The sequence below is a fragment of the Physcomitrium patens genome, chromosome 23 (genome assembly GCF_059467195.1).
Source record: "Physcomitrium patens ecotype Gransden chromosome 23, ASM5946719v1, whole genome shotgun sequence".
In the NCBI taxonomy this organism is placed as follows: Eukaryota; Viridiplantae; Streptophyta; class Bryopsida; order Funariales; family Funariaceae; genus Physcomitrium; species Physcomitrium patens.
This window is the reverse complement of record NC_143432.1, coordinates 529,414-591,221: the sequence shown is the minus strand read 5'-3', so window position 1 is coordinate 591,221 and position 61,808 is coordinate 529,414. Positions and strand designations below refer to the sequence as shown.

Here is a 61,808-nt window from a genome sequence, read left to right as displayed (position 1 = left end):
ATTCTACAAATCAAAAATCATGAATTTGATAGTGAATGACAGTATGGAGCATAAAATTTGGTGTCTGCAATAATATATGTTTTTATATGTGTTTATGTTCGTCATTATGGTTGAAACATAAAAGTTATCAGTATAAGAAAATGTGATATATATTTTTCTTACAAAAGATGATTGATGCTTGTTATGAAAGTGACGGTATATTTAATTGTGAGATTTTTTTTTCAATTAAATATAAAAGTTGTGAATTTTAGATAATTATTTTTTAAGTTGTGTACTTAGTTTGATAGAAATTTATAAACTATTATAATAAAAATGCTTTATAATAACGTGCAATATATATATATATATATATATATATAGATATTTATATTAGTTTGGTTTAATCTTATTATCAATGATGATTTGGTATTACGACTTGCATTGACATACAATGAATAAACTAACGAAATTCAACGTAGAGAGGATCTGTTTTGAGAAACTTGAGGCTAATGTTACTCGGGCTCATGCATTTTCATCCACATTATGGAAGATATGTACTTATTTATATAAGCATACTAACAAAAAAAAGTCAATATCCACCATGTTGATTCAATTCTCTGTAGATAGGAATGTAGCTTAAAGCATCATAAAAAATTTATAAACAGTGTTTTTTCTGTATAATGGTCCTTTCATTCATTAGATCTAGGCTAAGTAAACTTGAAGCCATCTGAAGCAAATTTCATGCTCAGAAGTTGGTTTAAACTAAGACTTGGAGGACAAGTGTGTCTTGAAAAATGTGGTATTCTTTGATACAATTGTAATTGATTGGGATTTCAATTCATTATTCCTTTTGATGCAAAATTTGGACAACAAAAAAAAGATAAAATTACTGCATCAATCAATCAATCTATCAATCCAGTTGCTGATATCATTCAATCAACAGAAGCAATTCAAGTGTTGTCATTAAATATTTACTTTTTTTGTACAACCCAAGGCAAATACAATAGCTAAAATAACAGAGCAGAAAAAAGTAACATGGATGATGATAAACACAAAACCTTGACCAAGTCAACCCAAACGCAATAATTATTAAAAAAAAGAAAAACAAAAACAAAAACAAAAACAACAACTAAGAATTATTATAAACCGTCAAAGAATGGCAAGTGGCATTAAAATCAGGGTAGCGAATTTGTACCAGAGATGTTGGCGGTTCAAACCCCAACTGTGAGAAAGTTCCCTCCTCACCTGAAGGCAACTGACATATAGACACCCTCACTGCTGCGAAAACTTAAACAACCACAAGAAAGCAGGAACTGATGCTTTTTAATATTAAATATGAGAGTGGGTGTTTTTCAGAAACATGGATTAAGCCTATCAACGTGGAAGGCGAGACTGTGAGAAGTTGTCGGGGGGGGGGGGGGGCTCTTGACTCGCGTCGCAGGTCCACCCGCGACCTAAACTCTCGAGCCGCAACGCGACGCGTCGTCACGTAACGACAGTAAGTGAGTGTCGCGTGGATGCGCGCCCAGTAGGATCCGCAACGACCGCGGTGCGGCTCCGATTGAGTGCTTCGTTGACTGTTGCAAGCAACCCCACCTCCTCCGAGTGTATAGCGCGGGAGCTAAATGTAAGCCAAACTACTCAGCACCCCACAAACCCAAAAGCAGGAGGGCGACTACGACCCATCCTCACCTGGCTCCTGTCTGGCTTAGTACCGCGCGCGCGGGGCCCAGCGCCTCTCGCATCCTCTCTTTCACTCTATGCTCTGTGCAACATGACGGATTGCCTCCATCTGGTTCCGTGGGCGAAATTCGTCGACGCTGCTAGGGGTGGAATACAAAGTCAAGAGCTGGGTTAGATAACGCCAGGAATCGTGGCATCTCCCCCCGTAGATTGCCACTTCGGAATCCTGGATATCGGAGAATTATTACACAGTTTAGAACGCGGATCGAAACGATCAAAAGACGTGGGGATGGTTCCAGGTTGCGGGTGCGACGAGCTCCAAGGGGAAGGGTGGTGCTGTGTGGCGCTGGGACTGGCAAGGGTATTTTGTTTCCGGGGTGCTAGCTCTGATCACTTGTGGGGAGCGCCGAGAGTTAATCTCCAGGCTGGTGAGAGGTTGGGCGCGTAGCGTAGCAGTCGAAGTGTCAAACCCCGCCATCCATGTCGGTGTGGGGTTGCTGCTGCTGCACCGTCGTCGACTGCGCAGGTCAGCTCTCGAGCCTTGAGATCTAGGAACTATCAGCAGAAGTAGCAAGCATCGTGAATAGCAGTGAAGTCGCGGTTGCCGTCTTCGTCTTCGTCTTCGTGGTTACGCGACTGGGCTAGGCCGAGTTCAGTAAGTTCTGGGGTGCTTGCCTGGTGCGCTGACTGGTGTGGATCCTCGCGGGAATGAGAGGTTGAGTGTTGCGGAGTGGTGGAAAAGAGCAGGTAATAAATGCGAATCCTCCGTTAACGCGAGTAATGCATTGTAGGGAGGCCGGAGTTTGACCTTCAAAAGAGGATTCAATTTCATGAAGGACACGGTTCGTAATGTAGTGAATGTTACGGGCAGATCGAAGTTCTCTGTGTTATTTTCGATGATGTTTACGATTCTCTTCGATTTGTGTGTACGAGAGGCAAAGAATTACGCTGCAGTGAGTAGTAGCGTGCGCATTAGACTTCCGAAAGCGTGATTGGAGGTCATTCGTACAATTTCTACGTCCGATGCGCGATCGTCTCCATTCTTGAACTTGCTTCGTTGCGCAGAAAAGGCTGAAATTCTGTGATGGCTTATCGGTGTGCACATTGGTTGGAATGGAGTCGTTCGCAGGAGAAGTGGGTTCGTCATTGACCTCGTCTGTGCAGCAGTGCGTGCACGCAATCTCTTATCTGTTAGTATCGATGAATTCATCTCTAGGGTGCTCAGGAAAGGGCGAGATCGACGAATCAAAAAATAATTCCTCCTTTTGGTATTTCGAAAATATCGCCGAATTCTTGTCGGCTTTAGCATTAATGTCGTTTGTCCTGAAAACGGTAGTTAAGCTGTCGGCTTGCGATACAATATCACTGAATCGCTGTCTTAAGTGACGAGGAAGCCTGTGCCTTAGAACCCCGCCGTAGATTCTCCTCGTCCCAGGGTTTTAATTTGGGAGCGGTTGAATTCTCCGAAGGCCAGGGTGTATAAACCCTAGGACAGCGGCCCCCCCCGTCCCGAGTTTCCTGCTTCACGGCCAATCAGAAGGGTTCTGATCTGTTTGGGGTGCAGTCAAGGGGGGAATTAGACTGGTTTGGAGCAATGCAAGAAGTCGTAGGGTGAGAAGTAGATCAGCAGAATGTGTGAGTGGAATGCAGAATTACAGTTGACGAGCGTTGATTATGTGGTAGCTGCTAGCAAGTGCACAACTTTTGAAATTTTGAGTGGTGGTTGGAAGGGAGGGTATGTTCGGGGTGGGAATGCACTTGATCAGTGTGCGGTTTCGTGGCATGCATCAAGTGCATGGGAATTTCTTGGGGGAGGGGGGTTGTGTGTGTTAGGTGTGAGGGGTTTTGAAAATCAGCACAATTCTAGAAGACATGAGCATGATATGTTCATATACAAGTGTTTCATCCAAGTGTTGATGTCTTAGGTGTTGGAGTTATAGTCATCTATTTCTTGCCACAGTTAGGGATAACTTAAGTTTTACATGATCTATGATGTAAGGATACTGTTTTAAAAAAAAATTGTGATGAAAAGTAGTGTGTTATATTGGTATTCTATAGGTTTTTTTAATGAGATAAATATTTAATTATGGTAAATAGTATATTATAGTGGAATTTTTTTTGCTAATATATTATGTTTTGTGCTTGTAATGGATATTGGGTTTGTTATTGTAATTTATCTCATTTACTTATCAAGCTTTGTAGTATCATGGTTGATTTTCTAAACTGTGGGATGATACAAGATCTTATTCAAAAGACAAGTTTTTATAATTCTTTTTGTATTAATTTATCAATGTTTTAAATTTTTAATTAACATTATTGTATATCTAATGTGTTAATTTTATACTTATTATGATATTTAATTGTTTTGCAACTAACATTGTGATAGATTTGATAAAATTCATAGAAAGAATAATATTATTGTAAATCTTGTTTGTGGAGAAAAATAAGTTTGTTGGATTATTATTGTGTAGATTAACATAGATAGGAGTTTCAATTTGATTTTGATTTATATAACATTATGTTGTAATAATTTTTGGCTAATGTTATTCTTTTGTGTTTGTATTAGGTATTAGCTTTGTAAATATGATCTCAAAGATCATGGATCCATGTTGGTTATTTGACTATGTAAATATATGATTGATTTTTGTACTTTGGAATTGTTATATAATATAGAAGATAAATAGCATGATAAGAAGTTTGACGAGAATGTAGTAGAACAAGATTATGAAGACTATTTAGTAAGTACTTTGAAAAATTCAATTGTTGTAAATTATGATTGAAGTCCTAACTCATTGTAAATAACTTATAACATTGCAAATTAGATTTTGGTTGTATTTATTAGAATTTGTAGTAATAAAAAATAAAGACATAAAGTAAAGCTAATATATTGTGTTGGTTGTATATTTGTAGGAAAGCATCTAAATAATTGTGTCTACCAATATATTACAATATGAAAAGTCTTTTGGAATTACTTACCAAATATTTGTTCATGATTTGGAGGTTTTTGGAGGATTTTTAAAAGTAAGTATTTTTAAGATTTTTGAACTAATATGATAGTCATATTCAAGAAATTAACACTTCTACAAAGACGGAAGAGAATACCAGAGATATTTAGAGATACTGTGAAATTTATGTTGGAGAGATAAATGATATGTTAAAAAAAAGATATATTGAATAAAAATCAATGTATAAATATTAATAAGAAACTTCATATTCTTATAGATGTATATCAATATTTAATAATTCATAGCAACAATGGTTTGGAGTACAGACTTATATTTTGAGTTATTTCTTATTGTGAAGAAAATTGGCTTATTGGTAAAAAAAATTGTAGAGAAAGTAATTGGTCCTAAATAGTTATCTTCCAAATAAAGAATAAAGAAACTTTTTGGATATTTCTTGAGGATTTGAAGTATTGCTATGATGTAGCAAGTAATAAACTTTTGAAGCAAAATTTAAAGAAATTTGAAGGCTCTTCATTTACTATCTTTAATATTGCTACCTTTGATAAAATAGAAAGTGATGATAAAAGCTTATAAAGCAAGTTAAATTATGCAATTAGAGATAATAACTTTGAACACTTTGGATTAAAAAATTATTTATTGAAAAGATTAAAGGATTTGTATTGTATAGAAGGTGGAGAATCTAATGTAATGGAATTTTTAATGGATATGAAAGTATCATGGACATACAACTGAAGAAGGTCTGAGAAGGTTCTAGGAGGTTCTAGAAGGTTCTTGTAGATCCTAGAAGGTTCTAGAAGATTCTAGAAGGTTCCAATAAATTCTAAGAAGGTTCCAAAAGATTCTAATAGATTCTAAGAAAGTTCTAGAACATCATAGGAGACTTTAGATGATTCAGGAAGTTACTTAAGAAAGAACTTAGGCTTGCTTTCTTCCCAAGCTTCATGGAAACTTCTCAAAAAGCTTCTTAGGACCTAGTATATGTAGGAATCAAGACTAAGGGGATTCTCAGTCTTGACAACTCACTTCTTATGGTCTAGCCAAGTGTCAAGGACAAAGACTCGATGAGGAAAAATATACACCAAAAGGCTATCTCGATATAATAAGTCAAAATATAAACAAGTAGGTATATTAAAAGGAAACTGGAATGGCTATTGCCACAAGACAAGAAACTAAAGACTCTTGAACCTGGACTAGAAGCAAGAAAGGAGTTGACAAGAGTGAAGAAGCCTTCACTCTTGTCTCTATATATACTATCTAACTAGGAGCTACGTGGCGACGTTCTATAGGACCTCCAATATGTGTTGACTTTGTAGGACACATGCCTTGACTTACAAGGCAAGTTTTTCTACGTGTGGGCCACATAGTTAGCTTGATCTTCAAGCTAACAACATGTGTGGCACATGGCCAACTTGTTGACCACGTTTCTAATCCAAAAAGTCAATTAAAGACACCTATGAAGTCAAAGCAGCGTCTAAGAAGTTTCTAGGAAGCTTCTATATTAAATATTATACAATTAACTTACTTTTATCTACTTTTACTTACTTCTACTTATTTCTATATGTAATTATTAGCTTACATGATTATGGCCGTGACATTACCCCCCCTTCTAGAGACGAGTTCCATGAGGAGCGGTCATCATATGTTGAGGAAATCTATGATGCGACGAATTGTATTCGCCACATACTCTGATCTCTGTTCTCTTCGAAGATGATTGATAGGGCCTCTCAACCATCGGTAGTGTCCCATACCAGGGCGGAAAGACCACCCAGTTATTTGATCATTATTGAGGCCTTCATAACTTCCTTCGAATAGAATATTCGGAATACCATCAGGAGTTGTTCCTACCTCTAGCAAAATCACCAAACATCGGGAGTCCCTTCCCAAATCGTGATACCAAACGCGTTGTATCTCACCATCTGTTCGAGGAAGAACATGTCGTTCTTGAAGATCTTCATCTCGATTGCGTCATCTTGAAGGTTGTGACAATTGTAATGTCTCGTCCAGCAGGTGAGCAAACGAAGGTTCTTGAGTTGAATCTGCTGGTTGTTGGCTCTCCATCTAATTAGCGTCACAAATGCAAAGAAGTTACAAACAAGGATAGGAAATTGAATGTTATCTTGCCTCAATCTTGTCTCTTTTATAAGAGAGATTTTCATCTTGGTTTTGATGGATGTCGTTGATGAAAAACTTTGACTTTAGTTGATGCATTTGCTAGATTCCTGGATGGCTCCCATGTGCGTTCACTAATATCATATCCGCGCCAATGAACAAGATATTCCAGCTTATTTCGGCGCCGCCTTGAGTCTAATATCTCTTCCACCTCAAATTCTTCATTATTATCTACTTCTATAGGAGGCGATGGCATTTGTCTTCTTCCTTGTATATCCACTGTCTTATATGGTTCAAGAAGAGATACGTGGAATACAGGATGGATCTTCATTGACTCTGGTAGATGTAACCGATATGCGACTGGGTTGATCTGTTCAGAAACAGAAAAGGGGCCAAGCCTACAATAGTCCAACTTATCACAAGGTCGAGTAGTCTTGATATTGCGACGAAGTAGCCATACCTTATCACCGACGTTGATCTGTGGTTGCTCCTTACGATATAGATCTGCGTTTATTTTTTGTCGTTCTTGAGTTTCCTTCAATTGTGTCTTCATTATTGCATGTAACTCTGACAACCGATTTGCCATATCTTCTGCTGCAGGATTATCAACTTTTGAAAAATCAAAAGTATCAAGTCGTGGATGATAGCCATAATTGGCAAAGAAAGGTGTTTGTTGCGTGGAAGAATGTACCGTATTATTATAAGCAAACTCTACCAATGGCAGAAGGGTTGTCCAATCATCTTGTTGGTAGTTCATAGTACACCTTAAATATTGCTCCAAGACTTGGTTTATGCGCTCTATTTGTCCATCAGTTTGAGGATGGAAAGCCGAAGATAGCTTTATGTCCACTTTTAAAATCTTGAAAAGGGTCCTCCAAAATCTTGACACAAATTGAGTTCCCCTATCCGATATGATATCTTTAGGTAATCCATGATAGCGATAGATATTATCAATGAAAAGCTTAGCTGTTTCTTCACCTGTGATAGATTTTGTACATGGCACAAAATGTGCCATCTTGGTGAAACGATCTACTATCACAAATATAGAATCATAAGATCTTGAGCTTGGAAGATCTGTGATGAAATCCATAGAAACAGAAGACCATGGTTGTTCTGGTATAGGTAATGGCTGAAGAAGTCCGTAAGGTCGATGACGAGGAATTTTTGATCTTAAACAAATATCACATGATTGTACAAAGTCTTTGACTGACTTCCACATTTGTGGCCACCAAAAATCTCTTGATATGAGTTCCAAAGTCTTATTATATCCAAAGTGCCCTGCTGCTGGAAAGTCATGACGTGCTTGAAGAACACGTAAACGTGCTTCTCCTTTTGGAACATATAGGCGTCCTTCAAAATATAATAGATTATTCTTGAACTCAAACTTAGAAGGATCATGAGACTTGGAAGAATTATTCTCGATATCATAAACAAGAGGGTCTGAGGACATACTGGACTGGATTTGCTTGAGAAAAGTTGAATCAACAGTCAATGTTGATTTCATTGCTCGGAGATGAAATTGTTCGGGTTTCAAGAGGACCGTTCTTTGTTGCTCAAAAGCTGCATCTCCTTCTTTTGGTGCAAAATAAGAACGTCTAGATAGGGCATCGGATAAACCTTGTTGTTTTCCTGGCCGATAAGTGATAATGAACTCGAATCTTGACAAAGACATACTCCAACGAGCTTGACAACGATTCAACACGCATGCTGACATGAAATACTCGAGGTTCTTGTGATCTGTATACACAGTGACTGGACTAGAAGCGCCTTCTAGATAATGACGCCATTCTTGAAAGGAATCCACGATCGCAAGAAGTTCTTTATCGTGGATCTCATAATTGATCTCGGCTGCTGAGAATTTTCTTGAATGAAAAGCTATCGGATGGAGTTTGTCATCTGTTCCCATTTGTGATAAAACTGCACCCAAGGCAAAATTTGATGCATCTGTTTCCATAAAAAATGCCTTGGAAAAGTCAACACGATATAAGACTGGTGCAGAGACAAATGATGTCTTCAAGGCTTCAAATGCTGCTTCCGCTTCTTGATTCCATTGAAATTTATCTTTACTAGTCAAGCGTGTAAGTGGAGCTGCAACTCGTGAGAAATCTTTGATGAAGATCCGATAGTAATTGGCAAATCCCAAGAAACATTGAACATCTCTTACTGTCCTTGGAATCTTCCAATCCACGATTGTTTGGACTTTCTTAGAATCCATCATGAGACCATCATTTGAAATGATGTATCCTAAAAAGTCAACTTGAGTAGTGTGAAATACACACTTTTCCATCTTGGCGTACAATCCTGCATCTCTAAGTTTTTGTAATACTTGACGAACATGTATTTCATGTTCTTCGACGTTCTTGGAATAGATCAGGATATCGTCTAGATAGCAGACGACAAAATTGTCTAAGAATTCACGAAATACATCATTCATGAGATGTTGAAAAGCAGCTGGTGCATTCATGAGTCCAAAGGGCATGACATTATATTCGAAATGTCCATACCTGGTTCGAAACGCAGTCTTCCATTCATCTCCTTCTTTGATCCGTACTAGATTATATGCTCCTCTTAGATCTATTTTTGTATAGATCTTAGCTTGATTCAACTGGTCAAGGAGTCCTGATATCAAAGGTAATGGATACCTGTTCTTGATTGTGATCTTGTTGAGTCCTCGATAATCAACACACATTCGTAAAGATCCATCTTTTTTCTTTACGAATAGAATTGGAGCTCCTGCTGGAGATTTTGAATGGCGTATGAAATTCTTCGCTAAATTCTCGTCAATATATGTCTTGAGTTCAGCCATCTCATCTTGCGATAAACTGTAAATTGGTCCAAATGGTGGCTGAGTTCCTTCCTTGAGGTCGATTGAACAATCATATGGACGATGCTCAGGAAGAATATCTGCATTCTTTTTCTCAAAAACGTCTTGATACTCCTGATATTGACTTGGAATGCTACTTGAAGTCTTTACGTTTTCAGAAATAGGTGCAGCATAAATAGCAAAAGTTGATCCTTCTTTTGCTGCGTGTATAAATGCTTTTGCACCTATCAGTATGGGTTTTATTGTACTAGACTTATAATTTTTTACTTGGTTCGTAGAACTATTAATAACGCTTTGGGAAAAGTCAAGTTTACGCGAATTCCAATCTATTCGAGGGTTATATTTTTCTAGCCAGGATAAACCTAAAATAACTGGATTGGACGGGGATTTAATTATGTTAAAAGCTATGTAGCTATCATGACCGTCTATTGTTACTTTTATAGGATGAGTTTCATGAGTGACATCTCCAGAAGACAAGGGACGACCATCTATGACTTCTACATGTACTGGTTTAGGTTTCTGTACATAGGGTATTTTACGACTTTTAACAAATTGTTCATCTAAAAAACATGCTGAGGCTCCCGAATCTAATAAAGCAGAGGCTTTGTAATTCTTAGGTCCTAAATATAAGTCTATTATAAAACAAGGAGAGGGTTCTGAGGAGAGGATAGGACCTTCATTAGGAATTGTACAAGGTTCCAGCTGCACGGTCCCTATTGTAGCTGGACGAATCCGTTTTCCGACATGTTGTCTTCTTTGACCGTCGTACCCCTCATTTTATAGTTGCGTCGTTTCTTTGGACAATGTTGAGCAGTGTGCTTAGGTTCTCCGCAATATAAACATAATCCTTCTTGACGACGACGAATCTTTTCTTGCTCAGTTAGAGGTTTAAAACGTACCGCGTCAATTTGCATGTCTTCTACTTTCGAATGTACGTTTGGCAAAGATGTTGATGTTGCCATTGAGTAATAACGTTGAGGTTCCCGTGAATGATTCTCAGATCGAAATTCAAAAAGTCGATTATCACATTTTACCGCAAAATCGATTGCTTGACTCAAAGTTTGAGGATCAGGTAAGTTGAGCATCAATTTCTTTACTTCGTATTGCAATCCATAAAGAAATTGACTGATGAGTGCAGCATCATCCCACTTGATGTCAATTGCAAGTTGTCGAAATTGTGAAGCATATACTGTTACTGAGCGATTTCCTTGTCGAAGAATTCGGATCTTATTTGTTGCAACACGAGTTGCATCGTGTTCACCATACATAGATCGAAACTCCGCCAAAAAAGCTTCCAAATTGTCCAATATTGGATTTCGTTGTTCAAGAAAAGACGAAAACCACGATAATGCAAAACCAGAAAGTAGAGTGCCAATAAACCTGACTTGTGATCCTGGAGTTGGATAGCTTTGCGGTTGAAGTTCAATTGCCAATTGTACTTGATTGATGAACCCTCGAAACTTTGATCTCGTACCATCAAATTTCTTGGGTAAGGCAATTCTTGGTTCTCTAGTGCTTATAGGGTGTTGTACAATTGGAGAAGGAACGTGATTTGTTGTAGATGTTGAAGCAGCTCCGATCATCTCTATATCTCCACTTTCTGCTATTCTTGTTCTTTCCTGTGTTGGTGAATTGAGTTGATGCATCGCAAGCATTAACTCCCTCATTTGCTCTTGCATTTGTGCCATTGCACTCTTCATTTCAACAAGCTCTGCCATAATGACACTAAGAAGAAAAATTTGTTTGATATTGCTCAAGACAAAAGAAAAGAAAGACTTGATAACAAAGAAGATACTAAGAACAATATCAGTTTAGAAGTGGGTAATCCGCAAACTTCTAATACGCTTATGTCTTGTCAAGAGAAAGGGGTAATCCACTCTTACTCAAGAAAAAACAAAGCTCTGATATTGTAAGTGTACTCTTGTCAATCTGTCAAGGACAAAGACTCGATGAGGAAAAATATACACCAAAAGGCTATCTCGATATAATAAGTCAAAATATAAACAAGTAGGTATATTAAAAGGAAACTGGAATGGCTATTGCCACAAGACAAGAAACTAAAGACTCTTGAACCTGGACTAGAAGCAAGAAAGGAGTTGACAAGAGTGAAGAAGCCTTCACTCTTGTCTCTATATATACTATCTAACTAGGGGCTACGTGGCGACGTTCTATAGGACCTCCAATATGTGTTGACTTTGTAGGACACATGCCTTGACTTACAAGGCAAGTTTTTCTACGTGTGGGCCACATAGTTAGCTTGATCTTCAAGCTAACAACATGTGTGGCACATGGCCAACTTGTTGACCACGTTTCTAATCCAAAAAGTCAATTAAAGACACCTATGAAGTCAAAGCAGCGTCTAGGAAGTTTCTAGGAAGCTTCTATATTAAATATTATACAATTAACTTACTTTTATCTACTTTTACTTACTTCTACCTATTTCTATATGTAATTATTAGCTTACATGATTATGGCCGTGACACGAAGAGCTTCTTGCCTTGTATCCGATTATTGTTCTAATGTCAAGTTAACTCCATTTTTTAGTCTTAAATCCTTATTTTGTATACGATCTCTAATAGTTTGTCGAGACTACTATAAAATAATATTAGAAGCCTAATCTTTTTTGATAGAGAGTGCATTACCCCTCTTTTTAGAAATACTATAGCCATTAGTTAAGCTGTGAAGTGTGATAAATGTTTATTTCAATGATGATAAAATAAACGTTCTTCAATTACACTATCATATTATGTGTTGTATTGCTCGAGAATGCACCGCGCACCTAACTATAGAAAGTGAGATTGTGTTTCATAAGTATCCAAGAAACCCTAATAGATTTCATCTATACAAGAAGAATATAATCTGAATTTCAATTAAAAATTTCTAAAAAATACTCTTCTTAGTAGCCTTAACTATACATAAATTCCAATTACCTTGTTACTTTTATATTTAAGTAATTTAGATTTTTCTTTTAAGCCGTAATTCTAATCAGTGAGCTTTAATAAGCTGTAATATCCAATTTGAACATCCATTTGATGTAAAATTTTTCATGCAATTGTCAATATAAGTCTTCTATATGCTCAAGAATTTTTAGTCCAATCCAACTTACAGATTGTGAAGAAACTTCCAAAAATTTCACTAATGTCACTTGGCTGCCAACTTGAAAAGTAAAACAAAAATCCCAGCAGTGATTTCTCCTTTTTTAACTATTAAATTTGACTCAAAATTGGTATAAAACTTGATCTTCAAGTCCTTCAACACCATGCCAAATTTCACTTTGATCTGACAAATAGATCTCTAGATATCATAGAAATCCTATCCAACCTCAAACTGCCAACTTCTGAAACCTTCTTGTATTAAAAACTAGATATCTCTAAACTGCACCATTAAATCATTAATTTTTTTTATACACTTAAAAAATCCAATAATCCAAATAGTATCAAATTTTCAATTATAGATGTTACACCAATTGCACAAATTAGTCAAAATTGCTAGTCCTAATTATATTATATAAAATCCAAATCACCAATATAAATCTTGTTTTAGAATATTAATTACTAAGTCATTAAAAATCTTCTAAAAATAATTCTTATGCCTTTGAAAAGAACTTCAAGCTAACTCTCAAATCTTATCTTCCGATCTTCAAATGAATCCCTATTTTGCCCTAGGCTATTATTTTAGTGACTAGAGGTTTGATTTCGACCCTATCTCATAAACGGTTGATCTCTAGGTATCAATCTAACCTGTCCTAAGGATTTTTTAGCCCAATCCTACTCTCAATTTAATCCTAGTATCAAAAATAATAATTATTTATCTCTTCTAATCTGATTTTATTAATTTATGGTCTTTCTAAGGTAATAAAAGAGTCTCTACAAACTAGAAGATAAAATTACTAACTAACCTTCAACTTACTAACTATTAAGATAAGAAAATAACCTAAGAGGCTTTTATAAAAGCCATGTTTAGATACTTCAAATTATAATTGAACTAAGGTAATTAGATATTAATTAGAAATTCAATTTTGATTATAATTTTACTATATAGTCGTATTACATCACGATAATGCCACATGTATATATCAATTATTCTCCAACTTCTTCATCCAATTCTAATGAGCATTTGAAAGTAGAAGATATGTAGATTGATGCAGTTTGCTTCAAACTTCTTTTTGAGCAAAAAAAGAAAACATCAAAGGAAACTTAGCCTATGCTTTTTATTGTCAAAAATCTAGCCACAAGGTTAGTAATTGTTCAAAGAACATCAGCGTAAATATCGAATGAAGAGTGTGGCCATATCATGAAAAACTTTGCAAGAAAACAAGGGCATCCAGCTACAATAGGGACCGTGTGACTCGATTCTTTACTATCACAAACCAAAAAAGGTCTTGTACTCTCTACCAGCCCTTCTATTATTTTAATATACCTATACAATTAGAAGTGACAAAACTAAAGTGTCATGCATTATTTGACTCAGAAGCCTTTGCATGTTTTGTTGACAAAGAATTTTGTAGATCACACAAAATTTGTACGATTAAAAAATCCAAAGTCGTACATGTAGAAGTAATAGATGGTCGATCTTTATCCTTTGGAGATATCGCTTATGAAACAATTCCATCATAAATAACCTTTGATGACCATAACAGCCAAATAGTATTCAACATTATTAGATCACTATCAAGTCCAGTTATTTAAGGACTCTCATGGCTTGAAAAATATAATGCACGGATAGATTGGATATCTTGAAAGTTAGAATTTTTTCAGTAGATCAAAACCTCTAAATCTATGAAAAAGCTTTTAACATCCAAGAAGCCAAAACTTAAACAATACTTATTTATTAGAGCTAGAACATATGTGAGGGTGGCCAAACAAGATATTACTTTTACTATCTACACAAATCCAAAATCAAAACCTATGGCTACTACAACAAAAATTTCACAAGCATATAAAGATTTTACAAATATACTTAAAAAGAAAAATACGGACATCTTGCCAAAGCATCATTTTTACAATTTTGTGATTGACCTTCAAGAGGGTGCTCAACCACCATTTGGATTCATCTACAATTTATTCTAGAATGAGCTTGCAACTTTAAAGGAATACATTGAAGAAAATTTGGCTACAAATTTTATTCGACACTCCAAATTGCTAGCTGGTGGTGCAATATTATTTGTAGAGAAGAAAGATGACTCTTTATAGTTGTGTGTTGATTATCATAGTCTTAATAAAATTACAATAAAGAATCAATATCCATTGCCATTGATATTTGGACTTCTTTATTAACTTAGCCAAACAAAGATCTTTACAAAGATTGATCTACGAGGCATGTCTAACTTGATATGCATTAAGGAAGGAGATAAATGGAAGACATCATTTCGCATGAGGTATACACATTTTGAATACAATGTCATACATTTCAAACTTACTAATGCACCAATTATATTCTAATACTCAATAAATGACATATTTTTTGAGGATCTCAATGACTTTGTTAAAATCTATTTGGATGATATTCTAATCTTTTCCAAGAATTCGGAAGACCATGAAAAATATGTTTGCCTTGTATTGGAAAAGCTACAAAGTACTAGGCTCTATGCAAAACTAAAAAAGTGTATATTTCATGTACCTTAAGTCAAATTTGTTAAATATATTATTTCCAAAAAAGATATTTTTATGAATCCAAAGAAGGTACAAATAATCATCAATTGGGCAAAGCCAAAAACTTTACGTGATGTCCAATGCTTTTTTGGATTTGTAAACTTCTACAAGATTTTTGTTAGTAATTACTCCAAGATCATTGCTCTACTTAAGCAATTGATATGCAAGGACAAGATGGATTGAGGCTCCGAAGCAGAGAAAGCTTTTGAAAGCTTAAAAGATGCTTTCACAACAACTCTAATTTTGATACATCCAAATTTCAATAAGCCCTATTTTATAGAGATCAATGCCTCAGACTTTGCATTGAAAGCACTCTTATCACAATATGGAGAAGATGAAAAACTTCATCTAATTACATTCCATTCTAAAAAATTCTTAGCAATGAAAATAAGCTATGAAATCCACAATAAAGAATTTCTTACTATTGTGAATTCTATCCAAGAATTGCGCCACTTTTTTCAAGGTTGTATATACAAATCACCAAAATCATTTTGTGACTATATATATAAATCACCAAAATCTTAAATACTTCATGTAAACTCTAGTCTTGAACCATTGCCAATCATGTTGTTGTAATATGTGAAGTCTTGCTTGAGAATGCTCCGGGCACCTAGTTATGGAAGGTAGAATAGAAAGTACAACAACAAAATCCTAATTCTAATAGAATACTATTAATGCTCTAATTAGACCATAATAATTCTAAGCAAGTTTTAATCAAATTCACAGAAATCTCAAAGAAATTTCAAAGAAACAATAAGAATTCTTAATGAAATATTAGAATGATCACAAATATATCTCAAATACATCTCAATTCAATCTTAATTTAATCCTAGTTAAAATCCTATTGGACTTCATTCAAACTTTAGGCCAAAAATAATTAAATCTTAAATCCTAAATCAAACCCTAAATCCTAAACCAAACCCTAAACAAATCCTAAATCAAATTCTATCCAAATCCTAAACAAATCCTAGTAATTTTTACAACAAAATTAAAAATCAATAACTAATGAATGAACCATTGATCTTAACTCAAAATTTGCACACTTCTTAAAACTAAGTTGAAAACAAGCACAATTTTTTTGAAAAGGATCGAAATTACCAAATAGATAATAACCTCAAAAGTCAGCTTGGGTATTGGCTAGGCTCCTTCTCCAACCTTGATGCCAATCTTCCAGAGCCAATATCTCTCCTTTTCACCATTTGATTGATCTCAAAATTCTCATATACATAGAAAAAACAAGTCTAATATCCTCTCACACAAATTTTACTCCAATCCAACTAGTAGATTACAAGAAATCTTAAAAAACCCTCACTGGACCTAAAATTCTACTTTCTAAGATCTTGACTCACTTAAACCTCAATAACCCTCAATTCAACTATTAGATCAAACTCAAATTCACAATACATATTGAACACAACTATAACCATTAATTCACATAATTTTACCTATAGATCTATTACAAAACACTTGAAATCATCCAAAACGTAAACCCTATTTTATTTTATAAAATCCAAGTCATCCAAAACAAACCTTGATTTTGCAAAGCTCTTACAAAGTTAATACAGATCCAAATCACCCAAAACCAATGCTCATAGAAACCTTATCCAATCTTCTATCAATTTCCACTCTCCGATCTGCCAAAGAGTCCTGGAGTCGTTGTCGAGACTCAGTTTTGTGCCTCAAGGTCTGATTTCGATCCTAGTTCATAACTGGCCCTCTCCGGGTATCAATATCTAGTTTTTCTAAGTAAAGTTTGCTAGAATTTACTCTTAGCTTCCTTCTTAAGATACTTATATTATTTATTTTTCTAATCTACTTTGTTTTGCCTTATTAAAGGCCCTACAAAGTAAGTAGAAGTCACTTTTCTAAAAAGGTAGTATTACTACTAAAAGTTTACTACCTCCCTATGTTTTATCCATATTTTTCTACTTTATCTTTTAACTTGGCTCTTCTATAATAAGATCCATATTATCATCTTTCACCATATAGTCATATTACAATATGACAGCGTTGGAGTATATCTTTATCATAATTTGTCTTTTGCATCACATATTGATTCGGGAGCTAACAAAAATTATTAGATGCATTATCAAGACATTCCTACCTTGAACCAAAAGGAGGTAAGGTAGCATATAATCAACAATGGACAATCTTGTTAAAACTTGAGTAATTTCATCTTTGAGCAACCAATATAACAATGCTTGTGGATTTATCATTTCTTGATCAAGTTCGTAAAGCCTCAAACACTGACCTTCTTATTCTTAATATCAAGCATCTTGCCAAAAACCTTTTTGAAGAGTCTTCTAAATTCAAGTATGAAGATAATTTCTTATTCTTTGAAGAATATTTGTTTATTCTTGAAGAGCCAAATGGCTTGCACATTCTTCAAACATGCCATGACTTCCATGCGGCCAAACATTTCAAATTCAATAAGACCTTAAAACTTCTATTTAGAGACTTTTGGTGGTCTAAAATGTAAAAAGATGTTAAGAAATTTGTACTATCACGTGATACTTGTTTAAGGTCAAAGAACCCTCAACAACAATCATATGAACTTCTTCAATCCCTTCCTATTCTAAGACAACTATAGTCATCTATCTCCATGGATTTCATTATAGATCTTCTACCATCAAGCTCATTTGATACTATCTTTGTAGTTGTTGATTAATTGACCAAGATGGCTCATTTTATACCTTGTAAAAAGTCAATTACTAATAAAGAAATGATAAGATTCTTTATTAATAATGTCTATCATTACCATGGATTATTAGATGACATTGTGTTAGATCATGGGCCACAATTTGTATCAAGGTTTTGGAAGGCAGTCTTCAAGATTCTTAAGATTGACATTAACCTTTCTTCTGCCTTCTACCCTCAAACCAATGGCTAGATGGAATGGGTCAACTAAATTCTTAAGCAATATTTGAGGTGCATTATCAACTATGAATAAAGTGATTGCACTTCCTACTTGTTGTTGGTAGAGTTTGCATATAACAACACAATCCATGCATCTATGTAACAAATGCCATTCTTTTCAAACTACAATCATCATCCAAAGTTGGATATAATAAAGCCTTCAAAATTGGCAAATCCAGTAATAGAAGAGTTTGCTATAAAGATGGCCGAACTTCAAGCAACCATGAAGACTCACCTAGAAAGGACTCAACAATGTTATAAGCTATTGGCAGATGAATTGAGGAATGAACATCTTCTATTCTAAGTTGGTGACAAAGTGTGGCTTCTTCGACACAATATAAAAACCAATAGGCTATGTGATAAGTTGGACTACTAAAGGTTGGGACCATTGGTGATTCAGAAACAAATTAATAATGTAATTTTTTACTTGGAATTACCTTCATCTATGAAGATTCATTTAGTCTTTCATGTTTCACTTTTGAAAAGGTATAAAGAATCAAACATACTAAGTTGAAGACACTACCACTTCCTATGGTTGAAGTCAATGATCATGTTGAATTTGAGGTAGAAGATGTATTAGATTCAAGGATAAGACATGAAAGGCTTGAATATCTAGTCCATTGGTGTAGATATGATATCAACATTACATATGGGAACTAACTAGCAATCTTGTAAATGCACAAATGAAGGTTCAAAAGTTCCATCAATAACATCCATCTAGACCAAAAGCAGCAAAATGCAGAACAATAGCTTGGTAAGATGGCTCTATAATGAAGATTCTTAGTTTTTGGCCTCATAAAGAAGAAGAGGAGACAACCTCTAAAAAGATAGTTTTTTCAAATATTTAGAATAATATTAGTTAGTAGTTGGAGTTCACAACCATAGCCTATTTATATTCTTTTGGTCTTTTCTACTTTATGTGATATGGATAATCAAAAGATAGACACCTTGCTAGTCATACCATCTCAACGAAGTAGCTCGCAAAGACGATCTCGAAATAAAGAACTATCTAAATCATAAAGATGTTAAAGAATACCTAGTAATAGGTCATTGGTAATTTTGTTTGAGGTAGAATTTGCCTATGAAGGACGTCCATAAATAGTATTTGTAAGAAAATTTTATAATGAAGATATCAAAGTTCATGTTTGATTACAAGTAGAAGTGTCACGACACTATTGATGGTTACAAGGGCCTATGAACCATTTGTCTCGTGAAAAACAACTAGAATATATAGCGGACACCATGCGATAGATCTTCAATTTCTTACATATATATTGACTTGTAGCAACATTATTTTTTAGAGACCTCAAAGTTAGAGGACGAAGTGATGTCATGGTCATATAATTGAAGAAGATCCAAGAAGGTTCTAGGAGATTTTAGAAGGATCTAAGAAGATTCTTATAGATCCTAGAAGATTTTAGAAGATTCCATAAGGTTTTAATAGACTCTAAGAAGGTTCCAAAAGGTTCCAATAGATTCTAATAAAGTTCTAGAAGGTCATAGGAGATCCTAAAAGATTCTAGGAGATTTTAGATGATTCAAGAAGTTACTAAAGAAGGATCTTAGGCTTATTTTGTTCCTAAGCTTCATAGAAAATTTTCAAGAAGCTTCATAGGACCTAGTATATATAAGAGTCAAAGCTGAGGGGATCTTCAAACTTGACAACTTACTTCTTGTGATCTAGTCATGATCTTCTTGTCTTGTATCTAGTTATTGTTCTAACATCAAGTTAATTCTATTTCTTAGTCTTAGATCGTTGTTTTGTATATGGTTCCTAATAGAAAGCATTACAAACCATGCAATACTTAGGTGAAGGAAGTTATGGAAAAGTTTATAAATCTAAGTAGTAGAGATTTTTTTGTGCAACTAAAAATTTGAATATTATTTTTATTAAAGAAATAATAATTTTAGCTAATTTAGGCCATCCCAACATAATCAAATATTTTTTTGCTATAAATCCTAAAAATAATGAAATTAAAAAATTACTTAAAAAATATGAAATAAATAAAGAATTATATTTGAAAATAGAATTGATTGAAATAAGCTTGGATAATATATTAAAAGAAAAAAATAATATCATTTATATTTATTATTGGTATTATTTGTCAAATTATAAAAAATATGTATTACTTGCATGACATGAAAATTGCACATTGAGATTTAAAGCTTGAAAATATATTAGTCAATATTATCAAGGATAAAATATTTTACAAAATTGTTCAACATGCTACAATAAAATTGATAGATTTTGGTATGTCTAAGGTGAATGTTGAAAGATATCCAAAAGTTAGTGAAAATAATCATGTTTATAGTAGTATACAATATATGGCTCCAAAAATATTAAAAAATATTTCCAAAAGAATTAAGATGTGTCCTTTTGAAGCAAATGTTTTTTTATTTACAATGGTGTGTTTTAAGATTCTTTCAAAAAAAAGATCCATTTGATGGTATTATCTCTAAAGAAGAGATATTGAAAAGAATAGAAAAAGGTGAAAGACCAAGGCTTCCTTCAAATTGTGATGAATTGAACAAGCTCATCTAAGAGTGTTGGAATTGGAATCCTTCATATTGTCCAAAATTTATAAATATTTGTAAAAGACTCATTATATTAAAAAAAAAGATCCTATTTGGCTAATATTTAGTTAAACTACTGTCTTTTGATAGAACTTGAAACAACATGGATCAAATCATATATCCAAAAGAAACCTACTATAGACCATAAATGGTAAAGCTTTCTGAAATATATAGTAAGTATAGAAGTAATTTTATTATTTTAATATATTTTATATTCAAATCAAATATGCCATAATGATAATTAATTACTAAAACATATTTAATTGTTTGCTTCAAATTAAACTAGAATAGAACCTATATAATTTTGAAGTCATTTAATTTTTTATTTTTATTAACATGCAAGTTGATATGTTTAAAAAAATGTTATTGGATAGAAAAAAATGCTTATACCAAATAAGACAACTATGCTCAAAAAATATAAAGATAATATGTCTTATTGGTATGGATGGAATAGACAAGACCATAATAGCAAAGACTATATTTATTGATATAAAGCACATGTATGATACTTCATGCTTTATTGAAATTGCTCAAAATAGTGGTAATAGCTATTCAATCTCTTGCAATATATTACAACAACTCAAAGTTGAAAAAAAAAACAAAAAGATTTAAAGAAAGTATAAGAAATATTAAAATCATCCTTTATTAAAAAGAATGTCATTTTGGCCTTGATGATGTAAAAAATTAAAGTCAAATTGAAGGTATATGTATATATATGGATGTTTTGTGTACTAGTAATGGTATTACATTGATTGTGACAATTCAAAATTTGAAATAAATGGAATAATATTCTACAATTATTTACAAAATAAGTATTGAAAAACTTAAAAAAAAATTAAGTTTAGAATTGTTGAACAATTATTCATATAGATATCAAAAAAAGTTGGATAATAAATTTATTGAGGTGGAAAAAAACACTATAAAAACTTGTAATGGCTTGATTTTAAGTTTAAAAGTAATGGATACATTTTTAGAAGAGCAAAAAGGTTGAGATATTGGGAGCGAATTTTACAAAGATTGGAAAGAGAAGAGATTTGGATGTAGATAAAAAAGATAGTAACTATAAGATTTGGAGTATTTAAAAAAAAAAAACTTTGATAATTTAAAAGATGTTGAAAAGAACATGTTTTTTTTATATATGTTATTTTTTTGTAATAATCTATATTGACAAGGCATGTTGAAATAAAGAACATTATAAATATGGACTAAAAAAAAAGAAGAAGAAATAGAAGAAGATATAAACAGTATATTAGATCATTGTTTAAAAAGTCATTAGTAAAGATAGGAAATAAAGGAGTTTTAAGAATACATGATCAACTATTAAATATAAATCACAAGATTGTTAAAGTTGAAAAAGAATACAAAGGTATACAAATTTGGAACATGAGTATAAAACCAATTCACGAATTATCAAATTAGGTATCATTTATTGTTTTTATTTAGATGATATTTACAAGAATAATAAATTAAAAAAGAAAAAATATTAAAAGATAAATATTCCATTTTTTTATATTAATTAGATAATATTATATTTTTTATATTTTTTTTGTTGTAATAATATTTTAATCATATATATATATATATACAATATTTTAAAAATAAGATAATTTTAAAATATAAATATATTTTTTAGTGTTAAATAGTTGAAAGGACTATTTTATAGTAATTAAAAAATAATATACTTAATAAAGTTGAAAGTAATTTTTTTGCTTCCATTAGATTTTTAAGATGTTAAAATTTAAAAGTATTATCAAAATCATTTAGAAGAATTACTACTTTAAAATAATTAAATATAACTGAGTGTTTTAGCTTAACATCATTGCCACTTGAATTAAACAATGTTACATCATTGACTGTACTTAAAATATCTTGTTGCTCAAACTTAACATCATTGCCAAATGAACTAGGTAACCTTATATTTTTGACTACACTTGATATATCTTCTTGCTCAAGCTTGATATTATTGCCAAATGAATTAGGTAATCTTATATCTTTGACTATACTTAAAATATCTTCTTCCACAAGCTTGACAATATTGCCAAATGAACTAAACAACTTTACATTTTTGACTACATTTGATATATCTACGTGCTCAAGTTTGACATCATTGCCAAATGAAGTAGGCAACCTTATATCTTTGACTACACTTGATATATTTTCATGCCTACATTTGACATCATTGCCAAATAATTTAAAAGACTTACATCTTTGATTGTGCTTAACGTATCTTCATGTAATAAGTTAAAATTATTGCTAGAAGATATAAGCAATGTTACATCTTTGCTCACATTGAATCTATTTGGATGCATAAATTTAATACCATTGCCAAATGGATTGAGCAACTTAACATCATTGATTACACTTAATTTATTTTGGTACTTAAAATTGTTATTATTGCCAAATAGAATAGATAATCTTACTTCTTTTACTACACTTGGAAAATTTAAGTGTTTAAGCTTCAAAAAAATATCAAATATATTTAAAAATCTTAAATCTTTAACTACACTTAATTTAAATGAAAAGAAATTATTGATAATTATTCCTAATATATTATATAGTCTTACTTTTTTTTTACTATACTTAAAATATCTTCATGCCTAAGCTTGACATTATTATTAAGTAAATTAAATAACTTTATATCTTTAACTACACTTGATGTATGTCAATTTTTAAGCTTGACATCATTTTCAAATGAACTAAGCAACCTTACATCTTTAACTATACTTAAAATAACTTCTTGCTTAAGTTTGATATCATTACTAAATAAACTAAGTAATCTTACATCTTTGATTATACTTGATATATTTTAGTCCTTAAGTTTAACATCATTGCCAAATGAATTAGACAACTTTACATCTTTGACTATACTTGATATATCTAAGTACTCAAGTTTGACATTATTGCCAAATGTACTAGGCAATCTTATATCTTTGACCACACTTAATATATCTTCTTGCACAAGCTTGATATCATTGCCAAATGAGCTAGGCAACCTTACATCTTTGACTACATTTGATATATATTCTTGCTCAAGTTTAATATCATTACCAAATAAATTATATAACCTTATATCTTTAATTATACTTAAAATATCTTTTTGATCAAGCTTGACAATATTGCCAAATAAAGTAAGCAACCTTACATCTTTAACTACACTTAATATATCTTCTTGCATAAGCTTCACATTATTGCTAAATGAACTAGGTAAGCTTACATCTCTGACTATACTAGATATATCTTCTTATTCAAGTCTGACATCATTACCTAATGAACTAGATAACCTTATGTCATTGACTACACTTAATATATCTTCTTGTACAAGCATGAAAATATTGCCAAATGAACTAAGCAACCTTACTTCTTTGACTATACTTAATATATCTTGGTGTTCAAGCATGATATCATTGCCAAATGAATTAAGCAACCTTATATCTTTGACTAAATTTAATATATCTAGTTGTTGAAGCTTGATATTATTGCCAAATGTATTAGGCAACTTTACAACTTTGACTACATTTATTATATATAGTTGCTCAAGCTTGACATCATTGCCAAATGAATTAGGCAATCTTATATCTTTGACTACATTTGATATATCTTGGTGCTTAAGCTTGACATCATTGCTAAATGAACTAGGGAATTTTATATCTTTGACTACATTTAAAATATATTAGTATTTTAACCAAATATTATTGATAAATGTATTAAAGGATCCTACATCTTTGATTACTTTTAGTATATTCTAGTATTCAAATTTGACATTATTATCTTTTAAACTAAACAATTCTATATCTTTGACTACACTTCATATATCTTGATAACGTAGCTTAATATCATTACTAAATAAAGTATAAACTTTTACATCTTTAATCTTAAAAAATTTATAATATATTTAAATTTATTATTATTTATAAATAGATTAAAAAATCTTACATCTTTGACTATTTTAGATTTATTCTAATACTTAAGCTTTAAATCTTTACCTAATAGATTAAGTAAGCTTATATCTTTGATTACATTATATTTTTATTAGTAATCTAATTTGATATTATTGCTAAATAGATTAAATAATCTCATATCTTTGACCACATTAGGTATATTATTTTTTTCAAGTTTTAATATAATTACAAAATAGATTTAAAAGCCTTAAAATCTTGTATATTTTTGATATGTCTTAATTATAGAGTTTGACAATATTGTCAATTAAATTAAATGGTGTTACATTGTTTGCAAGACTTTATGCATGAAAATATAGAAAATTGAGTTCTTTTTAAAATAGATTTAATAATCTTCTATTTTTTAATTATTTAATATATTTAGGTATTTAAATTAGATCATATTTTTAGATGGATTGGATAATCTTACATCTTTTTTAAAATAAAAAAATTAAGATTTTTACATAAAAGATGATATTGACTCTTTTTTAATTTATATAATAGAATCAAATAGAAATAAGTAGAAAAATATCTTGTAGATAATATTTTCTTCAAAAAATTTCTAAGAAGCTTTTTAATTATAAACTAAATCTATAGATGATTCTACACATAACACGTACTTTAATAAGCTTCTTATAGAAGTTTATTGCTATTATAAAATTAATATAAAACCTTTGTTATGAAGAAGATTTATTTTGGATAAATACAAGGTTTTTAGCTACAATTACAATACTTTTTAAAAGTAAGTAAAAGTAATACATCTAAATATATAATTACTTGTAATAATCAAATATTTTGTTACAAGATGGTTACAAAATCATATTCAAAATTATAGATTTATTATACTAAAGTTCTTCTTCAACTTATTTTACAATATCTTTAATTATTTCACATCTACACTATATACATATTAGGTTGTATTTGCCACTTATTTTATATATATAATATTATTGTAAATCAATAAATATTTTATTTTATTTTATGTAATAAAAATTCTATTAAAATAGCTTTAAAGTTGATTTTCATTACAATATTTTTTTTCATTTTAGAATTTTTTTTACTTCAAATTTATGCTTTGAATTTAAAAGTATATATTTTATGAGTTACTTTGAAGTCATCATGTTACAAACAAAGTTATTATTTTACATTGATTGTTGTATAACTTAGAATAAAACACATCTAATAATTAAAATATCAAATTAAGTAAAAAAGCTAGTTATATATTTAAATATTTATGAAAAAAATATAATTATTTTAAAAGAAATAAATAGAAAAAATGAAAAAATTTAATAATAGTGAGGTAGAAATTTAAATAATTAGATACATACAATATACTTAGTGTGTTAAATTTAAATGATGAAGACTATTTTTAAAATAATTTAAAGTTGGTTTGAAGGAAAAAAAAAATGAGGCTTTAAATTTGAAGATCATAGAAATAATCAATGATTACTTTATATAATAATGACTAAATTAGTAGCAAAATTAGATTGAATAAAAGAAAAAAAACTCAACTTAGATCAGTTTTGATAAATATATAGATAAAATATTATATAGAAGTTGATTAAAATAATTAATAAAAATAAATTAAAAAATAAATTTAAAATATATTAATAGAATAAAATTATAATTAAATTTATTAATTTAGAAAAGACTCTATGCTTTTATTTCTATCTCTCTTTTTATCTTAGGATTTTTTCCATACTCCTCTATTCTCTTTTTTAGATAGGACTGCAACAAAATTGTTACCTAAAAAAAAAATATAATGTTGTGAAGTCAATGGCTAATAGATTAAAGACTTGTAAATCTTGGATAAAAAACAACAATTATTATTAGTGATATATGACTTTAAAATATATATATATATATATATATATATATATATATATATATATATATATATATATATATATCATCTTTTGAACCTATAAATGGTATATTATATAAAATATTTGAAAGTAAATTAGATTTGTGATAAAATACCAAAACTAGAGTTATATTGTAGATACTTAAGTCAAGTAAAAATTGTTAAAGGCTAGTAAATTTAAGATACTTAAGTCAAGTAAATCCAATACCTATATCTTTTTAATCCTTTTTTATACATATATATTTTTAGATTTATAATGCCTTGCAATATAATTTTTTTTAAGTTGAATTATATTTGTATTAAATTCTCAATTTAAAAGTATATTATGAATATCTTTAATTATCATTGGCGATTGGAATTTAAATGTATGATCAAATATCTAAGAAATATAATACAAATTTTAAGATCTATTGATATTTTGAAATGAAACTTGTGCTTATAAAATGATTTTGAGATGTGGTATAAAATTTTAAATATAATTTTATCTTTTTATGTACAAGAGTATTTTTTATCTTTAATTAATAGTTGAGTGTATAAGAAATTTCATCTTAGCAATTTAATCTATGATCGAATTCCATTGCTTAGAAGAACTTGCTTTATCAATCTACAATTTGTCAATTTGTGGCTTTTTTCTTTAAAAGAAATTTTATAATACTTTTATTAAATTTTTTTTCTTTTTATGATGATTTTAATACAAAAGAGTTTATAAAACAAGATCATAAAATCTTTTATTTATATTCTTATTTAATTTCCAATCATTATTTTTTATACAAATTATATTTTCCTTATGCATCTTCAATAAATTTCAATCAATAGTTTATATGAATGTGTGGTTTTTTCTTTGCTCTTTCTTAGCCAAAGTCTATAGTGACATTAATATTTTTGTCTCAACATTTCTTCTTTAAATTTTTCTCTTTGAGAGCTGCAAGGTCTTGACTTACAATAGATAATACAAGATTCTATCCATAGTAAAGAAATTTAATTTGAAAGCAATTTAATGTTCCTTGTTTTTAATACACTAAAAAAGAAGAATCTTTTTGTCATGAAACATCTACAGTAGACAACCTATTTCTGATAACTTAAGCATTTCAATATATATCTAGTAGGTGTAAAAATAGAAAAAACCTCCATATGGGAAAATAGAAATTAAAAGGATTTTAAGTGTATTCACACAATTTGGTCCAAAAACAAAATTTACATAAATGTTTTAGTTGAAGATTCTCTTTGATCCATTTTGGATATAGGCCTACCTAATTTTAATCAATGGTGGATTAAAAAACAAAGAATCCAACTTTTACAAAACCATGATGTGTGGCACCTATTAATGCTATCAAGAGAGGTGTGATATCTATTTATACTATTATTCTATCTCAACCAATCAACAACTACCAACTATTAATAGTTCACACAAACCCCTTCCAATTACAATGAATTTAATGTATTGCTATTATAGTATATTAGAAATGGGAGGTAGTTGACAATGAGTCGAATACGTTAGATGATTACTTAAAGCACAAACTTTAGTGTATGAATCATACTATACATGATGCCTTGTGTTGCTAAATCTTTGTATGAATGTAAGTCTGTTTACTGTTTATTTGTCGATTTTCGATGAGTTGGAGGTAGATGCAGCTGGATCTCCCGGCAGGAGTTGATATAGAAGTGAATTTGTCATACGTTTGAGAACGTTTTTTTTTTTTTTTTTTTTTTTACTTCGTCGTTTTAATTGTTAAATACGTCGAAGTATCTGTATATAGATTTCCTCACATGGGTGTCTTGGACGATCAAATATTGAACACAATGGGAGGATGAATTGGGGATGTATTTTCATGTTGTGTTAGCCGTCGCTGAGACTGAGCACTGGATCGGTAAAAAGTATTCGTGGGCATTGCGTTCTAGCATGGCGACCGGATCCAGATTATTTAGACAACGAGAAACTCTGCTCATTGTGTCTCTTCAGAATGCCATGTTTGCCAAGTAAGCATACATCCAGACTTGAACAGACCAAAGGGTAGTGGGCTGTTCCAGCAGCAGGCTGGCGCGTTGCGGGGATTCTAAGAGTTATTATAACAGGAGTCTAACCTTTGGGCTCCTGCGTGATAAGGTCGCGACCCTGTTCATGAGCTGTGCGCCGCCATCCTCCTCAATTGCATGCATCTATGGACGCAATCTCTGGATTGCGAGCCCAGGGACACATGGGGAGCCTTCTGGTGATCTTCTAGGGTTCTTTACCACTATGACAAAAATTTGATTTTTGTCTAGCAGGCCTTCCATTACTTGATCGGAGAGCAGCCAAGTATCGAGGTTCGCTCATCCCTCGGCATGTCTGAAAGTTTTCAATGGCAAATAAGGGGACTGGTAAATGTAGGATTGCCGGCAATGATCGTTGGCTCATTCTTTGCTCGTGGACTGGTTGTAATCTTCTTCCAGTTCATTCTGGATTTTTACATTTGAACAGTGCGTAAGTATTGCCATCAGGATGGCGCAATCTGAATGTGCGGTGTGGGTTGTGTGGGATCTGTATGGCGGATCTGGTAAGTTGAGAGCAAGGTGTTCGCAAAACAAGTTCGCTAACTCGGGGCGCTGGAGGCTTACGAAATATCTGAGCAGACGAGTAGTGAGGTTATTCTGCTTCCTTGAAAGTGTCCGCAAGAGTATTGTCGTTCGAGTAGGCGCGCCATGAGCACGGTTGCACGCTGATTAGATCACTATCGAGCATGATAGGGTTTGACATTCTGGGTGATGGCTGAATTATCATGGCGATCCCGCTATTTTGAGTCCTCTGTCAGCACACTCTTGTTTCCAAGCGGCCGAGCCTTGCAATGACTGCGAAGTACAATGAAGCTTAAGAAGTCACAACAACATGCACGTAGGCTGGAATCACTTCGAAGGCATCGATCAATTGGGGAGTCGTCGATTTTAGGGCACTTGGAATCTTCCAGAAAGAGTAATGTGAGAGAGCATCACGTTTTGAAAATCTTGGAGGCCGATTTTCGACAGAAATCATGATCATAGCAGACGACATACTGAGCTTACTAGTGCAAGCAGAGAGGATACGAAGCAGAGTGACGGTGGCCTAGCTGATAAACAAGCCTATTGAGCCACAATGCCGGAATTGGAGAATAGGATATGGATGAACATGCTCATAGCAGGTGCTGCGGTGGCTGCCATTACTACCGTGGTGATTGCCTGGAATAGTACACAGAAGGCCCCTCTCGTGAAAACTCGCAACCGGGCACTAGAGCTTTTATACGAGTTTCAGCATGCGGCTGCAACTCCTTTACACGCTTTGCGGCAGATTGCGGAGCACATGGCCATTGAGATGCGTGCAGGACTGAGGAGGGGCGGCAAGAGCAACCTTCTCATGCTTCCTACTTACGTGGAGAATCTTCCGGACGGGTGATCCCATATAACACCTAAGTCGCATTTGTAAACATCCATTTCATCTTTGGACTTCGCCACCGGTTGATAGAAATTTCGCAATTGTGTGAGGATTCGCAACAAGGTTTAGAAAGTTTTGATACTGTGTAGTACGCCAAAAAGCTGGTTTCTGTAGCTGGAGGTCCGCCAAACTTGCGAAGCTAGAGGTGTGATTTCTAATCAATGCATTGCCCAACGGAGGTTTGTAAACTCCGCTTCAAAGTAACCTCGATTAAGGGCATGTTATGAGATTTACCAGCAGAGTTGAGTTCTTCAAGCGCAATTTCCAGTCATTCTCTAGTGAACACAGGTTCAGGAACCAAATCATGTTTGAATTTTCAGTTTCAGTGTTGAATTTCGTGTTGCGTCGCACCGGATGCTCAAAAAGCTACAAATTTAGCACCACATTCAACTAACACTAAGGTCGGATCCTGAAATTACATTAGTCATTTCTATTCTGCAGAGACGAGGAAGGACTGTTCTATGCTTTGGATTTGGGGGGTACCAACTTTCGGGTCCTGCGCTGTCTGCTTGGAGGGAAAGATGGCAGGGTATTGAAACAGGAATTTGAGGAGGTCTCCATACCCAAAGCGCTGATGTTGGGCACAAGTGCGGTGCGTCTCTCTTTTAGAAAACGTTACTAACTCTGCAGCTTAGTGATACCGCACGTAAGCACCAAAACTGATCCAAAGTAGCTTCAAAATCGAAACTTCCCGCACCTCTTTTGATCATGAAACAGCGAGGTATATAATTTTTTCTTCTGAAGTGTGAATTATGGATTCTGTCAATGAATGGACGGAATGGATCTAGATTTTTTTTACTGTCATTTATTATTTTCTTACTATAAATAATCTAAAAGAGGAGTAGGGTAGGTCAAGTCGTGCAGGAGCTCTTCGACTTCATAGCGGAGAGACTGGTCGATTTTGTGAGCCGAGAAGGAGAAGGGTTTAAGACGAGAAACGGCATGCAACAAACAGTTCGCGAAATGGGTTTAACGTTCTCATTTCCTGTCAAACAACAATCTGTGAAATCGGGGGCCATAATTCAGTGGAGCAAGGGCTTCGACATTGCTGATGGGGTACGCATCAACGATAAATATGTAAAACGTCTCATGCATCGACGCCCCAATTCGTAGATAGGCTTGTATTTTTCTTCTGAAGAGAACACGAGAAACAACTGAAGCTGGAGTAATGAGAGAGTTAACATTCAGGTTGGAGCAGATGTCGTGGCGCTGTTGCAAAGTGCAATAAACCGCCAGCGTGGACCGAAGATTGAGGTGGCTGTCTTGGTACGCTACCCCCATTCCCTTATACCACGATGCAGTTCATTATATTACCTGCCCAATGATGGAGATGTGTTGATAAATTCTAGTGATATTAATGTCTTCGCATCTATGAAAGGCATATTGACATTTGCATGGAAGAGCCTTCTCGTGTAGGTCAATGACACGGTGGGTACTCTGGCTGGTGGGCGCTACTGGAACGAAGATGTGATGGTGGGAATGATTTTGGGGACAGGCACCAACGCTTGCTACGTAGAGCATGATTTGCCCAGCCACGTCCAATCTGGATCGGGCGAGATGGTCCATCCTAGCTCTCTTTTCTACACCCGCAGTATTACAACACAGCTGCCTTGTGTTTGTGTTAGTGGAGAGTGTGTTTTAGCATTCTTAATATTATCTGTTGTTGCGGACTGTGATCGAATGCAGATAATCAACATGGAGTGGGGTGGGTTCTGGTCGTCACATTTGCCACGGACTTTCGCCGATGAGCAGCTTGACAAGGAGAGCCTCAACCCCGGTCAGGCGGTACCAATCTACCACTTTTTTCTCCTTTTCTCCTATTTTCCTAGTTTTCTCGGTTTTTGCCTTCCCCTGTTTGGGTGATGGAATTAGGGGATTGTGTGCAGGGTTACGAAAAAATGATCGGCGGTATGTACCTGGGAGAAATAGTTCGTCGAGTGTTGTTGAGGATGGAAAAGGAGGCTTCACTATTTGGTGGTCCAGTACCTTCTAAATTAAAAGAGCCCTTCAGTTTGATGTAATGACGTTCACCGTGAACTCTGTCTGCACTTGATATCATCATATTACACTACCTTCACAACCATACCAATGCCCCACACAAACATGCGATAGTTGGAGTCTGATAGATCTTGTATCAAATTTATGATCGTGCCACTCGCAGAACTCCAGAGATTGCCAAGATGCATGCCGATGAGTCAAAGAACTTGCGGGTGGTGGCCAAAGTTTTGAGGGACGTGTTTGGGGTAAGACTTAAGATCCCTGGTCAACTGTACGTGACACTAAATATATGAATGACATCGGCACGGTTTCTAACGACATCTTCATTGATATACCAATCGAGAGCCCTTTGTTTTTTATTTTATTTTATTTTACTTTATTTTTTATTTTTTATACTGAGTTTCAGTTGGATTCGCTTCATAATGATCTTCTCTTTGAGACTTACTTGAATCGACGAAGGATTGTGAATGCTGGTCGGTGGATGCTGTGCAATCTAGGTTCAAAAAACCGATTTGGCAGCAAGGAGGATCGTGCACGATGTTTGTGACATTGTAATCATGCGCAGTGCAAGGTTGGCGGCAGCGGGAATCGTGGGCATTTTCAAAAAAATTGGGGGCGAGGCTTTCGACTCGACGGATTCAAGGACACTCACAAATCTGCACTGGGACTCCCAAGAGCCTCAACAACTTGACACAAAACGAATTGTGGTGGCCGTGGACGGAGGGCTGTATGAGCACTGCACCCAATACCGGGTCTATATGCGGGCTGCTGTGAATGAGCTTCTGAGCGAAGCAGGGGCAAAGCGATTGCAAATCGTGTTGTCCAAGGATGGGTCGGGCATTGGAGCAAGCATCCTTGCAGCACGTCACTCCCAGCATAGGTAAGACATACAAACCTGTTCACGATTTTCCCGAGGTGGTTGCCTAACTTCATTCATATCACACCACCCTTGTTTTTTTTATCTTTACGTTGTGTAATGTTTTGGCCAAGCCTGAATTGGAATACGTGTTCACTCACTCAATATTAGCTTATGGTCATCTAGGATTCAGGTCCTATTCTTGCCTGCCTGACAATTGGGATGCAAACATTGGTGTCAACTTGAACTCGATTGATTTTCAATACCTACGTGATCATGCCAAGTTCTTCATAGCTCTTGCGAAAGTTATAGCTTCATGGTTTTTACACAGTACCTTCGATTTTTTTGCTTCACAGGGGTGCGAACAAAATCACGTGCCCTATGGAAAGGCCTTCTGAAGCTGCGGAGAGGCCGTCGGTGCACTTATGTGGAGGAAATTCCTCCTCCTGTTCACAACACACACAATCTGAATTACCGCCCAGAAGCACACAATTCACACAATCTGAACCAACACCCAGAAGTACACAATTCACGCAATCTGAGCCCCAATCTAATTGGCTACAAGCTACACAACATTCTGTTTCATACGTCTATGGCTTGGAATACATTGATTAGTGGTTGGATTATGTTACTGTGTATGTATGTAGAAGACTCTGGAAGCAGCTAAGGTATGCAAGGTGAGGAATTCAACAAGTTAATCGACCCATCCTCACATTTACTACTTGCTTACAGAATGTAACATATATATCTCTTCAGAAACTAGACAGGCGATCACTCAAACTGTGAATGAGACTGGCTTATATTGATAAACATGTGCACATGGGAAATCTGTTAACTATACAGCACTCAGACAGATTACTCAATTTTTTTATTGCGGAACATGTATTTGATAACGTAATCCTGAGAAGTATTCTGCTACACTTTCTGAACCTTAAAATCAAACAAGTGTTGAAGTTGTTATGGCTTCGTAGTATTCTAGCTACAGCAACTTCCAGATTCATTTACTCAGAGGACTAAATACATGTCACAGTTTGCCAGTGCTGATGATGCCGAACAGTGTAACTCAAGTCTTGAACTAAATCTTCTGTCTCTCCGAAAGCATTGCAGATGATATAGCATACAAGCCTAATTTGTTAGCAAGCTGTATCATCAAGTTATGCATTAGTTAGACTTCCTTTTCAAATTATGTTGAAAAAGTTGGATTTTGAGTAATGTTTCAGAGTCAATTATAATGACATGATGCATAATGTAATGTATGCCACATCTGTCAACGTACTTCACATCTTATTAAGAATGGTTTTTGTTAGAGGCCTATATTTATACACCTTGAAGATAAGAAAAAGGAATTTTAATTTTGATACCTAATTTAAGAAGGGTCTCAGAAAACTAACTATTCTTCTAGTGAATGCAGGATATTATTCTAAAACTGGGTACCATAAATAAAATCCTTTGCATCCATGGGGGCTAGTGTTGGTGGGGGTGGGTGTCTTATAAGCCTTTTATTCGGGGTCTTGATTTTTTAATAACTTCTTTTCTACTCCTGTTGTATGGTGATGCCTTCGTGGATTCGTGAATTAGTTCAAAATTGGTCTTTTATTTGGAAGAGGTTTTTTAGCTTTTTGTAGGAGCTTTGCCTTGAATTGTTTGTCCATACTTTGTTACAGATTGTCGCAGTGTGAGTTGTACTTGTGTTTTTCTTTTGGGTTTTTATTGTTATTTAGTTTGTGAAACATTCTGCAAGATGCCTATTTTCTTGATTGAATGTCTTGACTTGAATATGTGAGGCAGATGGTTCTAATTTTTTTAATTAAAAAAAAACAAAACAAAACAAAACAAAATAGCCCTCACTTTATCATAACTAAAATTAAAATAGTCAAACTTCTTACTTTCTTGGTTGAAGAGGAATCTCAAGATTTGCAAACAATTTATTCATCTGCATTACAATACCAAAGTGCATAATCTCTTTAATTTTTTGCCCAAACACACTTACGTTATGTCTTGACCACTACTCTTTAATGGCATATGAACCAAATTAAAACAATTCCTTATTAATTTCTAATTAAATTTTACAGGTTTTGACAAATAAATTTATTAATGAATAAAAAAAAAATTTAAGACATTGGCATTTAATTCCATTTAACTAAGACTTTTTTTAAATGTCTTTTATGTTTTTATGTATAATATTATTTTTAAAAATTTTTAATTTGTATTTTTTTAGTTATTTATTAATATTAATTTTAGAAAATACTTATATTTTCTATGCAAACTTTAACATCTTATCAGCAAGCAAAAGCCTTTTAGATGGTTAGAAGTCATATTGTATTCAGAACCTCATATGATTTGATAAAACTTAACTAAATAAGTGTTATTTATACTAGTTAGATTATCACTAGATATATGATATCTATTAAAAAATCCATGGTAAGATTTTAAACATAAATTTTGGTGGGTGTAATTTATTTTGCTTTAGCTACAAGTTTGTCTTAAAAAAAATCAAACGATTCTATATTTATACATTTAAAAAATAAAAACTTAAATAGATAAAGTTGAATGCATATATATATATATATATATATATATAGTTAAAGAAAAATATCTTACCATTTGAACTTTTGCAATTATGTTATTTGAACCTGAACATCAATTTGATCTGTAAAGCTTAATAATTATCTTTTTCATTATGTAAAATTTAAAGGAAAATGATATATTTGAATACCTTATCTTAATTTATTTGAATATAATCTATAAGAAATTTTTCAATCCAAATCTAAATATTTTAATCCTCGCTCAATTGTTTTCATAAAAATATCCATAATAATTACCATATTCTTTACTTAAGGATAAGTGATAATCTTGGCATCATGTGGTATAAAATGAATTTTCAAAAAATAAATTCATAAAAAAGAAATATATTTGATTAAATTTCTTTATAATTATTTTTATAAATTTAATTAAATTAAACCTATTTTCTTAAATTAAAATGTAATAGACATTTTCAAATATTAATTTCATAAAAAATCCAAAGATAACAAAGAGATTTAGTATTTGATTTATGATATTTTTTTGAATTACCAAATTAAGTGTAATATCATGCCAATAATTAACTATAAAAAAAAAATTTAAACAAATCCTATTTTTTTTCAATTACTATTTTTTTAAAATAAGAAAATTATATTGCTTTAAGAATTGGATCTACTTTCATTCAATTCTAAAAACTTTAAATCGAAATGCACGTTGTCTTTGTTCAATCAATACACATTATATTTTAAGTAATATAGCATTAGATCTTAAATATTTAAAATAAAGAAACTCAAAATCCAAAATATCTTCTTTGTACAAAATAGCTTATTATCATTACTATTTTAAAATATCTTTACATTATTTTTTATTTTTTATTTTTACATGTATATTATATGTATTTTTATAAGCAATTTTATGAGTCTTAAAAGGAACGAAAAAATAAATTTTAAATCATTTTTTTTACCAAATTATATACTAAATTATATTTCTGGATTTGTTAAAGCTATTTTATACAAAATAAAATTTATATGATTTATTTAATAATTTATAATCTTAAGAAACAATATACAGTGTCTTGTTATTATTCTTTGTGAAATTGAATTATAAAAAACAGTTAGAGAACAATCCAGCAAAACATTTCGAATGATTAATTTCAATAAGAAAAAGTTTTCTAATTTTAGAAAATTACTTGAGAGGTGGACTATATCTTTAAAAATTGGCTTGCATGCCTCATGGTATTTAAAGAAATTCTCTTAGATATTTTACTATCTCGTATATATTGAAATAAGATTGAAGCCATCTTTAGTCTTATCATTGTTTTACTTGTTTTTCATTGAATTTAATAGAAATCATTGAATTCAATAGAAATTATTTTTCTATAAATTAAAAAAAAAAACCTATGAAAAAATAATAATAACAAAAGGATATTTTCTATAAATTAAATTTATTAATTATATTGACTGTTTTAGAAGAAAAAATTAAGAAGATATAAAGATCAAAGAAATTTCTTTAACAAGTATACTGCATTGAGTTGCTATTTTAATTTTAGATTGTTACAAAATTACAATCTGATATATCCACATTTGTTAATCTAGCACAATTTATTCTTAAGTTCAAAAAAAAAGTTATCTAATTCTAATATTTCAAGTCAAGATCATTAGAATCTTACTAAATCAAGTAGTTTCTATCTTGGTTTTTATTGTTTTGAGGTGTAAAAGATCCAAAATTAAACTATTAGACACAATTTTATAATAACTTTGATTTATTAATAGAAAAATTTATGATAATTGTGTAATAACATATAAGATCTAAAGAAGATTTGAGACTTCTTTTGTGAAATCACTACTAAACTTAGTAAAATCATGGCCTTAGAGGTCTTATAGAAAATGTTTTATGCTAAGCTTAACACCTTAATAAAGTCATTAAAGTTTTATAAAAAAAATCTTATGTATTAGGTTTGTAGATGTGATATAGATAAGAGAAATCCTAAGAATGCAAAAAAAATTAAAAAAATTAAAAAATAGTAGTTATCACATACTTCAAAACAAAGTAGTAGGAGATTAAGTTAGAATTAGTTAAGAGTAAGTTAATACAGAAACATATTGTAAACAGTTGTAAATTAATATAGAAACATAACTTACTAATTTCTATTTCTATTTATCAGAGGTTATTATACTAAAGCATGTTCCAAAAGCATAATTCTTGAATATAAAATCAAAAATATAATACACCCTTTTAAAATTAAAATTATATTTTTGAACTGTAGTACATAAAATAGACAAAAATAAAATATTACACGTATATACATACATAAATACATAAATACATACATATATGCTTTTTTTAAAACCTATGCAATTCGCAAACTTGTTTAGAACTAATGATTCAATTCTGTAGCATGTAATGCTCAAATTATCTGATTAATACAACAAACCTATGCTACATTTCTATATATATAGATAGATATATTTTCTTATTAATATTCATTACTATTGTCTAAACAGAAAATACTATTTTTAAAATTTCAACTGGACATACTCTAAACCCTGCTAATGTAAAAAAGAACAGAATAAACATAAAATTTTAATTAAACATGTGCTGAAAAAGAAAATACATGGACCAAATTAATCCATCCACATGCCAACCATGCATGCGTTCATCATCCATCCACGTTTCATCCACTATTTATCCACCTCTCGCGAACATCGACACATCTATGTTCTCGGGTCCAAACAAAGATCTACATGATTCGTGATTTGTTGAGGAATCTACGTTTCGGAAGGTTGAATGTAATACCGGAGGGGGCTCTGCGGCGGAGAAAGTCTATATCATCCTCAACGAGATCGAGAATTCCTTCGTTCGTTAGTTCGTTCGTTCGGAGGAATTTCTCATGCGCAGGATGACGAATGACTCGGAAATCGCAGAAACTAAGTGTTAAAGGGATAAAAAGAAGAAGCATCGGCACCAAAATTAGGAGCCCAGCTTCCTAAATTTCATCACCGGGGCCCTGGAAATGAAGGAGCCAAGGATGAAGGGTGACCTGTTGTGTTTATTTATTTTTTTCTCGAAGTGATCGACCGGAGGCGCTGAGAGCGGCGTCGTCGTGGACTTCCAGAATACTTACTTAATGTAATCACGAATATTAAGAACCCAATTTTTTTTAGTGACACTATTGGCTTTGAAGACTTGGAGTGAGTAACTTGCAGTAAGTAGGATGTGTCGGTGGTGGTCTTGGAACACGGAGGGATCCTCTGGTGGCTCCTGCTGACGATCATGATGCTCACCAACAACAACCGTGACAGCCAAGACACTACTCCGTCTACTTCTAGCATCCCCCCCGCCCAGAACCAAGCAGCAGTCGATCTGAGCTCTGGTGCGGTTTCCTCTCTCGCTCTCTCTCTCTCTCTCTCTCTCTCTCTCTCTCTCTCTCAATATATAGTTCCTTATTATCGCCTCAGTGTCTGTATGCCTCATGTGTTCCATTAGGGCGGCCACTCGTCATGGAGGTGATCAATTCACGCTTCGAACCACCAGCCCTCAACAGTGCGGGAAGAGTTGCCAGTTTCGTGAACATTTCCTCTTTAATCTTCGTCGATCAGTAGGAGGTGTTGTGCTGGTGGTGCTGTGTGTTTCCGTGGATCGTGTCCAGTGGATTGTTGAAGGTGGTGATTTCTTCTCAGTGTAACTGTGATTTACGAGGAAAGTATTGACTCATTGATATTGCCACCATAAGGAGATGGCGACGAGGGTAATCCAAACAAGAGGAGGAAGCCGGAAGAGGACTCTGATAATAAATTCGAATGCCGCTTCTGTGACATGAAGTTCCCCAAATCCCAGGCTCTGGGTGGACACATGAATCGTCACCGGGTGGGTGAGTGCAGTTAATTTTTAATTTTATTTATTTATTTATTTATTATTGCTGTTTTTACTACTGAAGCTTGATTCAGAAGCCAACCCAATTTTGATATCCTTAGGTCATGAGGCCAAACATTCTCACACTTTTCATCCTTTTCCTTCACCCGCTCCAGCTAATTATTATTATTATTATTATTATTATTTTGTTTGTTCCATTTTACTTCCTAGTATTATTCATATGGTAGGGGATCTAGTTAAAGAACACACACAAACACAGAGAAGTATGTGTGTGTGTGTATGTGTGTATACACCCATATAAATGGATATGTGCACCTCACTTTTATTCACCTTATTTCAGAGAGAGAACACGAGGAGATACAGAAGGCAAGAAATCTTCTAATTGCACAGCAGCATCATTCTCCACCTTATTATGCGGCTGCACAATATTATTCTCGAATGTGTGTTCACCATCCTCAAGCTTCTTACAATTACTAGTTTTCTACTACCAAGTTCTAAAAGATTTTGTTTTTTGTTCTTGTTATTTTAAGAATTTCTCATTGAACTAGATGTTTTCAGATCTGTTTGGTTTCTCTTCTATTTTTTACAGCTTTGGTGAACTTGAATTTACAGGGATGGTGCAAGCACTTCTGTGGATCCGACTAGAAATTTTTCTTCAACTGCAGGCTCCTTCATGACACCTCAGATGCCATACTACCAACCTCAAGCTCAATCGAGTGTGCAAAACTGGCCTGGGAACCAACTTCTCCCACTGCAGCCAAATTTAGATTCTGCCCATACAAATCTACAAGGAACAAACTATTTGAATCCAACTGACAACACGAGACCATACCAGAGTCTGCCAATGCTGCAAAGAGAAATCCCGATGCACGGACTTCAACATCCGCAACACGCGCCTCAACAAGCGCCTCGAAGTGAGTAAAGCATTGCCCACATTTCCAAAAAATTAAAAAAGTGAAAACAATATTTAATAATAAAATAACTACAACAAAAGCTTGTCATATTTATGTAGGTGTACACACACACATTTATATATATATGTGGAGAGAGAGAGAGAGAGAGAGAGAGAGAACGATCGAGAAGAGGTGGCGATGACAAGAATGTGTTGCAAATTTATCGGTGGCGTGTAATTGTAGACTCTGTTCCTCTGAACTACTCCGATGCGAGGACGCTACTGCACAGCTCGGACCCTGGGGGAGGGATGCTGCAGTACCATTTCGAATCAGGGCAGCAGCTGCAGCATCGATTTCTCCAAAACCACTCGGGAGGATCCACCTTGCAGGACGTTGTGAGCCCACCAAGCGCCAACAGCAATCAGCAGCAGCAGCTGGGCCAGAGAACCCATAGCCGGACCACGTTCATGCAGCATGCACGCGAGCGGTTAGAAGTGCAGGTGGATCAGTCCGGCAACCTGCCCCAGTCGACGCACAACCCATCGCAGCAGCAGCAGCGCCATGGCCATGAAGCCAATTACGCCACTAACCCATCTGCTGTTGCTGCTGCTGCTGTTGGGGAGCTTCCCTCCCTTCAAATCCAACTTGATTCCGCCCATTTCCAGGTGCCGCGACCATTCTCTCATCACTCATCCTTCGATCACAAACCTGACGTTGTTGGTTCGATGCTGTCTGGGCTTGGCAACGGGGAACCAGTCGGTGTCGGTGTCGGTAACAGCAGTAGCAGCAGCAGCAGCGTGTTCCACTTGGCTGGCCTGGATGATCACGACCCACATGAGTTCCGAGCATCAGCTGCGATGGATCCTTCCGACCGAGATGCTCTACACACCCACCTGGAAGGATCAGCGGAGACCTGAAAACCATATATATATATATATATATATATATGTATTTACTTATTATAAAATAACTAACAAAATTTTGTAGGTATGCTTGCTTCTTTGATATTGGTTGATAGATAGGTAGACATATAAACCAAGTATGAGCAAAACATTGAGTCAAACTGATCTTAAGCTGGAATACTACTAGTACCCAAATTTGCAACAATAATAGAAAGATGTGTTGATGAAATAAAGTGTCAAAAAAGATGTTGTGAAATTTTATAGCGATGTCTTTTGAATTATGTTGTGTGTTAGGTACCTTCACTACTCTTCACAAATATTGAAACAATTGCCATGAAAGCAGCAATTATGTAGTTATTTGTGATATTGTAATCTTTTCTAGTATTAAAAATGAATATAAATATAGTTTGCTGTTGTGCTTGGACAATTAGTATACAATAAATTGTAACTAAAACCAAGGAATAAATTGTCTTTTTTATGAATTTTTTTGAATTCTTGGGTTGTGTTATAAACGATGGAGGTATAAAACCCAGTTACAGAAAACACAAAACTATGAAAGGATAGAAATTTCCAACTATATATTAGATTGTAGTTCTTTCATTTTGAAACGTGCAAATTTTTATAAATTTATTATAAATCTTTCAAAGTATTTGGGACTTTTAGCTCATCTTTTATAAAGAGATGATTGATAGAAAAAGTCTTAGTGGAATATATATATATATATATATATATATATATATATTTAAATTTAAAAATTTAAAACTAAGTAGAAGTTAATTGGAAGATGAATTATATGTTGTGAATCACTTATTATTGGTCATTATGAAATTAAAAATAACATGAATAATTCTATAAAATCGTACTATTGGCAAACCATAGAACCCAATACAAAGACTTATGTGAAGAGATGTTGCTGTGTTAAATAGGAAAATATATTGAAAAATCTAAGTTAAAATTTCTAGAATTACTCGTAATTTAATAAATATCATTTACACATATATTTTTTAGATTTTAAAAATAAAGTCTCTTTGAACTTTATGACAAGTATGAAGCATTTTTTTTTGTTGTGGTTGACAAGCTCAATAAGACATGAAGGTTTCTACTAACAAAGACACAGACTACAAAAATTATGATTGTGAACCTATTCTTTGATGGATAGATCATTCTCTAGAGACTATCTAAAAATATAATAAGTGATGAACATGTGCAATTCCATACAATCTTATGACAAACATAATGAATAAATACATGATCAAGAACTAAACTCATAGTAAATATAATTTCGTACTTTAAAGATGATGGTCAAACACGATAATATATAATGTTTAAGCTTCAAAATAAGGCCTCAGAGAAGCAAAATTGAATCACCCACACAATGATACAGAGCAGCACAGAATCTGGAGTTGGTTTTGCACCCTGGAAATGAAATTGATGCTGCCTGAGTTGATGATGTTGTTGCTGATGCTACTTTTCTTTGGCTCTCAAGACATTGTTGTATTTGGCAAATATATATATATATATATATATATCAAATGTATCTCTATTGGTCTTCTTTTTGAAAAACAATTATACCTGAATACTTTATTTTGAAAAAGTTATTTTGGGTATATGTCTTTGATAAATACATGGTACTTGTGATTTTATTCAATTCCATGATTAAAGAAATTGTCTATGTATTCTTTAAAAAAATCATTTGATATATTATTAAAAATTGCAGGATCATTTGTTAGTCCAAACATCTTGACATTGTATCAAAAGTATCTACATCTTGTACAAAATATTTTTTTAAAATACTCTTTTTATTCTCACAAAGTTGCAAACAACCTATATTTTAATCTTTTGACAGATCATCGGTCATCAAAGTCGTTTTGACGATCTTAAGTATAACAATAATAGAAAGTAGAAATTGCATGATTTCTTTGTTTAGTCTGTAATAATTAAAGAGTATTTTAAATAAATTATATTATTTCTTGAAAATTAAACAGAATTTATTACTGGCAATTTTCAATTTTGAGTAATTTAAAAAATATATACATATTTTTAATCTTTTGTCATTTTTTATATGCAATAATTTATGGAATACTGTAGATTAAGGTGGGGCTTCTTCTTTTGGTATAATTACACAATTATATTGTCATTAGGTGACATGTCATTGTTATATTTTTTTTTAACTACATTTTTTACAATTACTATATTAATTTATAAATCTTCCTTCAGATCTTCTCAATTAAATTGCTTGATAGCACAGAAGAAAAATTATATTTCTGAAATAATTATTTATCTCCCAAAAACCTAGGATGTAACATAAATCTTTATTTCTTTATTTGAAAAACGTTTTAAGGAATATTTTTGCATTGACCACTCTAATTTATGCTTAGATTATTTAAGTTTATTTATTTATTTATTAAGTACCAAGTTTTGATTTCAAATTGAATCTTTGTCAATTAAAACAATATTGATAACACAGTGTCTTAAAATAATTTCGCATAAATGTTTCTAGATTCCGTTTACAAACATATAAATGTTTTGTGATAAGATTTTAGGTTTTAAAAATGAAATATAATAATATAAACTGTAACACCCAAACAGTGTCTAGCTGCATGGTCTTTATTGTAATTACACAATCTTATTTTCCAACTATAATTAAACTTTAAGTCTTAATTTATTTTTTTAAAAAAGTCATTTATTAAGATTTCTTTTTTTGAAATGTATGTTTTTGAGACAATCATAAATTGGTTTTTTTAACTATTTATAGATGATAAGATTTTGGATATTTTTTTGTTTGCTTGAATGTTCTTTTGTCTTGAAAATATCAAATTTTTATAATATATATATATATATACATTAAACAATATTTCAATCTATTAAGATTTTCATTCAATGTATTTATTCTTGATGAATTAATTATTTTAAGTATAGCCAAATAAATTAGGAAAGGAAAATATATATATATATATAATACATATAAACCATTAACTTATGAATGTTATTTTTAATTCTTATTGTACATTCTAAATTATCAAAATATCAATTTTTTTAATTATATATATGAATCATACCTAAATTAAGTAAAATTCTTTTTTTTTATTTTTTTATTTCAAGTTGTGGTCAAATCACATGTATCTCTCTCTCTATATATAGAGATACATAAGTCATATTTTCCTACGTTTAGAATTCCAAGTTGAAACCATCAATTCAAATTTTATTTATATAGTAGGTATAATCCTATCCAGAAAACTCTCACCATGAACTTTAGTTTTTCCAAATATATACTTGAAAAACCAAACAGTATATAAAAAATAAATAAAATACAAAGCATTCAGAATATATAATTCCTGTGAACATTATATGGTATGGTGAAGTAAAGATTTTGGCTTGGGGAAACAAAAAAAATGCATTTATTAGGAGTGACTCATATGTTTTTTACGAAATAAAAATAAAATAAAATAACAGAAAATCCACAGTTTTGGCCATGTTTGTTGCTCATGGAATTGCATTCAACTAATTTTGACAGGATGGATATCTGTCGCATCACAAAACCCTAAACCCATGTCGGGGTCGTTCCATTGGAGCTTCTTCAATCTGTTCCCAGTTGCACCGTCGCTTCTCTCGAGAAGCATCGAATTCCTCTTACACCGATTTCAGTTTCCCTCTCCTGGTCCGTGTAAACTGGGAATTCAGCCATGCATTGGTCACGGAAGAGCGTCCTTTGTTTTTTTTCGATACTCTTCCTGGCAGACCATCGAGGAGTTTGGACGGCTCGATGATGTGGTCGTAATTGTAAGGGTTGTACGAATTCGAAGTTTGTTTAGATCCGGTTATCTCTTTGAGCTGAGGGGTCAGATACCAACGAAAACGCTGCAACCCACCTACCACATTTACGGACTGTACATGGATTCGCACCATGGAAGATGATGGCGGCTGTAGTAGAAAGTCAATCGGGAGAACAAAAGACCCACAGCGGCAAAGCTCACTTTTTTGTAGTTGCCCGGAAAGAGAGACCGCACCGCGTTTTCATCTGCGAAGTGCAGAAGATTCAATGCTGAGGAGCACCGCGATCGCATTAATGCACAGTTCCACGATTTCTGACCCTATCACAGAACGCCAAGGTTCGCCAGAGAGCGGATGGCCTTCCCCTCCCCAGCAACTGTGCAGGTGGGAACTGAAGGCAGCTACCGCATAGTCGTCGCGAAGACTTTTCTTTGTCCAAGGTACAAAGACTTCTGCTCTTCAAGCGCGATTGGCACTTTAGGAGGTCTAACGACAAGAACCATACTAGCCGCTACGTGCATCGGGATTCGGAGAGTGAGCTGGTGTTGCGCGACTTGCCTCAATGCTTTTTTGACCGACGCGCATGTGATGTGTATACTTTCAGCAAGCTGTTGCTAGTGTTCAGCCAAATGTATTAATAGTCCACCATTCGACGCAGCGGAAATATAGTGGTGATTTTGCAGAGGGTGCCCACACTGTACGTGAAGCTGAACTTCAAAGTGTGTTTTTGATTTTGATCTTTACATTGGTATCTCTTCGAGCTGAGGGGTCGGATTTTGCTTAGGAGTCGAGCAGTTTTAGGACACCAGCGGCGATGAAGTTCAGCCATGAATTGCCCATTGTGGAGGTCGGGATTGTAATTCTGTGCCTGGGTCTGTGGATGCCCATTGCGAGGGCTACTCATGGCGAGGTAGAGGCCCTGGATTTGGCCAAGCGCATGGCCATGACATCCATGAAAGAGTGGAGCGTCGTGGGGCCTGCAAAGGACAGGTTTCAGTACGAGCTCGGCGTGTATCTGGCCGGCATTGAGCTCGTCTGGGAAGCGACGGGCGACAGCAAGTACTTCGACTACATCAAGTTCAAAGTGGACCGCCATGTAATGGACAACGGCACCATCGCCGGCAACTACAACCTCACAGAGTTCAACATTGACAACATCATGACGGGCAGGCTCGTGCTCATGCTCTACAAAAAAACAGGCGACAGGAAATACAAGATCGCCGCGGACATTCTGCGGAAGCAGCTGCGGCAGCACCCTCGCATCCGGGAGGGTGGCTTCTGGCACAAGCTGGTTTACCCTTACCAGATGTGGCTGGACGGACTCTACATGGCGCAGCCATTCTACGCCGAGTACGCGAAGCTCTTTCACGAGGCCACGGTATTCGACGATGTTGCCTCACAGTTCATCATCATGGAGAGACGCTCCCGGGACTTCACTACCGGGCTTCTCTACCACGGTTACGACGAATCTCGTGTGCAAAACTGGTCGGATCCTAAGACCGGCCGCTCTCCGAGCTTCTGGGGTCGCGCAATGGGCTGGTACTTCATGGCCATCGTCGACACGCTCGACATTATTCCCAAGCACCACCCGAAACGAGCTCATCTCCTTGCAATCACCCGTAACATCGCGGTGGCCTTGACGAAAGTGCAAGATTCGAAATCTGGCTTGTGGTGGCAAGTCCTCGACAAACCGAACCAGAAGGGCAATTACCTTGAGTCCTCCGCCTCCGCCATGTTCGTATATTCGTATGCCAAAGGCGTTCGCAAGGGCTACCTCCCCCCAAAATACCTCAAGATCGCCAAGCAAGGCTACGCCGGCATCGTCTCGAACTTCATCACAGGAACTGCGGATGGCGGGGTGAATTACAATCGCATTGCAAGCGTGGGAGGCCTCGGGGGCACGCCATACCGCAATGGGACTTTCGAGTACTACATCAGCGAGCCGATCGCGACGAACGACCCGAAGGGCGTCGGTCCCTTCATGATGTGCAGTGTAGAAATGTCATACGCCTCAGTCTCCATGCGCCGCCCATGAAGTCAAATCGCCTCTTGGTTGTTTTTCTTACTTTCTGAGACGATTGGAGAAGCTCGCAACTAGGCCTGCATCAGCGGATTCAAGTGGACAAGCTGGACCCACCTGTGGTCATTCATTGCGGAGGTTGTTTTCGCTATAAAGGCTGCCATTGCGGCGGTGCGATTGCGGGTCACTTCGGCGACTCCATCGCCAAATTAAGGAGATGCAAAAGACAAGCTCCAGGAAGAGAAGCTACATCCACTTACACCTGCTTCTGCAAGCGTTGAGAGTCGAACCCAAGCAAAGTATAGAGAGAGAGAGGGAGAACAGATAAGTATAGAGAGAGGCTTGCATCTCGGTGTCCAACTTTCGTAAAACCTGGTTGGCATGGAGCAACAAAGGCGTTTGTTTTGGGGTGCCAAGCTTCAAACCCATCTCATAGAATGAATGCGATCTCTGACACCTCTGACATGTTTTATTCAACACAACACTCATGTCTGAATATTATAATTTAAAGAATTTTTCTACTTTTTATATTGCATTATTTACTTCTTTTGGAGAACAAAATGTTCTTACCATCTAATCAAAGTATATTGTTATTATAGTTTATATTACACAACATCATTTTGGTTCAAATTTCAAATTAACATTTCTGTTATTTATTTATTTATTCATTTATTTATTTATTTCATAAGGTATTGTAATTTTGTGAAATTTAAACTATGATTGATTCATCAACATTTATGCAATTCATATATAGTAATAGAAAAGTGACTTAGACCAATTAAAATATTGATGGGATTTTAGGAATTTAGATGGAAAAGTGAAATCACTACATCTTGACTAAATTAAAAATTTCAATTGAAAATGGAAATATTTTGAATCTTATCAAAGTGATTATTCTAACAAAAAAAGAAAAAAAAAGAAAAAAAGAAAAAAAAGAAAAAAAGACATATTTAATCTTCATAGCACTATCATAGAAATTATCATAAAATTAATCAAAAATAGTATATTAGAAGTTGGTGACATTGAAAAAGATAATGATATAATATTTGAGAAACTTGGTTAAAGATTGTGTTGTCTTTAGCGATGGCAATGACGAAATGTGATGCTGGAAGAGAAAATAATGACCTGAAAATATAGATCTCATTTCAATTAGCTCTTTAGATAGTATTTCTTACATCCTTTTCATTAATCTAATTTTTTTTACAAATTTTTTGCAAATATTGGGTTCACTTAATATGCAAAAAAGATATACAATAGTCTTAAGCAAACAATAATATGATGCAAATCTGGTTTCAATTAGCTCTTAGATAGTGATTCTTATATTCTTTTCACAGCTTTGAGTTGGTTATGGATCATTTGATAGCAATAGATTTACTTGGTGTATTTTGCTTTGATTTTATTATAATTCATCTATAAGCAAAAGAGAGAGAGAATGCCTCTTTGACATCTATACATGCAACTATGCTAGCTTCTTGATCAAGAAGAAAGGGATGAAGATCCAAGTCTGGTAGAAGTGGTAGAATTTGAAGTGAGGTTTCTTGAAGAATATTCGATTGTAGCAAACATGCTAGGCAACAAGTTGACTTCAATTGCATTCATGTTATGGCTGAGTAAATTCAATGCAAGGTTCTCTAGAGGATCAATAAAGGCCATCAAACTAATACAAAAAAATTCTTTTGTCTCAAGTCAAGTATTAAGGAGATTGCAATGCAAACATTGCTCTTAACTTTGTACCAAGAGATGGATACTATCTATGTTTTTTTAGCAATAGTTATCTTAGTTTGATTTGAGAAGTAGTAAAGGGATGTTTATTTTCAAATGGATAATATTGAAAAACCTCCTATGGAATTATAATACAATGGCATTGAACATTGTTGGTACCTTTGATAGAGTACTAAGAATGAATTCTAATAATAATTATAGCATTTAGGTTTTGTGTAGCAATTGAGTTAAGTTGGGATTGGAAGATTAAGCTAAAAATTGATGATTCAATGATTGGAAAAACAATTAAAGACTTAATAGATTATGCTAACCTTCTAATAAGATGCATGTATTATTTTGTAATAGATCACATGGTGAAAGACTGCCTACATTGATATAGACAATATGGAGGTCACTTACATAACACAAGATAAGAGCCTATAAGACACAATAAGAGAGTACAAGGTAATGATAGTATTCTAAATGAGGATGACTTTATTTTAATAAAAAAAAGAAAAAAAATACAAGACAGCCACCACAGCTTTAGAGCATTCTTAGTCACATGAAGCTCAAAAGAGCCATCACAATGCCATAAGCCAATGATTCAGAACAAAATTCTAAAGAAAGGTCATAAGGTTGAACATCAAACTTAGACACAACTCAATAATTTATCAACAACAAAGACAAAGAAAAAAAACTTTAGTCTTATTCACTAGAATTCTAATATTAACTATTTACAAGTACTTCAATCTATTAATAAGTTTGATAGATAAATTAACTATACTGTAGCACAAATAGCTCTATCAAATATATACATGGAAGTATAGATAAATGCCAATAAAAATTAGTCAACTTTGGACTTCATGCAATTCATTAGTGGCTTAAGGCCAAAGATTGGCATTACTAGTAGAAATCTCAACATTTCATCCATCAATCTAATAGCATTTACACAAACTTATTTTAATGAACATTAAGCAAAATGGCTAGAAGCACAATAGTTAATATCTTCAACATCTAATAGATTATGCAACAAGAGCAAAAGCAAGAGCCTTATACAAGAATGTCCCAATGAAGTTGTCATATAGCAAATATCATCATCTAATGCCAATAAAGGATAAAGATAAGGCAAAGATAGTACTAGCACAGCTAAGATCAATATCAAAGTATAATAATTAAGGCCATTAAATCAATTAAACCTTCTTCATATGTTACAAAAAAAATATATATAATTTTGTAGCCTATGACAAGGCCATGACATGCATATGTAATTTTTGAAGCATGTAATAGCCTTCAAGAGCATAAATTTTGTGGTGATTAGACTAAGGTACTTGAAAAAAGCTTATAGCCACAACCTATAAGTTAAATAATTGAAGTAGAGATTGATTTCAATATAGATGAGCATTTGGTATTATTGGTATAAGAAAAATGAGCATTTGTATATTATTATACAAAAAATTGGTCTCATTGGTGGTTAAACATGGAACATTCATGAATAATAGGATACTATGGATTTTGTTGAATAGACTACTAAGATGTAATCTAGGCCTCTCAAATATATATGCCTTAAATGACTCAAATTAAAAGATTATACTTTGACAAGAGATTGTAAGAAATATACCTTTAAATTGTTATAAGTTGGTAAGCAGCAATTTCAATATAGTGGAAAAAATCTAAAATAAGTTGTGAATGTACAGTCTTTTACTATCATAAAGAGAGCAAATAGTATCAAATAAGTTCAATAAAAGCTTCCATCTATGTGATTAGTTTCTATCATGGATACATTATATATAAGACCAAATAAAAAGTTGAGCCAAAAAGTTTCAATATGAAATTTAATAAGAACTTGATTAAAGTAGATGAATACAAAATCAATACTAAGAAGGTGAGCTAGAGTTCTAAGAGGTGTATTATTGAGACTGAGAATCTCTTTAGCCTTGATTCCTATATATATGAGGTCTTAGAAAGATTTTCAAGAAGTTTTCATGTTATTTGAAAATGAAGCAATCTTAAGAAGCTTTATAAGAATTTTCCATGTTATTTGAATATGAAGCAATTTTAAAAAGCTTTATAAGAAGTTTCCATGTTGTTTGAAGATAAAGCACTTCTAATATTTTTTTTCAAATAACTTATTTAATTTTTGTAGAACTTTCTAGAACCTATTAAAATATTTTAAGAATCTTTTAAAAATCTTTTTAAAAACTTTTAGAATCTTATATAATCTTTTAGAATATTCTAAGAATATTTATAAATCTTCTTATTGGATGTCTGTATCACGTCTTCTTCTAACTCTGAGTTCCACAAGGAGCATCGATTTTATATTTGTTTTCTTTGGTATATACAACATCCTTATGGTAGCTTGATGGAAAAGTCATTGTAAAATAGGTTTTGATTTGTAAGGATAGCATTGATGAAACTTTTGTATCTTTTTTGGTACATTAATTAAATTTACTATTGATTCCTATATATGCTTATTGATATTGTAGCCGAGCCAATGAATAAAATACTCTAACTTGCCTCTTTTTTGTTGAAAATTAAGGAACTTTTCTATCTCATGTTTCACATGATTATCTATTTCAAAGCAAGGCAATGATGGTTGTATTCTTTCTATAATAATTGATTCTAAATAAGCCTCTAAGAGAGAAACATGAAAGATTGGATATAACTTTATAGATGTGGGTAGTTCCAATTGATAAGCCAATATATTGATTTTTTTTTTAATACAAAATGGTCCTAGTCTTTGATAATCTAACTTATTGCAAGGTCAATTGGTCTTGATATTTAGTTGAAGAAGCCATACTTTATTTTCAACTTAAAAATGAAGAAGTTATTTTCTAAATTCATTTAAAGATGCTTTATAAGAAACTTGAGCTACTTGTAAGTGGAGCTTCAAAGTTGTGTGGAGCTGTGACAATTATTTTACAAAATCTTTAACTATTGGATTTCCATTCTTTGATATATCAAACAAATCAAGCTTTAGATGGTAATCATAATTAGAGTAAAATAGTGTTTATTGAATCAAAGCATGAATAATATTATTATAAGAAAAATTTACTAAAAATAAATATAAGGTCCAATCATCTTATTAATAGTTAATGGTACATTACAAATACTACTCCAAAACTTGATTGACTTATTTTTTTTGACCATATGTTTGAAGATGAAAGACAAAGAAAAGTTAGATATCAATCTTCAATATCTCAAAAAATGATTTCTAAAAATTTGATATAAATTAAGTTCTTCGATAAAAAATGATGTCATTAGGTAGGCCATGATGTCGATATATATTATCAAAAAAGGATCTTGCTATTTTTTCTCTATTTTTTTATTTTTTATTTTTTATTTTTTTGTATAAAAAAATTATACCATCTTTATAAGTTAATCCAAAATTACATAAATAGCATCAAATATAATTCTTGGTAACAAATTGGTGATAAAATCTATTGATATTAAAGACCATAGTTACTTCAAGATTGGTAATAGGCATAGAAGTTTATAAGGATGATGTCAAGAATTCTTGAATCTTAAATAAATATCACACAAGAGGTTTAAGTCCTTCACAATCTTCTACATTTGAGGCCACTAAAAATCTTGAGAAATAAACTCTAATTAATATCAAAATGTCTTACAGCTAAAAAATCATGATGAGATTGAAGAATATGAAGTTGTATTGGTCTTTCTAGAATATATATAAATAATCTTCAAAATAAAAAAGTTCTTTCACAAACTTGAACTTATCATTGTAAGAGCACTACTTGATATTACAAACTAATGAGTTTTTACCTCATGCTACACAAATTTGTTCAAGAAAATTTGAATCAACAGATATAATCATAGAAGTAGCACATAAACAAAATTATTTTGGCTTCAAAAGAATGACATGTTGCTGATAAAATGTTGCTTCTTTGGCCTTAAAAATAAGATATGATCTCTTTGATAATGCATTATTGTGTTGCAGTTTGGCTACCATATAAAAATAATGAATATATAATATATAATATATAATTTAATATATAATATAGTAAGAGCCATATTATTAGATTTTAGTTGATTACAAAATGTGATTAGATTACTACTTTAAAGTGGTTAATTTAAAAGGACTACTATTGACATTGATTTTATGTTGATAATAGTTTTGTATGTTTAGAGAAACTTTTATTAGGCATTGGTGACTCTTAAAATCTTTTTATCTTTATTTATTTTTATTTGGTGTTTAAGGCATATATTATATAGATCTATAAGAAAAAGATTTGAAGAGGGATTTTGATAGCAAAAAGAATAGTGAGGGCATCTATATGGATGAATGGACATGGATGATGGAAATCTCCATTCTTATTGGCCAAAATTCATGTCCAATGGACTTTAAGGAGGTTGCTTGAGGCCTTATTAGGAATTAGGATTATTCTTTTGAATCTATTTGGACTTAAAAGGTTAGGATCACAAAGTTTAGATTTTTTGCTATAATTTTGATATAAATTTTGTGTGATTTGGAGCTTTTATGAAAGAAATATAGGTGCTCAAAGTTAAGGTGTTGATTTTGTAGCTACTGTCAGTCTTTTGGATATAACGCGTTGTCGTGATGTAACACAGCTAATAGATGAAAGAGTATAGAAATTATTATATTATAGAAGATCTTAATTCATAATATTATAACAAATTATCTTAGAAATATACCTCATAAAGCTAAGAATTGATATCTAGAGAGGACTGGTTGTCAACTTGGGTTGAAATCAAACCCCAAGGCACAAAACCACACACCTACAATAACTTCAAGGTTCTTTTGTAGTTCAAAGAATAAGATTTAAGAGAAAACTTGATAGGGTTTCTATGAACATTGGTTTTGTATAATTTGGATTTGTAATGTTTTTGTAAGAGCTTTATAAAATCAAGATTATTTCAGATGATTTGGATTTTTGTGCAATAAAATATGGTTGACGTTTTGCACAATTTCAGAAATTTTGGAATAGATCTGTAGGTGAAATTTTGTGAATTATTGGTTATATTTGTACTTAATATATATTGTGAATTTTAGCTTGATCTAATGATTGAATTGAAGATTATAGAGGTTTAAGTAGATTGGAGTCTTGAAAAGTAGAATTTTAGGTTTAATAAGGATTTTAAAGAGTTCTTCTAATCTATTAATTGAATTGGAGTGAAAGTTATGTATGTGGGTATTAGACTTATTTTCTTATATATATAAGAATTTTGAGATCGATTGAATGATGCAAAGGAAAGATGTTAGCACTAAAAAATGAGCATCAAGATTGGAAAAAGAGGCTGGCCAATATTTGAGCAGATTTTAAGATTTTTCTTCTATTTGGTAAGTTCGATTGTCTTCAAATTTGTTGTATATATTTATAACTAAGACATTGAGAGGTGTATAAAATTTTGAACAAGATAAATGGTTTAATCAAAAGATTTTGAGATTCTAAATTATCTTAGGATTTGGTTTAGGACTTAGGATTTGGTTAAGGTTTGATTAGGGTTTGATTTAGAATTTAAGATTTGATTAAGATTTGATTTAGAATCTAAGATTTTTCTAAGATTTGATTTAGGATGTAGAATTTGGTTAGGATTTGGTTTAAAATTTAGGATTTAGGATTTGATTAAGATTTGGAATTTGTATAGAATTTGGTTATGATTTAGTTTAGAGTTTAAGATTTGATTAGAATTTGATTAGGATTTGATTAGGATTTAGTTTAGAATTTAGGGTTTGATTAGGATTAGGTTTATGATCTAGAATTTATCCAAGATTTGAAATTTGTGTAGATTTTGGTTTAAAATTTAAGATTTAGTTAGGATTTGGCATAGGATTTGATTAAAGTCCATTAGAATTTTAACTGAGATTAAATTGGAATTTGATTAAGATTTATTTAAGATATATTTGTAATTATTCTAAGATTTCTTTAGGATTTTTTAAGGATTCTTTTAAGATTTATTTTGGATTTATTTTGAACTCCTTTAATATTTCTTATTATTTCATTTATAATTTCTTTAAGGTTCTTTTGAATTTGATTAAAGCTTGCTTAGTATTTTTATGATTTAATTAAAATTTATTTAGTATTCTATTACAATTAAGATTTTGTTGTTACAATTTCTATTCTACTTTTCACAGCCAAGTGTTTAATGTATTCTCAAGGAAGTCTTTACGTATTACGACAACATGCATTCAAAAAGTAATGAAGGATTGGCCATTGGGATTAAAAAAATGATTTTTTTCCTATACTTTTCATATTTTTCTTGATGATTTTAAGTTGGGATAAAGGATTTAAAGAAAGTTGAAGTCAACACTTATAATCTAAGGGTAGTAAGTGACCCAATTTACTAGTGGTTTTATTTTGAGCTATATCTTAAGTAATTTAACAAGATTTTAGCTATTTTTTAAAAAAAATTATGTATTATTATGTTATTAAATTCATACACAGATTTTGTGGCATTTGAATCTTGGATTTTTGAGATATAGAGAAAATAGTACTCAAATGCTTGTAAATTAGAGTTTAGAGCACCTATTAGGATTTCTAAGATGCCAAATAATATGTAATAGATTTAAAATTTATCTTTTTTATAGTAAAACTTAAAGAAAAATTCTATATTGACTAAAAATTTGAAAAAAAATTGAATAGTTGGATCAAGAGTTATGAATTTCTTAAATTTAGAGAGAGAAATCTTTTGTGGGAGAAAAATATTTTGAAAGGGTATTGCTAAAATTTGGGTATTTTATACAAAATAAAGGGATTTTTTGGAGCTAAGAATTTATATATATATTAAAGATGAAGATATGGAGCTATAAAAAAATTATAATATAAAGATGGATTTTTATAAGAGGATTATAGATTTACTTTGAACTTATGGGAAATCAAAGTCACCAAAAAATATTTAGTTATGATTTGATATAGAAAAAGATGTTATGATATTTTTAAATGCTTTAAAAAGCTTTATATATAAAGCTTTTTAAATATTAAAGTATTTTAGCAATAAAATATCTCTTGATACTATTGTATTTTTTTGGCCTCTATAATAAGAATACATCACTTATTAGAGCTTGTTCAATAAGTTATACCTAAATTCTCTATAGCTAGGTACCTAATATATTTTCAAATAAAAAATCATGCCATATGATAATATCTGATAGTCTTTGTTACTTTCTTGATCAATATGTAATCACAAAATCAAAACAAAGTAATGACATATTTCAATGAGCTTAGTAGTAGTTCAAAATCCAAGCTAATATGAAATTCTTTAAATTCTTATAATCTGTATATGTAATCACAAGATGTATAGCACCTTCCAATAAGTGATTCCATTCTTAAAAAGAGTCTTCAATTGCTAGAAACTCTTTATTGTAAATTTCACAATTGATTTCTATAGCTAAAAACTTTCTAAAATAGAATATAAATAGATAAAGCTTCCTATATTTTCCTATGTATAATAATACAACTTCTAATGCAAAGTCAGAAGTATTAGTTTCTAAATAAAAAGCCTTTATAAAATTTGGAAGTAATAAAATTAGAATTATAGTAAAAGCTACCTTTAAATCTTGAAAAGCCTTTAGTGCTTGAGATCTCTATTTCAATTTATCTTTGAATATCAATCGAGTAAGACGAGCAATAACTTTGAAGTAATTCTTAATAAATATTTGATAAAAATTAGTAAATCCAAGGAAATATAATACATTCCATATTGTCTTTAGGATTGCCTACTTTGTTATAACTTGAATTTTCTTTGGGTCCATCAATAAGCCTTTATTGGATATAATATATCCAAAAAAAAATTACTTTTAATTGATAGAATATATATATATATATATATATATATATATATTTAAATTTGGCATATAATCTTGTATCTTATAACTTTTACAAGATTAATTCTACATATTCTTCATTTCTTCAAGAATCTTGGAGTAGATTAAGATATCATCAAGATGACAAATAACAAGCTTCTCTATGTATTTTCAAAAAACATCATTCATCAATTGTTGAAGTATAGCTGGAGCATTTATCAATCTAAAAGGCATGACATTATATTCATAATATGCATATCTTGTCTGAAATATTGTCTTTTATTTATGTCTTTTTTTAATCCACACTACATTGTTTATTCTAGAGAGATTTATTTTGGTACAGATCTTAGCTTAATTGAGTTATTTCAAAAGCTCTAATATCAATGGTAATGAATAATGATTTTTCACTATTAATTTATTGAGGCTGTCATAATCAATAGACATTTACAAAGATCCATTTTTTTTCTTTATAAAAAGTATCGATGCACCAATTGAAAATTTGGAATGATGAATAAAGTTCTTTTGCAAGATTTTCATTAATGTAATCTTTTAATGCTAAGGGCTTATTCTATAATAAATTATAGATTAGACCAAATGGTGGTTGAGCCTCTTGTTGAAGATCAATGGTATAAACATACAATCAATGTTTCGATAGTATGTCAGTATTTTTTTTTTTCAAAGTCACCTTGAAATTCTTTATATTGCTTTGAGATAGCTACTGATAGGCTTATTTCTTTTCCAAGTAGAATTACATAGATAGCAAATGGCATTTTATTCTTAACTATCTTCATAAAAGCCCTTGCTCTTTAAAATAAAAACTTTGTTGTTGATGACTTTTTGATAGGTTTTACTCAAAGGAATTCTATAGGAAAATTAATCTTATGATACCTCCAATCTATAGATGGATTATATCTTTTATACCACAAAAATCCTAAAATAATAGGATTGGATGGAATTCTAATAATATTGAATATTATTTTATTACTATGGCCTTCAAATAATATTTTTAGGAATATGGCCTTATGGATAATATTACCACAAGATAAAGACTGGTCAGATATTACTTCTACATATACATGTTTTGACTTCTATATTAGAGGAATTTTATGAAGTATAAAAAATTCTTCATCTAAAAAGCAATCAGATGCTCTTAAATCTAATAAGGCATTTGTTTGAAGTTTTTTTTGGCCAAGAAATAAGGATATATTAAAACAAAAAGTAGGTTAGATAATGAAAGAGGGACCTTGATGAATTTAAGGTGTTAAAATGTCCAATCATACAATTCCTATTGTGATTAGGCCTCTTTATTTTTGTGAATGATTGCACTCCTAGTCTTGGATGTATATTGTTTCTATAGAAAATTTCCAAATTTGTAACCTTCTTTATCATAATATAAGTATAGGCCTTGTTGAAATTGATAATTTTTTTCTTCTATTGTAAGATGTTTCAATTGTACTACATCAATTTGCATATTGTCAAGTCTAGAGTGTGGACATAATATATTTGTTGAAATAACAAAGTATGAATTTTTAATATATTACTTTATTAAATTCCACAAGCATTGTTATAAAGTAACACGACTAATGAATGAAAGAAAGAAAAAAAAATTATATTATAGAAGATTTTATTTTAAAATATTGTAACAAATTATCTTAGAAAATAGGTAATAGTCAAAAAGATAATAAAATTAAAAGATACTATTACTATTTTATTAAAAATATAGGCTTCTATTTACCTTATAGAACTATAAATAAGGCAAAAAAAAGTAGATTAGAAAATAAAATAATATAAATATATTTAGGAATGAGTTAAGAATAGATTTTAGCAAAGTTTACCTCAAAAAGTTAAGAATTGATAGCTAGAAAGGATTAATTGTCAACCTAAGTTGAAATCAAATCCTAAGGCACAAAACCAAGTAGCTATAATGACTCTATGATTTTTTGGTAGATTAGAGAATGAAACTTGATAGAAAATTTACAAAGAGATTTTTAAGTATTTATTTTGTATCAATTAACTGAATATTTAGTTTTGGAAGGATTTTCAAAGATAGTGATATTTTTGGTTGGTTTAGATTTTAAAAAATAAAATAATATTTATATATTTGAGGATTTCTTGAGTTCTATAATGTATATATAAGTAAATTTTGAGAAAAATATTTCTATACTAGTTGTAAATGTATATGAAAATTTTGAAGTTAATTAAACAATTAGATCATAATGTGTGCAAGTTTTTGTGGGTTGAGGTCTCAAAAATTAGAATTTGAGGATCAATGAATATTTTTAAGTTCTTTAGGAATTTGTCAATTGGATTGAAGTGAATTTTTTTTGTGCGTAGAGACTAGACTTCATTTACAATATTTTAAGTGAATTTTGGGAGAAATTCAATGGTTCAAAAGAGAGATATTGGCACTAGAAATTCAATATTTAGATTAGAGTATGAGATTGGTCAATACCATAGTAGATTTTAGGATTTTCTTCTATTTGGTAGGTGCGATTATCTTCAAATTTGTTGTACTTATTTTTAAGTAAGAATTTGAGAGGTATATAAATTTTTAAGTAATATCAAAGATTTAATTAATAGATATTGGGATTCTAATCTACATTACGATTGATTTGAATTGATTAGATTTTGATTAAGATTTAGATTTGTATAGGATTTGATTAGGATCTAGAATTTATTTAGGACTTAGAATTTGTATAGAATTTGGTTTCGGATTTAGGATTTTTTTAGAATTTTATTTAGGATTTAGGATTTAGGATTTGTTTAGGATTTGGATAAGGATTTCAAATTTATCTAAGATTTAATTTAGGATTTAGAATTTATTTAGGATTTAAGACTTGTTTAAGGTTTGATTTAGGATTTAGGATTTAAAATTTGTATAAGAATTGGTTTAAGATTTAAAGTTTACTTAAGATTTGATCTAGAATTTAATTAAGATCTATTAGGATTTTAATTAGGATTAAAATAGAATTTGATTAGGATTTATTTGAGATTTATTTAAGATTTTTCTAATATTTCTTTATGATTTCATGTAAATTTCTTTTGGATTTCTTTAAGGTCTACATATTATTTCTTTATGATTTCTATATAATTTCTTTAGAAATTCTTTAGGATTTCTTCATGTTTTTTTTGTAATTTTTTAAAGTTTTCTTTTGGATTTTATTAAAGCTTGATTAGCATTATTAAGGTTTAATTGGAGTTTATTTAAGATTCTATTAGAGTTATTAGGATCTTGTTGTTGCAATTTCTTTTCTACCTTCTATAACCAGATGCCCAATGGATTCTCAAGCAAGAATTCTTGTAATACAATAGCATTGATCTTGATAGCATTGAAATAATCAATTATTGTACTTTACAACTTTGATAATAGCTTCCTTGAGTATTTCAAAATCAGATAATGATAGTAATAGGTCTTATATATCATCCCTTAGTTTCTAATAGAATTGGCTCATAAGAACTTGTTCATCCCAATTGATGTCATAATCCCATTGCATAAAATTAGAAGCATAAATTGATGCAAGGCATGACCTTTGATATTGTTATATAGCATGATTTTTTATTTAAAAATATACTGGATATCTAGCTATAGAAATTTTAGCTTTAATATATTGACTAAGCTCTAATAAGTGATTTATTCTTATTATTGAAGATAAATAAAATAAGTAATATAAAAAATATTCTAATAATAAAAATATTTTATATTTAAGAAGGTTTTTACACAAGGCTTTTTAAAACATCTAAAAATTCCTTAACATCCTTTGATGTACCAAATTATAACTAATTATTTGCTGATAAGTTAGATTTTTTCTAAACTCAAAAAAATCCATAATTCTTTTATAAAAATCCATCTTTACATCATAATTTTTTCATAGTTCCATATCTCTATTTTTAACATGTATATAAAGTCTTGGCTTCCAAAAATCTCTTTAATTTGTATAAAATTCCAAAATTATAGCTAAACCATTTCAAAATATTTTTTTCCTATAGAGGATTTTTTTCTTCCTCAACTTTAGAATATCATATCTCTAGATCCAACTATTTAGTTTTTTTTAATTTTTTTTGATAATATAGTATTTATCTTTAAGCTTTACTACAAAAAAAATGAACTCTAAATCTATTATAGATTGTTTGGCATCTTAGAAATCCTAATAGGCACTCTAAATCCTAATTTATACACATCCAAATACTATTTTTTTCATATCTCAAAAATACAAAATCTAAATACCAAAAAATTTGGTATGTAGTTTTATAACAAAATAATACATATTTTTGAAATATTTTAGCTAAAAATTTATCTAAATGCCTAAGATATGGCTAGAACCAAATCTCTCATAGAATTGGTTCACTGATAAACCTCAATTTGGAAGCATTGCTTCTAAAAAGTCATTGCTCCTCTTAATTAATTCCAAATTTTTTTCTTTTTACATGCAAAATATAGTTGTTTAAACCAACTTTTCAATCGCACAATCAAATCCTCAAAAGCCCTTTATACACGTGCACTATGCTCTAAAAGATATCAGTAGATACAAAATAAACACCTTAACTTTGAGTGCTTATATCTTCTTCATAAAAACTCCAAATCATACAAATTTTTTATCAAAATTATATCCAAAATCCTCAACTTGATGATCCTAGCCTCTAATATTTGAATGGACTTGAAGGAATAACTCTAATTCCTAATAAGGCCTTGAGTAGCCTCCTTGAAGTCTATTAGGTATGACTTTTGGTCAATAATAATAGAGATTTTCATCATCTATTTCCATTCATCCATATTATTGGCCCAACTATCTTTTTTTGTACAAAATCCTTCTTTAATCTTTTTTATAATAAGTTTTATATAATATGTATCCTAAACACCAAATCAAAGAAACAAAACAAGATTTTAAGAGTCACCAATGTCTAATAAAGGTGGTTTTAAATATATAAAAACTATTATTAATATAAAATCAACTTCAATAATAGCCTTTTTAAACTAATTACTTCAAAGGATTAATCTAATCATATTTTGTAATTAATTAAAATCTAATAACATGGCTCTTATTATATTATATAATATATATATATATATATATATATATATATATATGTATTATTTTTACATGGTAGCCAAACCAAAACATAAAAATGTAATAAAAAAAAATGTTGTTGTTGTCCATTGAGCCTTGTCATATTTTTCAAATACCTCTATAAATGCTTTTAAGAAAGCTTCATAATTACTTAAAATTAAAAATTTCTTCTCAAATAAAAGAGAATATCAAAATAAGACTTGTCTTGTGAACAAGGTTCTAACTTAACCAATTCACGACTCTTTTGTTGAATAGCACTCAATTTGTAGAAAAATTATCAATTGAGTTTGCTTAACAAATCTTCTAAACTTCAAGCATGTGCCATCAAACTTTTCTAAAAGACTAATCTGAGGCTCTTTACATTGTTAAATAAGAGAATTTTCTTGTTGAGATACAAGTGCCACTACTTCTTTAGATATAAAATCTTAAGAAAGTAGTTACATTATAAGTTGACTTATTCCAAGTCTTGTATCTCCATGAAACCT

At 31.8% G+C, this 61,808-nt stretch overlaps 3 protein-coding genes across 5 annotated transcripts; all 3 read left to right on the top strand.

The window, feature by feature from the left end:
* Positions 1-28,421: 28,421 nt before the first annotated feature.
* LOC112276147 (hexokinase-2) lies at positions 28,422-34,009 on the top strand. Of its 3 annotated transcripts, none has more exons than XR_016500279.1 (10): positions 28,422-29,900; positions 30,385-30,535; positions 30,808-30,999; positions 31,132-31,209; positions 31,360-31,503; positions 31,630-31,728; positions 31,830-31,960; positions 32,105-32,186; positions 32,507-32,821; positions 33,154-34,009. XR_016500279.1 is itself a non-coding variant. In XM_024507206.3 (10 exons), the coding sequence occupies exons 1-10, from the start codon at positions 29,608-29,610 to the stop codon at positions 33,410-33,412; spliced, it is 1,812 nt and encodes a 603-aa protein (XP_024362974.1). In that variant the 5' UTR covers positions 28,462-29,607; the 3' UTR covers positions 33,413-34,009. The 3 variants fall into 3 exon arrangements, 2 of the variants coding, with proteins under 2 accessions (XP_024362974.1, XP_090102725.1); XM_024507206.3 differs by having other exon boundaries at positions 28,462-29,900; positions 32,439-32,821; XM_090246599.1 differs by having other exon boundaries at positions 28,462-30,231; positions 32,439-32,821.
* Positions 34,010-36,182: 2,173 nt separating this feature from the next.
* LOC112275785 (uncharacterized) lies at positions 36,183-41,442 on the top strand. The gene is made up of 5 exons (XM_024506425.3): positions 36,183-38,690; positions 39,051-39,188; positions 39,531-39,630; positions 39,803-40,104; positions 40,327-41,442. Exons 1-5 carry the CDS (start codon positions 38,591-38,593, stop codon positions 40,998-41,000), a joined length of 1,314 nt encoding a protein of 437 aa, XP_024362193.1. The 5' UTR covers positions 36,183-38,590; the 3' UTR covers positions 41,001-41,442.
* Positions 41,443-45,570: 4,128 nt separating this feature from the next.
* On the top strand, positions 45,571-46,791 carry LOC112276170 (uncharacterized). The gene has a single exon (XM_024507254.1). The coding sequence runs from the start codon at positions 45,571-45,573 to the stop codon at positions 46,789-46,791; it is 1,221 nt and encodes a 406-aa protein (XP_024363022.1).
* Positions 46,792-61,808: the final 15,017 nt, after the last annotated feature.

Excerpts from the sequence above, each read along its gene's own strand:
- LOC112276147 (XM_024507206.3), top strand. The coding sequence starts at position 29,608 with ATGCCGGAATTGGAGAATAGGATATGGATGAACATGCTCATAGCAGGT. Across the intron at positions 31,504-31,629 it reads AATCTGGATCGGGCGAGATG|ATAATCAACATGGAGTGGGG; the intron begins GTCCATCCTAGC and ends GATCGAATGCAG. Across the intron at positions 32,187-32,438 it reads TTTTGAGGGACGTGTTTGGG|GTTCAAAAAACCGATTTGGC; the intron begins GTAAGACTTAAG and ends TGTGCAATCTAG.
- LOC112275785 (XM_024506425.3), top strand. The coding sequence starts at position 38,591 with ATGATGCTCACCAACAACAACCGTGACAGCCAAGACACTACTCCGTCT. Across the intron at positions 38,691-39,050 it reads AGCAGTCGATCTGAGCTCTG|GAGATGGCGACGAGGGTAAT; the intron begins GTGCGGTTTCCT and ends TGCCACCATAAG. Across the intron at positions 40,105-40,326 it reads GCCTCAACAAGCGCCTCGAA|ACTCTGTTCCTCTGAACTAC; the intron begins GTGAGTAAAGCA and ends GTGTAATTGTAG.
- LOC112276170 (XM_024507254.1), top strand. The coding sequence starts at position 45,571 with ATGAAGTTCAGCCATGAATTGCCCATTGTGGAGGTCGGGATTGTAATT.